Raw genomic sequence first — 61,582 nt, forward strand, 5'->3', positions numbered from 1 at the left:
AAGGTAAGGATGAAGTAAGTATCTCAGGCTTGTGATTTTTCCCTAGGTAAAAAAGAGACCCAAGAGGCCACAACAGAACTTTAGCTTGCTTCAGAATTTGAGTTATTTAAAAAAATATTTCTTTGTCCTCAATAGAGACTGAACATGTTCAAGCACATTTGCTCTCTTGCCTTTTTTTTTTTTTTTTAAACTTGTGTTTTTCTCTTCTTTGGATGCCTGATTAGCATTGAAAGATAGAAATATTCTATGAACTAATTAGGACAGATTGTGTTGTGTTTCTCTACCTCATCGTGTTGATCTCTAGAGCATTAAAATCTATTTAGTGTTGTCATCAGACTGGTACTTATGAAATGTAAGCTAACAGCAATCTCAGAAGGGAAGCTGTGAAGCATAGCAACTAGGCTCTTACTTCTTCAAGACAGCCCCTGTGGGGCAGAATGTAGATGGGGGAGTACAGAGAAGCTGTTGGCATTAAAATGATCTATATAATCTGCCCCTAATGAAGCACACTCCGTATTATATCTGCAGCTGGATATATAGACAAAATACTGGATATATAGACAAAATACTAGATATGTAAACAAAAAGGAAGCTTAATAGACTTGAAAAGACTTTCACGTTGAAGTGATTGTTAATTTGTTCTGTGTATATACTGACTTGTTCAGAATTTCTGTAACTCGCTGAGGACTGTATCTTGGCACCCAGCTATCACTCTGAAGGCATTTCAGTATAGTAAATCCTTTTAACAAAAGCTAATATCATTACTGAAATTCATACTATACACTCAAAACCTTTGTAACTGCTTTTTTCATGAATGACAAAAGTATAAGAAAAGGGAAAATTAAGATTAGAGAGAAAATGCAAGTTATTCAGTCATAAACCACATTAATGACATTTTGTTAATTGTGTTAGACTTATACTGGAAAAGGACCTTAAAGATTATTTACTCTAGATCCATAATTTTCCAGAAAGGAAGTGACTTCACTGAGGCTACATAATCTAGTGGGCAAAAAGCCACTAGTAGCATTTTGATAAAAATTAGTAGTAAAACTAGTTTAGATTTAGAATTTTGAGGCCAAAATTTGGCACTTGGAACTTCTGTGCTACTTTCAGTAATTAACTCATGATACCAACTTTGCTTAAGTATTTTTCAAAGTACTGAATATTGGCTTTCTTCAATAATAATACACTGAAATACTCCTTTTTTGATCTCCAGTTGCTACTGCAAAGCCTAAACTTTGGATGGGATCACAAGCATGAGAGGAAAAGGGAAGGGAATGTGCACTTGTTGACCACCTGATGTGCTTCAGATGCTTTGGAAATATAACTGTACTTAATCCTCATACCTTATCATTGAGTATCATTATCCCCTTTTACAGATGAGAAAAGTGAGGTCCAGATTAAATAACTTGATCAAGGTCCTTTAGCTAGTAATTGGAGGAGTCAAGATTCAAAGCCAGTTTTTTTCTGAATCCAGAGCCCCAAACCTTCACTGCTCATGCTCACTGCCTTCTTGGTGCAGTTAGGTGGACTGCACTGTATTGGATTCTGTTACTGTTCTTCCAGGTTACTGCTCAGCAAAAAATAATTATATAACACCCGACAGCTACCTAATGCCTAGGTGGAAAAAATTATACTGCATTTTCTTGATTTTTTTTATTTATACAAGCACTGGGTACAGTCAGAAGCGTGGGGAGGGGGGGGCGGGCGGTGAGAGAATTCACCAGCACCAGAGCAGGGAACAGAACCGGCAGAGTAACGAAACACTGCTAAGGGGAGCAGCGGGGGCAGCAGAGGGCAGCAGGAGAGGCCTGCACGCCATGTGGGACCCTCCCGGCTGCCGGGGATCGAACCGGCGCTGCCAGCAGCTGCTGGCAGCTTCGCAACCCAGCGCTCAACCGCTGCGCCACCGAGGAGGCCCCTGCGGGGAGGCCCCTGCATTTTCTTGATCTTAAGTCCTTCTTAACTTAAATTTTATTACATACACAGAATTTTTATTTATATTTTAACGATAGTTGTGGCAAGGGAGAAAGGGAGTGGGAAATACACAGGCAGTGGTTTTAAATGTAGATGATAGCTCTTTTCCCGGTGCCATTAGACAATTAAACATAAAATCTCCCCATATTAAGGCAAGGACAATTCTGTGCTTTGGACTCTTTCCAGTTCTTCCCTTAACTTTTGCTTTTTGTACTGAGGAATTAGGTGTGAGTTGAGATGAATTGATAATAAGGATCAGTTGCTTAGAAGTCTTTGGGTGGCTGGAGACAAAATAAGAAAATATGGGTAACGCTATAAAAGACTAACCCATGTGTATTTTCAAAATGCTTATGTCTTGTTTGCTTGTTTCTGCTTAATTGCATTCCTTACTAATTCCCTTTCTTTGCTTTCTGTCTGTTCTTTTCTAACAGCTGAAGACTGTTCTGCTGACTCTGACCTCAACTTTCTTATTCCTGTTGCAGTGGGTGTGGCCTTGGGCTTCCTTATAATTGTTGTCTTTATCTCTTATATGATTGGAAGAAGGAAAAGTCGTACTGGTTATCAGTCTGTGTAATCAGCCAAATCTCATGCTTTTTGTTTTTTGGCCATCAGAAATTATGTTTCCATTGGCTAAAAGCCAGGAAATGCTGTGCAATGATTGTATATGAGATGCAGACTAAGCCCAGTGAGTTGCTAGTTAACTTGGGCATGAGTAGTACTTACTTAACAACGTATTAGGATCAGTTTCTGTTTTTTTTCTCCCTTTGTTAAAGTGCAGTTGAAAGAAAAATTGTGGCTTAGAATTTTTTACGTAAATAATGATTTTAAACCAATCCAATTATGAAAGCATTTCTACTGAAGTATAATTTTATATGTCGCAGTTACTTGTATTTTGCTACTTTGAGTTTATTGGCAAAATCAAAGCTGTTAGAACATTTAACTTGCTTCAGGAAATAAACTCAAGAACATAATGAATTAATTTCCATTGGTGGCAAACATAAAATTTGGTTCATAATCAGACTTCCTTTCCCTGCCCCCTAATCAGGATTATTTAAATCTGTGTTTATCTGCTAGTTAAAAAGGAAAAAGACAGAAATGGCATCATATTATGTTTATTAGTAAAAGTCTGGCTGTTTTCTTCATTACTGTTAAAATGTTAAAAGTGACTATATTTTAACAGGATGTCATTATTATTATTATTGAGGTTACATTAGCTTACAATGTTGTTTATGTTTTAGAAATAAAGGATCTCCCCCCTCAGGTGTTTTCACACTGCACCCATAGTCCATCATATAGTCCCTTGTGCTCCCTCCCTACTTTGTCCTCAACCACACCTTCCCCTCTCCCACCTTTTATTTCCCTTCTTGAGTTTGGAAGATACTATCTCAGAGTTGCCATTTATACTGAAGGATAAAGTAAGATCTTCAGCTCTGTTTTAAGGTGTTGCTATTATGTTTTTCAGGGCTATGATGTAGAATTTTTTTCCCTTAGAGTCTTAATTTGTCCAGAAAGGTAACTCATCTTCCACTAAAAAAAAAAAAATTCTATACTTTGTATGCCTCTTATACTCTCCATTCATTAGATGAACACATTCAAATAGATATTTTTAATATATTGATTTCTTTTTTCTCACAGAAGCAGCAAGTGCTAACTCTAGAGGCTGGTGGGCCCTCAGTCATTAGTCAGATGGCTGCCTAGCCAGAGCTGACCTGGGAGATTCTATAAATTTGTTGATCTTGATAGAGACTTATATTCCTGTAGGGACCTCTAATGGCCATGGCTTCTGGAGTCAGGTCCTAGAGACCACTCATCTATTGTCTGCTTGATTGGTTAGGCTGTTGAACTGCCATTTATTTGTTGTATTTCTCTATGGCCCAAAGAGCTGCTTTGTGATGTTTATTTTATCAAGATATTTTATCTCTATATACCTTAAAGACAAAAGTTTCCAAAGATCTTTCACTTCAGAAATGTTCCTTGGATTAAAAGATTATGCCTAAACCTTAAATAAAGTTAGTTGTTGTTAAATCCAAGGATTAAGTTCCCATCTACCTCTCAGCACAGTGCAGATGCTTACCACTCTTGCTGCCATACACTGATGCCAGAACACTTTGCCAGTAATCGGAATTAGAACATTTTGTTAAATAAAAGAAAATTCATCATTATCTTTCCTTTATTATTTTATCTGTATGTGCATCTCAAAAGCTTATAGTCCCCATTGGAGCAGAGAGTCAGATTGCTCAATTACATCTCCCTTAGAATGCTAGCTCTGACTTGCAGATTCAAGCTTTCTTCTGTTTGCCAAGAATATAAAGAATGTTTTCTTTTAAAATGTTCTCCTTTGAAAACAATTGCTTCTTTGCTATTTGTTCAAAATGATGGCACATAAAGATCAGTGGCTTCATTTCAATAAATGTTTCGGAGATGATTGTCTAGAAGCCAGATGATTTAAATCATCTTGTGACCTTGCTAAGTATGTGAATTGAAAATTCAGATACATTCAAAATGAAGTTCATTTAAAAGTTTTATTCCTTTTGGGTAGGAGATTACTAACAGTTTCCTCATTAGTTATCATGACTTTAAGATAATTAGCAAATGTGTTTAATTCTTTAAGCATTAAGATTAAAATATAAAATATTGACCGAGGGTTAAAACAAAAGCTGCTTCACCGCCAATAAAATGTAGGAAGTCCCAAATCTATGAACTGAGTGTTCAGCTAGCTTTGTTCACTGAGTTCATTTTTATGTCAGTACAACAGTGCATCAGAGAGTAGGACTATGAACCCATGATAGAATTGTTTTTCACCTAAGCGTCTTTGGAAGAACTGAGGTTTGCTGCTACCTAAAGCTTTGAATACAATGACTAGTTAACGAATCAATACCTGCAAAATAAAGCATACTGTGGTACTCCTGTTTGATCTGATACGTTTGGTTTTTAGATCGATGGATTAAAAATAATAAAGATCATATAATCCCTATCAATATGGATAACTTCATTTTTGTTACATGTGCTTAGCCTCAAGAGATTGGATTGATTTGTATAATCTGAGTTCATCAAATTCTGGTCTCTTGAATTAATGGGAATCATATCCCAGAGGCCTGCAAATTAACCAAGTGCCATCATTAAGAAAAACATTAGAACCTTTAGTACAGACATTTCAAATATGGCAGCCTTGTGGTCATGAAAATTCCAAGAAAACACTGAAAATAAAATATGGACATCTAATGAATGTAAGAATGTCTTAATAAATAGTTTTTTAGCATATTGATGAACTGTACTCACTGATGAGTTCATTCCATTCTGGGTAAGATTTCAGATATTTTGGCAGGGGCAAAGGAGGAGCTACCCATTTTTGAAAATTCAAATTCCTTACAACCCAGCGCAATGCTTAAATGTGATATGATTGCATGAAATGGCAATACCCTCTTTTTTATATAAGGGGAAGGAAAATGTATTGAACATTGGATCTCTCTATAGTCCTGAGTAATAGGGTTTCGTTTTCTGATTGTTGGATGTTTGATGAGTTTTAATTTAAGGGAAAATATGACACTGCCTTGTGTTTGTGGGACTAGAGGGGATTCTCAATAGAACCTGTTTCTTCATTGAACACACCTCACAGCTATGCATCACAGGGCCTTTGCTGGGAGGGTTGCTGAATATCTAAAAAGCCAGTTTGGAGGTTTATCTTTTTTAAAAAAAGATTTATTTATTTTTGCATACAAGAACTGGGGTACAGGCCAGAGGTACAGGGGGTGAGAGGATTCACCAGAGACAGAGTGGGGAGCAGAACAGACAGATGGTCTGAAATACACTGCTGAGGGGAGCAGTGGGTGAGACAGGAGAGGTCTGCTGTGCCATGTGGGTCACCTCGCTGGCCAGAGATCGAACCCGTGTTGCAGTGGCTGTGGATAGCCTCATAGTGCTGCATCTTAATCCCTTGCCTCACCAGGGAGGCCCCTGGAGGTTTATCTTTTTAATTTCAGTGTGTATACTCAACTGCCTTCTGAACTTCAAGGAAACATTTTGTCTTTGCTTTCACTATCTATTTTGATGGCAATGTAAATATGAGTACCTTTGTTTAAAGAGGTATACATAATGAACTGGAGAAATCTTGGTATATAGTGCATTTTTAGTGGGAGAAAGCAGCTGTAGTTTTACTGAACAGTTACAATGTTGTGCACTTACACACTTTCATTTCATCCTCACAGCAACACTGAAGTTGGGTGTCATTCCCATTTTACAGATCAGGTAACTGAGGCTTGGAATAGTTACTTAACTAAAGCTGCACAAAGAGAGCGAGTAAGTGACAAAACTGACATTTGTGGCTAGCTCTGTCTGCCTCCAAAGCCCTTAATCTTAACCACTACACATCCTGGCTTCTAAGAAACAATCGATATTTAAACAACATACCCCTTCCATTAAATGGTTGCAGAGATCTGACACCTGTATTCCTATCCTGTGAGTAGTCAGTCTGTAAATATTCTTCAATATTCTTAAAATAGCTTGAGTTTTGTCCAGCCCACTTGAGGGGTAGACGGATGTTGTGGCAGCATGCTTTTTGAAAGATCACACCAAGGCCAGTTTGTGCTGTGCCTCATCAGTAATGTTAACCCTGCCTGTCATTTTTTTCCCGGGTGGCTTCATCTAGTTATTCTGATCACGTATCATTATCGTTCTGCCCTCAAATTCTTCTGCACCATGAATCATTTTGACTGTGCATTAGTGTGTTTAAGAGACTAAATGGAACTGTCTCCCTCCTCACTTGCTCTAAATTAATGCCATCTCTACCCCCCAGCCATCCCTCAGCTTTAAATGTGATGCAGCCAAGACACTCAGCAATCTTTGCTAGGTGCATCTGAGCCCCAACACGCAGTTCCTACTGCCAGATCTAGAGCCTTTTTGAAAGAATTTCAAGTACTCCTTACCCACATACTTAAAAGTTTCCAGCTATCATCTGCAGCAGCCCCCTCCCCCACCTCATGGTATTCACTCTAGCCACATTGGCCTTCTTGGTACTCTCAAAGACTAAGGGGTCTTCACTGCTCACCCTCTCATCTATTTGGGTGTCTTCAAATCAGGAAAGCATTTCCTGACCACCCTGTTTAAAATAATATCCTGTCCCTCCCCTTCCCCTTACTCTGACTTCTTATCACCTATCACCATCTGCCATACTATGTGTTTTACCTATTCATCTGTTGTCATGTGTGTCTTCCACTAGACGGTAAACTTCATGAGAACAGGCATTGGTATTGAGTTTACTATGCTACTCCAGTGCTCATAATTCAAATATTTGCTGAATGATGAGTGGTTGTCTTGTATAACAGGTAAACATAGTAGGCACTTAATACTTGTTTCATCAGAAGATGCCATCAATTTTAAGATAAATACTGCCAATTAAACTGTGGTTGTGAGAGGCTGGTATCAAAAACACTAAAATGTAAAAAAAAAAAAGTAGACTTGCTATGTGCCAGGCACCGTAGAGTCTGTACATGCATTATAGTATTTCTCATTAATCTGTGAATGCATCTGGGATTCAGACCCAAGCAGTTGGAGCCGATACCCTTAAGTACTCTGCCATTACAACTTCCTTTAAGTACTGGTTCTTATGTCATTTATAATTCAAAAAACAGGTTGTATGGTTGCTATAATTTTCAATTTTAAAGCAGAGAGGACACTTTTTCATTTTTCCTTATTTTACATGTTATAGTATGGCACGGCCGGTATTTCAGAACAGAATCTGAATCCTGATTCTTACTGCACAGTGGTATGACCTTGGACAAATTGTTTAACCTCTCTAAGCCTAGATTTCTCCATCTTAATGTTTAGAGGATATGTCTAACTTTATTGTAGGATTTTAAAGGGAATTAAATAAGATAATGCCACCAAATACACAGTAAGCAATAAACATGAATTAAAAAAAAAATGATATAGGTGGGCTCTCCTTCCCAAAGGTGATAGGTGTCAAATGATTAGATAGTGAAGTGAAGAGCAAGAATAGGGCTGAATTAAAACCTTAAGGAACAGAAATCTATTCAGAATAGATTTTTTTTTAAAAAAAGCAATGATTTATGAACTTATAGAGTAAATCTCATGAAATCCAACTGAAGAAAGTTCATCTGGGGCTCAAAGGAATAGAATTAAATCATAAAGTTTCAACAAAGAATGAATAGGTGATGACTACCAGGAAAGTTTAGAAAAATGTGAATAATGTAATCTTTCACTGCATTTATTACTATGTGTTATAAATCTAGAATCAAATGTTGGATGGATATAAGAATAGACCGACAGTTTAACAAAAAAGACAAACGTGTGTGGTGTTTGGTATTTGATCAAGATGTTCTTTTCAGATCAATGGGGGAAGAATGAAACATTGAAAAAATGACAGTGAAAAATATTTCAATATAGAAAAATGTAATACTTCTGGCAATCAAAAATTCCATGACATAAGTTTAAAGATAAACTACAAACAAGGGAAAATACTTGCAATCATAAGTATGACAAAGGGTTAGGTTAATATCCTTACTATCAAATAAATACTGGCAAAACAAGATGAATATTCCATGAGTAAACTTGAACAAGGATGTGAATCACTAAATCATGACACAATACAAATGGATAATTAATTTGAAATAAATGGTCTATTTTTTAAAAAATATATATTTACTTATACAAGCACTGGGGTATAGTCAGAAGCGCGGGGGGTGAGAGAATTCAACAGAGCCACAGCGGAGAGCAGAACAGGCAGACTGACGAAATACACTGCTGAGGGGAGCAGCGGGCGCAGCAGGAGAGGTCTGCGCGCCATGTGGGACCCTCGCCTGGTGGCCGGGGATTGAACCAGTGCTGCAGAGGCTGCAGGCAGCTTTGCAACCCAGCACTCAACTTCTGTGCCACCGGGAAGGCCCTATCTTGTTAGTAAGCAAAGAAATAGAAATTACAACAAGGTGTTTTTAAACAGGTTGAGATATTTTTAATGATCTTTCCTCTTCGCCATGGTACAGAAAACTGTTCATATGGTCACAATGCTGAGAGTAAAAAGGATTTGGAAGCAATCCTAATGCCCAGAAAGACAGAGCTACTTAAATAAACTGAAACCCTAACACAACAGAATGTTACATAGCTATTTAAAATACAGTTTCAGTATCAATATGAGACTATGCTTGTGTCTTACTGTTTAAGTGAAAAACACACATTGGGAAGAAATTATATACCATTATTCCATTTTGGTAAATAAATCTGTGTAACTGATCCTCTGCCAGCTGAGACGTGATTCTCTCTGTCCCGACACCTTCCTGCATGCTGGGTGCAGAGCCCACCACAGCAGCGGTCAGATTGGAGCCACTACTACAGCTGAAGAGGTTACAAAAACAAACGACATATCCTGTCTGGATATGGATGGATATTATGTGTGTATGTATATAAACAGCACCGCCTGCTGCTCTGTCTTCTGTATCCCTGCCTCCTAGGTTTCACCAGGCTGATGCCCCTAGGAGCTGTGTCCACAGGCCTCTTCTTCCAGCGCCTTCATTTCTAGCACCAACACTCCATAGCAGCCAAGCCTGACTCTTGTCATCTCCACCCACTTCCCTCTCCACCGGACTGCCTCTATGACTCAAAGCCCTTCCATAGTCAAATCTATCAGTCAAGGTATTGATCGGGCCTATTAATTGCTTTTCATTGGTAAGGGTAAAAGGTTGACACTGTGCTATAGTAAGAAAGATTATGGAGTTTGGCAACAGACAGATTGTGTTGAAACCCACACTTCACCAACTCCCAACTGGATGACTTTGGGTAAGTTATTGAGTTGCCACATCTGTAAAATACCCTCTTTGAAAAACTACTATTAATAGAGGAATCTATTATATCTATACAGAGCCATGATGGTCCCCAATGTGATAATGGCCACGAAGTGTCACATAAGAGGCACTCAGTGGTCTGGGTAGGCATTTCATGGGAATACTTTATACCCATCACCCCATCATGACAAAAACAGAACCCTGAGAACAGGAGAAAGGGGATTTGGGGAGATTCAAATGTTTTGGGGGTCCGGGGAGATTCAAATAGCTCATTCTAGGTCACACAGCTGGTGAATGGCAGAGCCAGTAAATGAATCCAGGCCATCTTACTTAAAAAAAACTCTACCTTTACCTGCAGGTACCGGGCCCAGAATGCAGGGATCATTGATAGGCAAACTCAGTGATTCTGGCCACTATTCATGCAGGTGGCAATGAAAAAAAATCAGCTCTGAAACATCGCGCTACAGAAGGGACAAATCTGCTTTCATACATATCTGAATTTAGTGGGCATCAAAGTGTTGTGAAGTTCCAAATGAACCAAGGGTATTGAAATCTAGGATGACCTGTTCCTCTTACACTATAGATTACAAAGTTTCTTAAACTTTAGCAGGCAGCAAAGCACAAGTTAGGTTGTAGCCCTAAGTCAAAGATGGAGCTCGAGAATTCGCATTTATTACAAGTTCCCGGGAGATCCTGATGCTGCTGGCCCCAAAACCACACATTGCAAACTACCAGATTAAAATATAACATTTCCAAGTCTCATCTTTCTCAGCCTCCCAGATTTCCAGGAAGCTATCGGCACACAGGAGTAGCAGAAAGTCATCCCCCAACCCAGAAAATCTAGCCCTGGGTTGATGTGCCTGAGGGTCTTCTTCCTCCCCAGGACCCTCCCAAGTGACCAAGACCTCCTGGTTAATCGGGAAATCTGAAGGAGAAAGCTGTTGGGGCAGGATCACGCCTTCTCTGTTCCATCCCCATCCCCGTACCAAGCCTGGAGCCAGACTCTAGTCCCCTTTGTCTCCAAGAACACACGCCTTGTTAGCAGACCTACACCTGCTGCTTTCTAGAATCGTGAGCACCTCGATGGGATCCTACATATGCAAGAGGACATTGCCTTGCGGGGCGGAAATGCAGGAGTGTCTACTCAGAGACAGGGCCTCAGGGAAATAAATGGCTTCTTGGTGCCCAGGGAGGCTGGACCCCAGCATTAGGGCCCCCAGCCTAGGGAGAAGCCCCCTTCCCACCTCACTCTCGTGCCCCGCGGGCCCAGGAGCAACACACAAATCCACAGGATTTGGACAGTGGGAGCAGCAGGGACATCCACAAGGACTGAAGGCCACACCCAGGCCCCTCCTCCCAACTTGGGTAACTCTCAGCAGAGGAGGGGCCCCCTACTAGTGAATGAGATTGAACTTTCTTTCACCTCAGTGGGATGCAAGGAATTAAAGCTGCCACCTCTGAGCAACCGGCCCCACTATACACGCCACGCAGAGGACACAGCAGACAAGTGCACACGCTCTTTATTACTACTTAGGATCAGAAACCCCCCGACAAAGGGTGAGCCTGGTGACCTGGGATCTCATGGGGGGAACTTGAGGACAGTTCAGACAGGAGGCAGGTCTAACTTCCCAGCCCCTCGGAAAGGTGAGTCTGCAGAGAACGCACCAAATGGATGAGAAGGCCGGAGCAGTCTCTAGAGCGCATGTCCCAGTCCAGTTCCATTTTTTTTTTAAAGATTTATTTATTTATGTATACAAGAAATGGGGCACAGGCCAGATGTGCGGGAGGGTGAGAGGATTCACCAGAGAGAGAGCGGGGAACAGAACAGGCAGACTGACGAAATACACTGCTGAGGGGAGCAGTGGGTGAGTTAGGAGAGGTCTGCTGCACCATGTGGTTTGCTCCTTGGCCAGCTGGGATGAAACCGGCACTGCAGAGGTTATGGACAGCTTCACAGTGCGGTGCTCAACCCGCTGCACCACCAGGGAGGCCCCAGTCCAGTTCTATTTTTAACCCATTAGTGCTCCCAAAAGGAGCCCCATCCACTGCACGATGGAGTCCATTTTGCTCTTTGTCCACTCTTGACTGGAAAGGGACTTGAGAAGGTGCTGGCTGGAAGCTGAGGCTTGAGTGGGTCACCTCCCTGGCTGGGGATCGAACTCAGGTGGCAGTGGCTGGTGATTGCTTGATAGCACTGAGACTTAACCCCTTGTGCCACCAGGGAGGCCCCAAGATCTTGACATTATTTCAAATGGGTTCACCCAAAGTCATTCTGCATGCTAGGCAAAGCAGACACCCCTGGTCTATACTGTATCTCAAATCAAGCTCTCTCTTGAAATGTAACCAAACTCCCCAGAGTGGGTTATATATAATGTGTTCACCAGATAACAACATAATTGTAGTTACTAACATATACAATGCAATCAATAGCTATTTGTTCACTGAATTAATGAATGAGGCAACAAACATGCTATAACTTCTAAAAATTAACAACACTCCCCCCAACCCCTTTTGAACTCTGATGTCAAACCCTCTTCCCCAACAGAAGGATGAAGTGCTAACAAAATCTGCTCTCCCTTCTTTCAGGATATGTGACAGAATATCTCCTTTTCCCTGATTCCTTCACATTCTTTTTTAGCTCTAGCCAGCTGAGGTCTCACTGAGGTGAAGGATGCTGAGAGCCAAAAGGGTATTTCGTGACGGTTCACACACTGTGGGCTGGAGCTTCTTCAGTTTCACACAATGTTCCTGGAGCCTAGAGACACAAAGAACAGGCCTATGAATGTTATAAAAACACACCAAGAAACAACTATGACCACTGCTGCAGTTTACAGCATAACAAAGGCATTCTCAAGGAAAAGCAGTTTGAGTTCCTAGCATATAATGTATTTTGTGTTCTAAAAGCAAGGCTATTGTCAAAGACCTGGTATTATGGGAAAAATTAGGTTAAGGAGAATACAGAAGGGAGAAAAAGAGAATGTCTCACCCTGTCGGGCTTTCCAGGATGTTAACCAATCAGTAGCAGTCAACCACAGTCTACCACGTGTGAACATAAATGCAGTTGAAGTTTTCCTTAAAGAAAAGATTTAAAGTGTACTCAACAGACTCATCTTTAAAACAATACACATTATAGACCCACACGTACATGTGTAATAAAAGTGGGGGAGAGAGATCATATGTGGAACTAGATATAATATGTTAAAAAGTTGTTTGATGGAGAGATTATGAACATTTTTGTTTGATGGGTTTCCAAGTTTTCTATGATGCAAGTATGAGTTTTTGATTAAAAAGAAGCCTCTAGAAATGGATTTCTTCTTGGAATCTGTTTCCATTCTTTTTCTACATCGCTGAATTCACTGAGGAGCTTGTTCTGGGTCAAAGCTGCCCACCTCACTTGGCATCTAGATTTTCTTGCATTCATAGTAAGTCGAGCATCAGGAAAAATTAACCTCTCTCTACACCATAAGCAATGCCAGGTCTGGGGCAGGTTTCTCCTCTTGCTGGGATTCAAAAAGGCTTCCTTACCTTTTGAGGTGGTTGCTCCCCTAGGTCTCCTTGGCTCAAGCTGGGGCCAGTGGGGGTTATGACATGCAACCTCACTGGGCCTTCCTTCTGGTCTTGGCTCCTCAGAGACGAGGGAAAGTCTTCATGCTGGTGCACCCAGAGATCTTTCTCCAAAGTCTGAGCCCCAAGCAATTAGGCAACAGAGTACTTATTTACTGAGCAGGGGTACATTTTGCACTTTAAAGCAAGCAGGGAGAACAGAAGCAGTTATCCTAAGCAGTTATCTGGGTGTAAGTCAGGTATGTGGCCTTAAGAACATTTATCAGTTACTTCTTGGAACTTTCAGTCTAGTTTGAGGCTTTATCTCAACATAACTTCAGACATCTTCCACTTCAGTACATAGAGCCACCCCCCAACCACCCCCCTTTTGGGTGGCTATGCTGTTCCTACCATTACTTCTGCCACTACTCCGAGTGGGGAGGTGGTGGGAATGGGAATGAAAATGCCATTGGGAATGGGATGGGGAACAGCACTGGCAAAGGGGACTGAACAATCTGGACCCTGGGACTAGGGGTGTGGGTCCCAGCACAGGAGGCACACGGGCGTGGAGGCCATCTTGGATTCCACATCCTGCCCACTCAGCGACTCTGTGGCCTGCGCCTCATTCCACTTTTCTGCACCCATGGGCAACCCATAAATCCTGAGCTGCTCCACTTGCACCTGGGGACCTCTTTGGGCAGCGGGATGGCCCGGGAGCGGCTGTGTGAATGGAGCAGCTGCCTGTACAGCACTTTGCGCTCGGCCAGCAGCTGCAAGGCCATCTCCGGGAGCTCCTCTAGCAGCCCCCGGAGCTCGGCGGCCGGTGCCCAAGAAGTGCCTCGCACTCCTCCAGCACCCAGAGCGCCCGCTGCTCGCGCCCCACACGCATGCTCAAGGCCAGCGCGCCGTCCTGACGCACCGCGGGGTGGCCAGGAGGAATCGCAACACTCGATCTCATTCCAGGACCGCGAGGGGACGGCCTCGTAGAAGTCCGGGCCGCCGCTATTACTAAGCACCTCTAAATAGATGAACCCCACGCCCTCGCTGTGGCCGAAGCCTATCCTGTGGCCTTCAAAGCCCAAGGCCATGGCCGCTGCGGCCTAGTCAGCCCGTCCTCTGCCCCGCCTGTACGTAAGCGGTGGCTGGCAACCATTGGCTTCTCACCTCCCTGCCCGGCCCTACTGCAGCGTTGCCCAGTCCCGGCTCCTTCCCGGCCTCCTTCCTCTCTCATCCGCGTGGCGTGCTCCTAACAGAGGACCAGGCGGCCGCGAACCCCGACTGCCGGCCGGCGGGAGGGCGTCAGAGATGCAGCCTGAGTCGCAAGGTGTGCTGGGACCAACCTCCCCCGCGGAGCGGCCCCTGCCCATGCGGGCAGGTTGGCAGGCTGCGCGGAACCTACTCTCCTGGGGCCGGCTTGCTCCCGGCAGGCCGCCCTGGCGACTGCGCTGGGAACTGCAGTTGGTCAGTCCAGAGACCACTCTTACCCCAAGGGGCTCAGCAGGACATCGCGAGGCGTGGGATGCATTTCTTGGAGGTGAGTGGGTGCTTGGGTTTTTTTTTGGGGGGGGGGGAGGGCTCAGTGCTCTCTCCCATAACTACCAGGTGCTCTTTCAAACTCATCCTAAGCTGAGGAGCTTGGAGTTCCTCTCACCGAGAGGATGGTAAGCGGTGGCTTCCGAGTGATTGGCTTCTCACCTCCTGCTCCGCCCTACTTTAGCCTGAACCCCTCTTGACGGAGGAGCCTGGAGTAGGTGGAGGAGCATGAAGCCGCTTCCTGGGCGCTGGGTCCTGGGCCCGTGCGGCGTGAGAGTGAGGTGGGAAGGGGGCTTTGCCGTAGGCTGGGTGCCCTAATGCCTGGGGTCCATCCTCAAGAAAATCAAGTGGTCGAGCCACGAAGTCCAGCATTTTTCCTTCCCACACCCCATTTTCCTGCTCCAGGTCCCAGTCCCTCCCATTCTGTTTCCTGAGGGACTTGAAGCATCTTATTTCCCCTTTATGTCCCGCGTCTCCCCGCTCTCCTGTTTGCTGGATACTTCTCTTCCATACAGTAAATCTGTTCCGGTTGCTTCTGTGCTTAGAGTAATTTCCTTCTCAACCTTAGGCCCTCGCCGTTCTTGTTAAGGAATAGTCCACATTTTGCTGCACTTTGGTTTTCACACTCCAAAGCTTGACTGACTTTTCTCTGATAAGGTCGCCAGCAGGCCTAACCTCATTGCAAAAGACAGTGGATACTTTGAAAGTCAGTTATACCTCAATTTTCCAGTAGGGTTTGTTGCTGTTTACCATTCTCTCCTCGACTCCATCCCGTCTTGCTTTCTGTGATGTCAAATTCTATTGATGTTCTGCCTATCCATCCGGCCTGCCTTTCTTGGTTTCACCGACCTGTTTGTTCTTCTGTCTAGGCATCAACATTACTGTTTCCCCAGTTTTGTCCTCAGACCCCTCCGCTTTTCATTCTATACGCTCTCCTTGGATGAGGTTATCCACTCTCATAATTGTAAACACTACCTCTCTCTCATCTCTATTTCCAATTTATACTTGTCTGCCCATCATCAGAGCCATACATTTTTGTTGCTTTAATAGATAGCTGTTGAACACACGATATGTTTACTTGACAAAAAATGATGGAAAAATGTTGAAAAGTTCCCAGCCCTCGTGTCATTGATATCTCATTGGTGGAATAATGAATGAAAAAAGTAAGGAAGGCAATTATAAGTAGTGATGTGTGTCATCGAGTTAATATGTAAACTGATGTGAGAAAAGGATTGCACAGGGGGTTGAGATTGTCCCCTATAAAGATGGAGCATGAGGAAGTTCTTTGTGAGGAAGCAGTGTTGGAGGTGAGACCCAGAACTCCAGTGACAAAAGTCTTGGTGTACAAAAGCTTAGAATCTTCAAAGAATAGAAAGATCCTGGTGTGGCAACAGCATGGTAAATTAGGCAGTGAGTGTTACAAGATGATGTTGGAAACACGGTCTCAAGTGCCATCATGCTTGCCTTCAGAAGTCGTATTAAGAAAATTGAGTTTTGGGGCCTCCCCGGTGGCGCAGCGGTTGAGCGCTGGGTTGCGAAGTTGCCTGCAGCCTCTGCAGCGCCGGTTCGATCCCCAGCTGCTCCCCGGCCACCGGAGGAGGGTCCCACATGGTGCGCAGACCTCTCCTGCCGCCCGCTGCTCCCCTCAGCAGTGTACTTCGATCCTTCTGCCTGCTCTGCTCCCCTCTCTGGCTCTGGTGAATTCTCTCACCCTCCCGCGCTTCTGACTGTACCCAGTGCTTGTATAATTAAATAAATGAATAAAAAAAATGAATGAATGAATGAATAAATAAATAAATCTTAAAAAAAAAGAAAGAAAATTGAGTTTTGGGCCTCCCTGGTGGCGCAGCGGTTGAGCGCCGGGTTGTGAAGCTGCCCACAGCCTCTGCAGCACCGGTTCGATCCCCGGCTGCTTCCCGGCCACCGAAGGAGGGTCCCACATGGCGCGCAGACCTCTTCTGCTGCCCGCTGCTCCCCTCAGCAGTGTACTTCGGTCCTTCTGCCCCGCTGTGGCTCTGGTGAATTCTCTCACCCTCCCGCTCTTCTGACTGTATCCAGTGCTTGTATAAATAAATAAATAAAAATAAAACTTTAAAAAAAAAGGAAAATTGAGTTTTATTCTGTGCATGAGGGGGCAACATTGAAGTGTTTTCAGTGGTGGTATCAGATCTGGAGTTTTACTCTGCATGTTGCATAGAATAGAGATTATATGGGATCAAGTGAATAAATAGGGATAACCATTTGGAAGCTGTTATACTGACCAAACAAGAAATGACTATAATTTGACTTTGTCTGAAATGGTGTTAATGGATGTAGACACAGATGAGAGACTTGAGGATGTATTTTGAAAGTGAAATTAATACATACTAAAGATTTTTGGGTGGAGGGTAATAGCTTATAGAAAGAAAGTAGACAAGGTGACCCCTTTCTTTTAGGCTTGAACAGGTGGGAAGCTGATGGTACCATTTTTGACATGGAGAAGACTGGAGGAAGTAAGGAAAAGGCAAGTGTACTGTTTTAGAAGTGTGCTTTGTTTGTTTTTAAAGATTTATTTATTTATGCATACAAGAACTGGGGGTACAGACCAGAGGTGCAGGAGGTAAGAGGATTCACTAGAGACAGAGTGGGGAACAAAACAGGCAGATTGACTGATATACACTGCTGAGGGGAGCAGCTGGCGAGTCAGGAGAGGTCTGCTGTGCCATGTGGGTTGCTCCCTGGCCAGGGATCGAACTCGTGCTGCAGTGGCTGAAAATTGCTTCACAGGTTGCATCTTAACCCCTTGTGCCACCAGGTAGGCCCAGAAGTGTGGTTTGTGATGATGCTTAGTGACCATGGTGGAGATATCTAGTAGGCCTTCTGGGATATACCAGTCTGGAGCCAAGGGAAAAATTGGGTTGGAAATGAGAAATTGGAAATCAATAGTGAATTGATGATATTTAACAACCAGGGACTCAAATGACATTCCCTGGGTAAAGAGATGAATAGAGAACAGTGGACTTGGGCACTTTAACTAATAGAAGAATAATTAGATTGTAGTTAGTTATTAAAAGCACAAAAATGATTTCATATCAATTCCTATTTAACCTTTAAAGCCAGATAATTATGATATGCATGCCATTTTCAACCTTAGAAAAATATGAAATCTCCCTAGAACATTTTGTATAGCTATTAGTACTATAATGTCTAGTGTGAAAAACATATCACCAAACAGAGTGCTATTGACCTGTCTCATTTATAAATACAACTGCAAAAAGATTGTGCTAAAATTTCTATGTTTCTTTTGGTTACCATCCAAAAACAATTCCTTATGAGAGTCTCGCATTATACAGAAAGGAGTATAGTCCTTAAAAGTATGTTATAAGTTAGTGATGCAGATTGTAAGTTAAAGATGTATAGTCACCCATAAGGAAAGATGGATTGCTCTCCAGTCCATTTTATAAAACCAATACAAATTTTTTTTTTAAGATTTATTTATTTATTTATTTATACAAGAACTGGGGCACAGGCCAGATCCACGGGAGGGTGAGAGCATTCACCAGAGACAGAGCGGGGAACAGAACAGGCAGACTGACGAAATACACTGCTGAGGGGAGCAGCGGGCGAGACAGGACAGGTCTGCCGCGCTATGTGGGACCCTCGCTGGCCGGCCAGGATTGAACCGGCGCTGCAGAGGCTGTGGACAGCTTCCCAGTGCGACGCTCAACCGCCTGCACCACCAGGGGAGGCCCAAAACCAATACAAATTTTAATAGCCAGTCGGAAAACAGTGTTCACAATGATATAGTATAAAATGTCCTGTTAGCCTCTCCAGGGTATTAACCAATCAGTAGCAGTCATCCAGAATCCACCACTGGTGAACTTAAATGCAGTTTAATTTTACATAAAATTTTATATAAAATATCTGAGAAGGGACCATATCAATAATGTCATGGCAGATATTATTGGTTAATAACCAACAGCAAATCCTGTTCTCTTCCTGGCTAATAGAACCTTTCCATTGCTTACCCGGTGGTGTGTCCAGCCCTAGGAGCATCTCATGATGGGTCTCAGCCACTCTTGTTACCCATTGTCAGTGATTGTTTTAGCGGTGGGTATGAAACCCTGTGCTGGTTAATGAGACCTATCAGGAAGTATGCTGGGGTGGGGATTCTCAGGGAAAGGTTTCTGGGTGATTAGGGAGAGGACCAATGAAGTCAAAACCTTTCACCATGAGCCCTCATGCTTGGGGTGCTGGAGTAAGGATGAATTGTTTGGAGCTGCAGAAGTTACCTTGAGACCATGAAGAGAGTCATGGCAAACAAGTTGTAATCATCTTGCAGATATAGGATGAATCCACATCCCAAATTTGGTTCAGATGTCAAGACGGCTGACACACATTAAGAGGTTATGGAAATGTTTATTATTGAATACTTACATAGTGGGACTTTTAGGGAGAGCAGCCAGGCCTTCCAAGTTGGTCCAAAAGTGGCTTGAGAGAGCAAGGAAAGGAGAGTGACTTGTGAATTTAATTGCAGTTAGGGTTAGGGCTGGGGTATTAGTTCCTGTGTGCAGGCAGGGGCTTGTGTGGTTTGAAACTCCTGCTGACAACAAAGGAGCAAGCACTCAGGCTTTCTTATTACCTTGCTCAGATGTGGGGTGTAGAGAGTGAGGGTTGAGGCTTTAAATCAGCCAAACATTAAAAAAATGGAATAAGCTCTTCATTATAATTCACCCCGATGTTCAAGTGATGATAAGAATGTAGTATGCTTCATTGAATTGAATTTGAACTTGTTTAAATAAGTCATTATGGCACTCTATGAGGCCTGAAATGTAGCCTATAAGGAAGGTCACTGCCAGTAATGTCTAGAATTCTGAAGAGGGTAAAGAGTGTCTTGGTATTTGTTTTGTGGTTGAAGTATACAAACAGGCATGTGTGATCTTGAGTTATAGTTGGGGTATCGGTGAGGCAAGAGTTCTTTCCCTTGAAGAGGAAACCATGGACAAGGAATTACTGTTGCTGCCATCAGCTGGAACAGAGCTCTAGACCCCTGGAAATAGTCTAAGAGTCTAAAATGGTATAGGTGGGGCTGATTTTTCTGGTCAAGGGGAACAGTGATAAGACGCATGTCTGAGATTTAGCCACTTGTGTTGATCACTGGGTCTCAGGGACGTCCTGGCTAGGGGAAGAACGCAGTAGCTCTCCTGTGAACTTTAGTCACGTAATAGTGACAACATCATCATTTGTGAAGTATACAAACTCCCACAGCTGTTCACTCAGTTGATCACAAGGGGGTTTCCAGGTAGCCAAGAAGTATGGTAGAGGGGGTGACCTCCAGCACCATGACATCTAAAACTGAGGGCAGGAGACACAACCCCTCCTGCAGTTGAGATATGCCAGAGGGCCTAGGTTTGGTCCTTTTCGGTTGCAGAGGAGGCCTTGGTGGCGATGGCAAGTTTGTGGGGTCCTGCTCTCCCCACCCAATGCAGAGTGAGCAGTCTGGGGATGGAGGGTCATGAGCCTGTGTTTCCAGGAAAGTGCAGTATGTGGTCAGCTATTGCTGCCCTAATGTCATATAGCACAGGGCTGAGGAGGGCAGTTTTGTTGCATCAGAAGCCCATAGTAACTGATGGCCATTGTGGGTGGCTCAAAGCATCCAGGAGGCATAAGAGAAGGTAGCTAAACTTTGACCATAAAAGAAGTCTGGGGACCTCCCTGGTGGCACAAGGGGTTAAGTCTCAGCACAATGAAGCTGTCGGCAGCCACTGCAACATGGGTTCAATTCCCGGCCAGGGAGCTGACCCACGTGGAGCAGCAGACCCCTCCTGTCTTGCCCGCTGCAGTGTATTTCAGTCAATCTGTCTGTTCTGTTCCCCACTCTGTCTCTGGTGAATCCTCTCAATCCCTCACCCCAACACTTCTGGCCTATACCCCAGTTCTCGGATGCATAAATAAAATCTTAAAAACAGTAAAGATAAAAGGAGTCTGGTGGAGGGACACTAATGAGAATTGTATTGCAATTTTAACAAAATCTAGAGCCTTTTGTTGGAGGGGTCCCATTCAAGTTGGGCTGATTAGCAAATAACTGCATAAATGGGCTTAATTAAAATATGTAAATGAGGAATATGTTGCCTCCATTAACTCCCAAACGACTTAAAAGATGTTGGATTTATTTTAACAAGGTGGGAGTTGTGAGTCAATAGCTGATTCTTGAGTGTGTTAGCTATGGAGGGGTTCTTGGTTTACCAGTAAGTTTCAGGAATTTACAGAGGTGGCAGGGCTTTGCCCTCTGTGACTCTATCCCCCTTTTTTTAGCTCCCCTGTAAGTCCTTGCGTGTCCTGCATAAGTGTGCCAAATGAATATCCCCAGAGGAGGATCTCATGACTACAATGTCATTCCTGGGCCCTGGAGAAAACTTGATGCGGTTAGGATTGTGTCTGCAGAGGTTGCAATGGCCAGGCTGTTGAGTTCCTGTATAGGTAGCCAAGAAAAGATTCATTTGTCCCTTAGGAGCTGAAAGCAAACTGTGGATGAGAAGCTGTTGGAATAGATACAGAATAGAACATATTAGCTACGTCTATCACAGAAAAATATTCACCAGTTATTGATTGGATGAAGTCATTTCAATAATTTTGAGTATGGGGGCCTTAATGAATGGGCCCACAGTATTGAGGCTGCAGTAATCTATTTTTTTAATATATATTTTTAAAGATTTATTTATTTATGCATACAAGAGCTGGGGTACAGGCCAGAGATGCCGGGGGTGGGGGGGTGAGAAGATCCACCAGAGACAGAGTGGGGAGCAGAACAGGCAGACTGACTGAAATACACTGCTGAGGGGAGCAGCGGGCAAGACAGGAGAGGTCTGCTGCGCCATGTGGGTTTCTCCCTGGCCGGCCGGGGATCGAACTAGTGCTGCAGAGGCTGTGGATTGCTTCATAATGCAGTGCTTAACCCCTTGCGCCACCAGGGAGGCCCTGCAGTAATCTGTTGTGAGGCACCTATGGCTTCATGAGTGCTACCTTTCAGCACCATTCATTTTTTCCAAGTTTAAAAATAGACCAAATTGGATTGTCAAATGGAAGAGCACTGGTAACAATCACTCTTTCTCTAAATAGGTTTTGTATAATGGGTTTCAATCCTTGAAGGCCCTATTTAAATTTACATTGGACATTATTAGCCATTTTAACAGGGATGGGAGGGAGAGAAGAAAGTCCGTTTTTTAAAGCCAATTTGTAAGTATGAGTGATTTAATTTTATTACCCTTTGGGATATAGCATCCACGCCTCCAATACAGGATATTTTAGGGCAATTTTCTACCATCAGGAGGAATTTAGGCAAAATTATTGTTCTGCTAGTTAAGGTGAGACATAACTATCCTCTATTTTATGTTACAGTAACTCACTTAATATTATTGGGGTTGTGTTGTTCAAATTTAGAAGTATTACCTGAGTATTACTGTAATTTGAATCCAATATTGATTAAGGCCATGAAGGTGTACTTTCAGCAGATATTAAAATTAATTCAGAAGCTGTACTATAAAGGTGCGAAAGTGAATCAGCACACTTTCATCTTTTTGTTTTACAAATTCTTTGAGTGAATTTTAGATTTTTAACAGGGTCAAATCATGGACCTTTGTTTTGTTATTTTATTTTGCCCCATATGCAGATTCCTCCATCCTTTCTTCCCTTCCTTTTTTTTATTTTTTGGTCATAAGTGGAGATACTTTGTGAGGTGGCGGGGGCAGTGGGGGGGGGAGTTCTTTCTACCCTACTCATATTTATGAATTTCTTTCTCCAGAGAGCCTAAGATAAGCTTTATCAGTGGTAGTGCCTCTGCTGTGGCAATGGTTATTTATGCAGCTTAAGAACCATGGGCCTCCCCGGTGGCGCAGCGGTTGAGCGCTGGGTTGCGAAGCTGCCTGCAGCCTCTGCAGCGCCGGTTCGATCCCCGGCTGCTCCCCGGCCACCAGAGGAGGGTCCCACATGGCGGCAGACCTCTCCTGCCGCCCGCTGTTCCCCTCAGCAGTGTACTTTGGACCTTCTGCCTGCTCTGCTCCCCGCTCTGGCTCTGGTGAATTCTCTCACCCTCCTGCGCTTCTGACTGTACCCAGTGCTTGTATAAATAAATAAATAAATCTTTTTTTTTTTTTTTTAAAAAGTAGTTTCTCCCTCTTAAAAAAAAAAAAAAAAAAGAAGAACCTCAAGGTTAAATTAAGTTCAGATTAACCCCTTCTCTGTGCCACAAGAGTGCTATTGGTGATTTTTTCCCCCCATAACTCTGAGGGTCAGGATCTTTGTTTTGCATAGGCAGTAGCAGCAATAGCCAAAACAAAGGCAGTAAAGGCATTTTATAAAAAAGTTTTATTGTACCCTCTGCCTTTTGGAATGTGGATTAGGTCATTAAAATGTTCAGATAGGGCCTCCTTGGTGGCCTAGGGGTTAAGTCTCAGCACTGTCACCTCTATGGCCTGAGTCTGATCCCCGGCCAGGGAGCTACCCACAGGGCGCAGCAGACCTCTCTCGTTTCTCCCGCTGCTCCCCTCAGCCATGTATTTCAGTTAATCCACCTGTTCTTCTCCCCACTCTATCTCTGGTGAGTCCTCTCATCCCCGCTGCACCTGTGGCCTAGATCCCATTTCTTCTATGCCAAAACAAGCAAATAAATACATACATAAATAAATTTTTTTAAAAAGTTTATATAGACTGCTTTTTCAAACAGGGACTGATCTTTGTCCACAGGAACAACCATCTAATAAGCCTGTATATTGCACAGGGTAAAGTCTTTCCTATGAGTATTCTGTAGAACAATAATCAATGCCTGACTAAGACATAGCCACAGAGTCTCAGGGTAAGACTCCTTCCTCTGCACCTAGCATTAGTCACACCTTGTGCTGGACTCAAGACAGATGATTAATTCTAAGATAATCAGATAGGTCTGCTCTGGCCCAAGACACACAACTCAAGTTTATTTAAGGAAGGCCCCGATCCCATATTCCTGTCCCTAAATACCAATTAATTATTGAAACTTCTGACTTAGGTAAGTAAAATCTCAGTAGAACTCAGCAAATGCATCACAGAGCAGCACAACTCAAAGGGCAAACTAGCCAGCAGGCAGCAGAGTCATTTAACAAATCAAAGCAAAAGAACATATATCCCTGATGGTGGTCTTTGTTTAAGTATCCTACTCACAATACCAGTTACATGCATCCTAGAGATACAGGAGGCACCCCCTCCCTGCCCCCCATTTTTTTTTTAAGATTTATTTATTTACATTTATTTATTTATTTACTTACTTACTTACTCCAGTTTACAAGAACTGGAGTACAGGCCAGAGGGGCGGATGGTGAGAGGATTCACTAGAGACAGAGTGGGGAACAGAACAGGCAGACTGACTGAAATACACTGCTGAGGGGGAGCAGTGTGCTAGACAGGAGAGGTCTGCTGTGCCATGTGGGTAGCTTCTGGGCTGGCAAGTGATTAAACTCATGCTGCAGAGGCTGCGGATAGCTTCACAGTGCTGTGCTTAATCCCTTGCACCACCAGGGAGGCCCCCAAATTTGGTTTTGATGTTAAGACTGACACATATCTTAGAGCATATGAGATGTTTATTACTTACATAATGAGGCTTTCTGGGCAACCAGAGAAGACAAAGAAACTGTTAAAATGGCCTTTGAGAGCAAGGAAAGGAGACTAGTTTAGGATTTTATGGTAGTTAGGGGGTGAACTCAGGTGAGGGCTCCTGTGCATAGAATGTATGGGGTCTACCTGTTTTAATCTATAATTAGTGCCAAAGGAAGGAGAACCCAGTCTTTCTTACCAGCTTGCCAAGGTGTGAGGCACAAAGGGGAAAAAAAGAGGAAGTTTAAAAGCTATCCACTGTCAAACATTGAGGAAGGAACTTTTATATAACATACTTCTTGATGGCACCTGCAAAAATGAGAGAGCCTGGGTCCTTGATGATGTTATTCAACTTCTAAAAAGACCTTGGAACCACCTGCTCCAGACTTCTAGTGTTGTTGAATAATTCAATGGCTCTTTGGTTGAGGATATTTTTAGCTAGGCTGTTACTTGTAGGCAAAATAATTCTGATCTGATACAATTTTGTAGATATAATCAATTATTATCATTTCAGATGTAATCAGGGAATACAATGGTGGTTCAATATAAATAAACCCATTGTTGCAACTCAAAAATAAAGAATATTGTGTGGATAGTATATTTTAAATGTTTTCATAAGATTCAGTAACAATCCCTACTAAAAACACAAGATAAAAAAGGAATAGAAAGCACTTACCTAAAGACTTTTTAGTTAAAACTAACAATAGATACTGTTCCAAAGAGTGAAATACCAAAATGTTTCCAAGATAATTAGGAGTTACACAGGAATGCTATTACTATTATTATTCCACCTATTAACTCTCCCAACAAATTTGAAGAAAATAATTAATATGATAAATATTGAAAAAAAATCATAGCTTTTTCTGATGTGAGTATATAAACCAAAAAGTCCAAAAAATACTAATAAATAGTAATACAATTAATATTGTCAAGGTTGCCGGATACAAGGTAAATATTTGATTTTCTTTATGGTAGGAATAAATGGGGATAAATAGAAATGTGGGGGAAATATTTCATGAACCAAAATGACTTAAATTTTAAGATACTTCATGTGGTAGGTTTGAAATTGGTAAATAGGTTCTGCTATTTCCCAGAGTTCCCTTCCATTTATATTTCCAGTTAGGGTGGGGGACAAAGAGTGATTGTGGCAGACTTGGAGGACAGAAGTGAAGTAAGACCCAACTATAAGTTGCCTATAAGAAACCTTTTTCTGGGGCCTTCATGATGGCTCAGCATATTGAGTGCTGCACTGTGAAGCTGTCCGCAGACTCTGCAGCGCGGGTTAGATTCCCGGCTGGCCAGGGAGATACCCACATGGCACAGAAGACCTCTCCTGCCTTACCCGCTGCTCCCCTCAGCAGTGTCTTTGGTCTATCTGCCTGTTCTGCTCCCCGCTCTGTCTCTGGTGAATTCTCTCACCCTCCCGTGCGTGCCTCTGGCCTGTACCCCAGCTCTTATATAAATAAATAAATCTTAAAGAAAAAACCTATTTCAAATATAAAAACAAACAGTTCAAAAGTAGAAGAATGGATTTGGCGATGATTTCTTAAATATGACTCCCAAAGTATAGGCCACAAAATAAAAAAACACATAAATTGAACTACTTCAAAATGAAAAAACTTCTGTTCATGAAGGGACACAACAGAGTGAAAAGGAACCCCATGGAAAGGGAGAAAATATTTACAAATCTTATATTTGATAAGGGGTTTTAATATTCACAGTATAAAATAAATACAACTCAGTGACAAAAAGCAAAACAACAATCTGATTAAAAAATCAGCTAAATGAATAAGATGGTGGACTAGGAAGCTCCACGCTCTCCTTTTCCCACAGAAGCGCTGAATAACAGCAATATACTGACCAGAATGCCTCTGTGAGAACTCTAGACCACTTCAGAAGCCACAGCACCTAGAGCTGTAGGGCTCTTTGTGGCATTTGCTACATTCATTCATGGCACTTCTCCTAAGCAGCATAGTGCAGAGCCGTCAGAAAGAAACTCTCCATACTGGAACTCAGCCCCCTAAAAGGAATTAAAAGAATGGACCATGTTTCCAACATTCTGGCTAGGCCTGCGGGAGAGACTAGTTTCTGTTTTGCCTACCTCAGAGCACAGATAATACCAGCACCAAGTTGGAAGCCACTGAAAAGAGAGAGCAAATTAGAGCTGTAGTTCTGCAGGCAGACACCAGGGGGAGCAAGAAATCGGAAAAGGGATGAGAGGTCTTAGACGTCCACCAGGGATGAAGGGTCAAGGTCTTACTCTGCAAGAAACCAGGAATCAAAGATTGGGAGATGTGGTTATTTTTCAAATGCCTAAATCCCAGTAAAATGTACAATTTATGCAAAGAAACAGGGAAACATGGCCCAATCAAAGGAACAAAATAAAACTCTAGATATCAAACCTAAAAAACAGATTTATTAACTGCCTGATGAAAAATTTTAAATAGTTGTCATAAAGATGCTCTCTTAAAACTGTAAGTATAGGGCCTCCCCGGTGGCGCAGCGGTTGAGCGCTGGGTTGCGAAGCTGCCCGCGGCCTCTACGGCGCCAGTTTGATCCCCAGCTGCTCCCCGGCCACCGGAGGAGGGTCCCACATGGCGCGCAGACCTCTCCTGCCGCCCGCTGCTCCCCTCAGCAGTGTACTTCGGTCCTTCTGCCTGCTCTGCTCCCCGCTCTGGCTCTGGTGAATTCTCTCACCCTCCCACGCTTCTGACTGTACCCAGTGCTTGAATAAACAAAACAAACAAACAAATAAATAAAACATGCCTCTATTTAAAAAATAAATAAATAAAATAAAATTGTAAGTATATACATTTAAAAAGAATATATCAAATCAGTAAACTGTATACCCCACAAACTAGAAAAAGAATAAACTAAATCAAAGGTAACAGAAATAGTGAAATAATAAAGATTATAGCAGAGATAAATGAAATAGAGGATACATTTAAAAGTATTGAAACTAAGAATTGGTTTAAAAAATCAATAAAATTGACAAATCCTTAGCTATACTAAGACAAAAAGAAAAGCTTCAAAAAACTAAAATCAGAAATATTACAGCCAATATCACATAAATAAAAGAGTTATAAGAGAGATTATGAACAACTGTATAACAAAAATATATATAACCTAGTAGAAATGGATAAATTCCTAGAAAAGCACAGCCTTTGATGACTGAATAATGAATAGAAAATCTGAAGAGAAGAATAACAAATAAGTATATTAAATCAGTAATAAAAAACCTTCAAACAATGAGAAATCCAGGACCTTGAGAATTCTACTAAATATTTAAAGAGGAATTAACACCAACATTCCTGAAACTTCCCTCCCCCAAATTAAAGAGGTGAAAACACTTCCAAGTTCATCCTATGAGACCAGTATTATCTTGATACCAAAAGAATAAGACAACGATGTCCACTCTCACCATTTGTATTGAACATAGTATTGGCAATGCTAGCCAGCATAATTATGCAAGAAAAAGAAATAAAAGGCATCCAAATTATAAAGGAAGAGGCAAAAGTATCTCTTTTTGCAGGTAACATGACCTTATATGTGGAAAATCAAGATGGGCTTGGCATTTGTCTAAGGCTTTGGCAGCTTTGTGAATTCCACAGATAGGCCATCATGAATGAGGGAGGTCTGCAGCACCTCTTGCAAAGAAATATTAATGTCCATTACACCTCCAGCAGCAATACTTTCTGGAGCCATGGTGGTGGGTTATAGGTGGAACGCAATCTTGAATGCACCTGAGCCTCTGCCTCTGCACAATTCAGTGGTGGCAGGGAAAGTGTTTCCACTTTTTATTATTATGAATAATGTTACTGTGAACACTTGTGTGCATGTTTTTGAGTGGACCTATATTTTCAATTATCTTTGGTGTATATTTAGGGGTGGGATTGCTGGGTCATATATAAACTCAGTGTTTAACCTTTTGAAGAATTGCCAAACTTTTCTCAAAGTGGCTTCACCATTTCACAGTCCTAATTTTTTTTTGTTTATGGTTCTTATTTTTCCACATCTTCAATAGCACTTGTTATTGTTCCTTTTAAATTATTGTAGCTTAGTGGGTGTGAAATGTTGTCTCATTGTGATTTTGATTTATATTTCTCTAATGATTAAAAATGTTTAACATCTTTTCAAATGCTTATTAATCATTTGGTTAAATATATTTAAATTCTTTGTACATTTTTGTTTGGACTCTTATCTTTTTATTATTGAATTGTGAGAGTTCTTTGTAGATTCTAGATAGTAGTACCTTATTAGATATACAACTTACAAATATTTTCTACTAGTCTCTGAATTATATTTTTACTTTCTTGATCATGTTCATTGAAGCATGAAAGTTTCAATTTTTTTAACTTATTTTTAGATTTTTATTTTATGTATTTATGCATACAAGAGCTGGGGTGTAGGCCACAGGTGTGGGGTGGGTGAGAGGATTCACCAGAGACAGAGTGGGGAGCAGAACAAGCGGATCTACTGAAACGCACTGCTGAGGGAGGCAGTGGGCCAGACAGGAGAGGGCTGCTGCGCCATATGGGTAGCTCCCTGGCCGGGGATCAAACTCTTGCTGAAGTGGCTGCATATAGCTTCATAGTGCTGAGACTTAACTCCTTGCGCCATCAGGAAGGCTCTCAAAAATATATTTCTGTAGATAGATGGGTTTATTTCTAGAGTCTCAATTTTATTCTATTGATCTATATGTTTATCCTTATGAGAAAACTATATATTATTAAATTATTCTAATCTTGTAGTAAGTTATGAAATTGGAATGTATGATGTTCTGCTTTTCGAGATTATTTTGGCTTTTCTGGATCCCTTAAATTTACATACAAACTTTAGGATCACCTTGTCAATTTACAGAAAAAATAGAAGTTGAATTTTGAAAGCACTGTACTGAATTTGAAGATCAATTTGGGCAATGTTGTCATTTTAGCAATATTAATCTGCTAGTTCATGAACAAAGATGTCTTTCCATTTATTTCATTCTTTAACTTATTTCAACAATACCATGTTAATTTTCAGTGTACAAATCTTGCATTTCTCTTGTTACTTTTTCCTAAGTATTTTATTCTTTTTTAAAGCTACTGTAAGTAGAATTGTTTTGTTAATTTCATTTTTAAATTGTTCACTGCTAGTGTATTTAGAGACTACTGATTTTTGTACATTGATCTTTACTCTTACAACCTGGGTAAACTTGTTTATTATCTCTAATAGTCCTTCAGTAGATTTCTTGGGATTTTCTATATACAATATGATACCTAGCAGATTAGGAGGGGAAGGATATCATCTTCATCCTATTTGTTAATGAACGTTCTGGTTCAGGTTAGCTGTATTTTGAAAGTTGTATCATTTTGTTCTGAAACAGACAGGTTTTATGCAAATCAAACTTCTAATGCAGAGTTGAATTGTAGGATTTTCTTTGGTAAAGACAAAGCACAATAAATTAAAGTGAGTTCTTTCTCTCTCTACTGTTCCTTTCTTCTGAGCAAAAAGTATCTAAAAAATGCTAGGGTAGGGGTGAAAGGATTGTTATTTGGAGATCTTAATGTTAAATTTTCAAAAAGATTTTAATATAAAAGTTCACATGCAAACATAAATAGGTACAAGATTTGATAGACACTGACAAAATGTAGTGGACATTTATCTTTCATTTCACATTCATTCACCTTGCCTTGGTAACATTGAATTTCCTTAAGGGGATCACTTCTCAAAGAATCTCAATCCAGGCAAGTTGAAGGATAATGTTATCACCCCAAGTTACAGGAATGGGCATGTGACTCAAACTTGGCTAATCAGAGAAATTTCTCCCCATGGCCACAAAGATTGGTTCAGCGATGGGCACAGAATCCAATTCAAGTCACTGAGAGATTCAAATTTTTTTTTAAAGATTTTATTTTATTTGTTTATACAAGCCCTGGGTACAGTCAGAAGTGCGGGAGGGTGAGAGAATTCACCAGAGCCAGAGCGGGGAACAGAACAGGCGGAAGGACCGAAGTACACTGCTGAGGGGAGCAGCGGGTGGCAGGAGAGGTCTGTCGCGCCATGTGGGACCCTTGCCTGCTGGCCTGGGATCGAACCGGCGCTGCAGAGGCTGCGGGCAGCTTCGCAGCCCAGCGCTCAACCACTGGGCCACCAGGGGAGGCCCAAGATTCAAAAATTTTATTCGAACTATCATTCAAGAGAAGTTATCTTTTCAAGTGGCCATTAACCTTTAAAGGTGTAGGCCTGGCAATGCTGGCAGCCATCTTGTCTATCTCGATTTGTGGAGCCTGAGAATGAAGCCAAAATGATGGAGAACAAAATAGAGAGATGGGGAAAGACTGGTTCCTAATGACATCTTTAAGTTCCTGGACTTTGCTATGCTGAAGTGAAACTACATGTGGACTTTTCAGTTATGTGATTCAGTAAATTTACTTTTATCCTTAATTTGAGGTTGTCTATTCCTTTTTTTCATTTGTCACTTGCAAGCAAAAGAGTTCTAACTCATGTGCAAAGGATATCGGGTTAGGAAATTATGAGGGAAGAAATTTGAAAAGGGAATGAATATTAAAGAATAGAGAAAAGGGTTTCTATATTGGGAAAACCTAAGAAAACACATGATGATAAAATTGCCCCAATCACTGGAGTTAGTTCTAGAGGTAGTTCTAGCACTGTATCAGGCTCCAAGGAGTCTGCCCACAGAGCCTCCACTTGGTTGTTATGCTAGATATCCCGTGTTTGTCCCTCCAGGTGCGCTCTCCACCATCCTCCTTCATTCTGCTTGTTTTCTTGAGGTGACCTGTATGGATCACATTGTCTGGCTTTTGATTGGGCTTGATCAATGAGAATTACCAACAGGCAATCAGAGGGAGGGAGGAAAATTATGTTGAGGTATTTTTCTCCTGTTTCCCTCCCTATAATACCACCCTGGGCTAGTTTCAGCCCAGGACCTTCAGCAAGGTCCTCATTCCTTTCAAGGCAGACAACTGTCTAGGATTCTCAGTCCTTCTAAATACTTCTTACTGCTGTCCCTTAGGGTCTAGGGATGGTTAAGAGTTCAGTTTCACTAACTGGTTATTATGCTGTACTTTGTGGCTTTCTATATCTGCACCTTTGTAAGTATTCTCTTTGTAAATATAGCCACTTTTAATTATCTTGTCAAGTGTGCTATCTATTTCTTGTTGGAAACCTGACTGATGCTATTATGGTCATGTAGGAACCTGCAAGGAATTACATCCTAGAGAGTAAGTTGCTGGATTGAGAGCCTATCACATCCTTCTTAAACCTTTTGGATCTTCCATCAGCTTTTCTTCCCTAATGATCTTTGGGATGTAGGCGGTGATCGAGCTTTTCAATTCCTTTTTTCCTTGCCTTTTACCTCCATTGATTCTATACCCATTCTCTACCCCAAAACAACCCCCTCCCACACCCAACACACAAACACCCAAATCTGTTTCCTGCCTGGATAAAATCACAGTGTAAATAGCATGCCTGTATGATTTGGTTAAACTACTTTATCATCTTTGAATATTTTAAGAGGAAGTCAGTAAGGAAAATGACTAACAAAGATCCCTGAGAGGGGGAAATATATTCGGATCATGGAACTCCCCTAATCAAACCATGTCAGCCTAGTAGACCTTAGGCCAGGGAAGCTCCCACAGAAATAAGGGATTCCTGCTACAGCCCTGGTCTCCGAGTCAAACAAGAGAGTGGAAATATTTCTGTCTTTAATTGCAGTTACCACTAAAGATTTGCTGTGGGAGACAGTTTGTGGCCAGCCATGCCCTGAAGTCATTGAGCTAGGCTTTCATCAAGCAATTGCAGAATTTCTCTTTGGATTTGGGTTCCTTCTCCTCACCTCAAAGTTTCTCTTAGTGTTCCTGTTTTACACAAACAAATGGAAAAATTTATATTGAGACTCAGCCCTGGTGAAAAAAGGAAAATTGCTCTGAGAAAATGGTCTTCTGAGAAACCAATGTAATGAGACTGCAGAAAGAAAACGTGTTGAGAAATGAAACAACTTTTAGTTTCATCCTCCTGTAGCTAAGCCCCAAGAGTTGAAATAAAGGTGGTGGGAGAAGAAAAAGGTCCAAAACGAATAGGCTGTCAATTGCCAAGTTTTCCACCTACATGGCTGCCCCATATTCCTGTGGGAAAATCAGAGGTATGGTCTAGAAAGAAGAGATCATACGTTTCTTTTTTATTTCAATTTATTTTTGTTAACAACTCCCCAAGATAATTAGTGTTTTCTACATGAAGATTTCCAGAAAATAGATGCCTAGGAAAAATTACTTTAAGATAGTGATTTCAGGGGGGTAGGGGTTAAAAAATTGTAAGTCTACCGTGGACAAAACCATGAAGACTTTTGGAAGTATCTCCCATTGACAATCAAGTAAAATCAAGCACATTGCAACAGATGATATACAAATCAAATCCTGGTACAGCACAGTATGGGGGACTATTTAGATTAATCCACTAGAAGTGTATTGTGTAGTTAGAATCCAAATTTAGTGAATACATTATAATATCCAGTTCTGTATAATAAAGGTATTTTTTCATGTCCCAGCTGACAACCCAAATTATCTTAGCATTATTCAATACTGCTTTGAAACTGTGGACACGATGGTTTCCACTGAGTAAGAAATATTGTGTGACAAAAGATTCATAATTCCTTGTCTGTTTAATAGTCAACGTATTTAACAGGATAATGAATTATTTATAAACTATAGCACCAGTAGTTGAAGTCCTGTGAAATGTTAACTATTCTAACTCAAGTTTGACATATGTTTCAAAATGTTTGGGATATCATTCATTGATTTTTTAAAAAGATGGTACTTCCTGGTAAGCAGCAGCTCAGAGTAGAAAGAGCACTGGACCTGGAGTCAGATGCAATGCAGGTTGTTTTCACTAAGTGCTCTCTAAAATTTTTTTTCCAGATATAATGTTCTATTATCTTCTACTACTGAATCTTGAGACTTTGATTATTTGAGGTAATTTTTAAGTGGTCTTAAAATTGTTGTTTTCAGGTGTTTTGTTCATTTTCTTTTTAAAGGCTAGTTTTGAAGATTGAATTTGGTGAGGAAAGGTGTTGGGAGGGGGCTGTTTTGTTGTTGTTTGTATTTTACATGGATCTGTTGTTATCTTCTACCATTTGTTGATAGTGGTCAGTGCCCCTCTATGCTCTTAATAAGCGTTGGAAGGTGTCTGGGAGGGAGAATTCCAAAGAGCATTAGCAGTCCTTTCTACCACAAAGCCAATAGAAAAACACTGTCTGAGGCTACATTGGTGTGGTGTGTTTCAAACTCCCGAGATTAAATAGCTTAGAATTTAAGAGTACAGTTAAGCAAATGTTGCTTTTATTCTCAAATTTCTGTCTCCTTAGTTCCACTTGTTTTCCACCTCCACATCAGTATCTGACCAGTAGAAATCACAAGCCTAAAATGTCCAAAATTGACCTTAACTTCTTCCTCTCCAAATCTACTCGTCTCTTGTATTCCCAATCGTGATCAACAGTATCACCATCCCACTGGTACCAGTGAAGTTGAAAACCTTGGAGTCATCCTTAGCTCCTTCTCCCTCATTGCCCATTCCCCAGTGTTGCCCCTCTGCAGTCCACCATTCTCCCTGTGGCTGCCAAAGTGCTCTTGGTAAACGCAATTATGATCACAGAGCTCTCCTACTTAAAATGCTTTAATGACTCTTTTTCACCTACTGGATGAAACGCCCAGTCCTCTTTTGGTTCCTGAATGCCTCTCTGACCCAGTCCCCGGCCACTCCCTGCCATTCCTCCGAGCCCTTCACATTCCAGTTACATGAACTGCTCACAGTCACACAAACACACCAGGGTCTTTCATGATTGTGACTTTGCACGTGAAATTTCCTCTTTTCCTCATGTTTCCACAGCATTTCCATATACTAGTTTCATAACTCATGTCACACTGTATCGTTGTTACTCCTCGTTTATCTCCACGACTAGTCTGCTGCTTCCCTATTTGGGGAGCACGTAAACATTGTAGAGGAGGTTCAGACTAGATGCTTCTAGGTGGCATTTCAGTTTGCTTTGGGCCCTGAGACACTGCTATTTTCTGATGCTCACTTTTTCTGCTTGCCCCGGCCTCCCTCTGGTGGAGGTGCTTAGAATCAGCGGATTGGTCATGTGGCCAAAGATAAGCCAAAGCAGCCTGGCTGATGGACAACCTGAATAAACATCTGCCTCATATAATTTTTTAAGCAAATATAAAGCTAGCTAATGGGCCTTGGGTTTTGAATGTCTTGGTAGAGCTTTTTGTCTTGCCACATATTAGTTGGCAGACCCTAATTTCAATCCCCAGAGCTCTCACTGGGTGTCAACACACCCATCCCTGATGGTCTCAAAGAACATCACACTACAGTCAAACAAATAGCCCAAGAAGAATTAGCTGGTAGAGACCTTCCTTGTTTTTCCTCTGCCCAAGCTGAGACAAACCTGTTTGCAGGAATGTTTGCCTCTGGAGGATTACATCATACAGCAAGGGATCAAACACCAATTAATCACACCCACATGGTAGGTATTGCCCCCAATTGTAGTGGGCCTCACCTCCCCTGAAAAAGTCATAAGGTAGGTCTTTATCTCTATCCTGGAACAATATCCAGTTAATACTCATTTCTGTCCAGTTGAAGATAACCTAGGCGTTGAATCAGTATGTGTTCTCAAGCGCCCTTGAATATCGAGTTCCCTAAGTATGGTGGTGGCCTTAGGTGTATTCTGAGTTGATCTGATTGTTGATTCCAGGGAAAAACCTTGCCAGGCAGGGTTTTTTTTTTTTTTTAAGGTTATTTATCAGCCTGGTTGTGAGGACTCTCACCTCTGAAAAACAACAAACCTTTAGAAAACATGACAAATTTATCATCTTCATGGCTATTGTGAATTTGATCAGATACTATGTTTATACTACAGTGAGACTTCTAGCAGCAAGAATGGGTTTTAGTCTTAAGGGGGGTGGGGGGAATGAAAATTAATATAATCTATTTGTCATCAGGAGAGTCTACCTTTAAAAAATCACTATCTCCCACGTGTCATTTGATACATATGTCAAAGGCCAGGAATGATGATCTGTTGTCCTAGTGTCCATCTGACTATGTTCTGGTTGAAGAAAAATGATCGAGGTGCTACCAGGGGTAACATGCAATAAAATAGAAACAGAACTGGTGGGAGGGCCCCCTGAAGTTCTTAGGTTTCTATGTTCAGAGTAAAGATGACCCTACCCACGAAACGATCATTGATAACATCATTTATGATGCCTTTGCCCTTCAGTTGGCACTGCACAGGCACCGCTTGGTTCTTCACCACATCTGTAAAGTGCATCGCCACTAGTGGGGAGGTGTAGTTCACCTGTAGGTGGAAGAACAATGATTCTAAGTGTGAGGAGTAGAGGGTGTGCTGGCGGGGTGGGCGGGGGTAGGGGTAAGTAGAATGGGAAATATTTAGTGCAGGGTGGAATAACCTCCAGAAAGGGAACTGAGTAAATCCCATGATGTCAGGTCACAAATGGCTAAGGCAACTGACAAGTTCTCTCTGCCCTGGGAAAGTGGGAAAGTTACACATTCTTCTCATAAGTCACTTCAGATGTCTGAATATCCTGTGGGAAAACCAATTCTAACTCAGCATGACAGGATTTTCTGGATATCAGACCATGAACCAAACCAGAGCTAGTATTTATCAAGTCTCTGTTGTGGAAATAAAGCCTTCAATGCCTAAGGCTTCACATTGGAAAAACATGGAAGTATGATTATTTGGACATAATTGAATGCAATAGTGGTGATTTCTCTTCTCCCGGTGCTGCTGCTAAATAGCTATGTGACTTTGGGCAAGTCACTTCCTCTCTCTGAACCCTAATTTCTCCATCTGTAAAGTGAAGAAGTTTCACCATATCTGAGACTCATTCAGATATGAAAATGATAGGAATTGGTCGAGCGCTCCTGGTCTTGGCCAGCAGCTATTTCCCCAGTCCTCTCTTCCTACCAGCTGCTCCCCAATTCTCATAGATCCCAGCCAGCCTTTAATTTCTTTCTCAGTCCTCTCTGACAGCAAAGACAAAGGGGGTACAGGCTTACGTGAGTCAGTTTGCCGTAGTAAGGGTAGTAGCGGAGGTCAAAAGAGGCCGACTCTGGGTAGTATTTGATGGAGCGGATGTCGTTTTCATCACCTCTCTGTAAGTAAAAGCAGGTATAAATGGTGTGGCTGGGTCACTGAGTGGTTGGGCCTGAGCTAAAGAGACCTGTGTCCCAGGTGAAATCCTTGCATGACCCACAACTAGCTGCCCCAGGAAGACCATGAAAGCTCAGCCCAGCTCTATCCCGAGGAGTGCTTCCAGGGAGGGACTGCTGGCTTTTTGGTTCAGAGGACACTGGACAGAAGGCCTGGACTGAGGAGGCCAGCAGTACTCAGTTCTGCGCTGGCTCCTAGGGAACCCAGAAAGGACTCGAAAGGGCATGCAATATCTGGTGCCGCTCTGGCCAGAGGGTCTACTATGCTAGCTTTTCTCCAAAGAATCATCCTGGCACCACCTTGGACTTTGGAACTGAAGCAGGTATAAATTGGAACGCCTTGAGGAAATCCCACTCTACAGCAACGTGTACACTTTGGGCTCAGTTCTATTGGAAGTCAGACTAGGTGTGCAGGGATGTGTAGGACTCAGCCTATACTTGGCACACTTAAACTCTCATCTCCAACCACATTCTCTGTAGTGCTTAGTTACAGTAGGTGGAGTCAGGAGGATAAGCAAGAAGGATCCAGCACTGGAAATGATTAAACAAACAGTTCCACCCTCATCAACCCTCACTGAATAAGAGACTCCACATGCTGACTGCTCATTAGCTTGTCCTAAATAGCAGAGGTCTGGGAGCTAATAAGGGACTAATAGTGCATCACTGCTAGCAAATCACTTGCTAGGGTCATGTGATGACTCTTGTCACTACAGTATAATCCTTCTTAGTATGAACTGAGCTCTCCTTAATTTAGTCTAGTAATTATCTCATCCTGTGTGATTTCCACGTGTGGGTGTGGATTTGACCAGTATTGATTATTACAGAGTGTAAAAGCACTTTTAATATTTCTTTTTCTTTTTAAAGGATAGTTCTCAGCAAATTTTGATGCAAGCTGAAAAATGAATAGCTTCCACTAGGGAACCATAAATGGGCTCAGTCCAATTAATATGCTAGTTTAAGAGTTGGTGTTTATGACTTATTTATATAGTTTTCTAAAAAGCAATGAAATTCATTTTTGTGAATGGTCTGTGGAAGTTAGTAGTCATGTCCCACATGTATGTATACTTCCACATATTCACATACATGTGAATAAAATGAATGTCCTTCCTACCTCATTCATCTGGCAAGCACTACCTGATCCTGCATTACTGCCACTCACATGGAACCTCTCCCTCTTCATGTCCCTACAGCACCAGTAATAATCGATTGCCCTAATTTCAGAGACAGTCATATTTATGTTGGCACCCCAACACCTCCCAAAGCACCTGGTACTTAATAAGTGGTCATTGAATGCTTGCTGATTGTGGACTTTTGGCTGAATAAATACTGCTTTCTGATCTGCCACCATCAAATTTTGAGCAGCATTCCTAGAGCTCAGGATGGGATGCCTGGCTTCACACACTTACAAGACAATCGTCCAGGCTAGGGGCGGGAGTGGGGGGGGCTCAGTTGATGCGGAACAGGAGGGACCTGTTTGTAGTAGGTTTAAGAAGCAAACCCAAGATCTAGGACTTTTTCCTACAAAGGAGCTAATTGGTGCAGATGAGGTAGGAGTTAATGGTCCCTGGAAGGACAGTTAATTAGCATATTAATGGAGTTCTGTTTATACTTCCCTTGTAGTCGTTTGTTATTGCAACACCCAGAGCCACTGGTCATTGCTGCAAAAAGTGAAATTCAGTTTTAAAAGCAGGGACTAATGACTCTAATGAAGGCCATTTGTTTAGTTCAAAGAAACAAGTAATTAGAGCTAAAAGCAAAAGTGTAAACAGAATCCCAATTAATGACTTGGCACATTGTTGTTCCCTGCTGTGGCCCTTATCTAAGGTTGTGTTTGACTTTCACAGGTATAAATCAACACACACACACACACACACACACACACACACACGAATTGAATGCTGTCTGAAAGTGAGGAGGCCTGAAGGTACTAAAAGAAGGTATAGTTATAAAAAGATGAACCTTTCCCTAACGCATAGCCAGGATGAAGCATCTTTTTTGCAGGGAACAGATGTGCTGGCAGTACTTACTCAAAAATGCACTTTACCTGAACTTTGCAGGAAACCGTCACGGGATCTCCAAGCTCAGGGCGAAAGCCTACAATCTAGCAAAAGAAAACCAGTATTTTAAAACACAACAAGACAGATTTGACAGTCACAATGGGGTTTTTCCTAAATCCCCCTTGAGTCATCCCTTCCTTAAATATAAGCATAATCTATTTTCCTCTCTCAGAAATGTTGGGAAAAGCACAAAATGCAAACTCTCTTCAGAGCTGTGCAGCCCACCGACCGCACTTTAGATTGCTCCTTGTATTTGTGCACGGTACAATGGCAACTGCAGCAAGGTAACCCTCAACATGTAAGAGACTTTATGGTTTCAAGAGTTGCAAGGCTGATAAGTCTCTGACACACCTCAGACATGGAGGAGAGCAAGAAACTGCATTTCTTCCCGCTATAAGAACCCTCCCCCAAACCACCCTCATGTCAATTCCCTGTTCCAAACAGCTCTGGACCTCTGTTCTGACAGAAGACATCAAAGGGCAGGGCTAGGGGTGGGGAAGAAGTTTTAGGGAGAAAAAGGAATTATTGTTCAATAGGTTTGTTTGGTAGTCAGTAAAAATGGCCAAATGTGCAGTGTGTGAAGACAGCCCAAGAGAAATAGAGTAGCCAGAACCTTCCTATGCAGCTCATCCACTTATTATCACTAGAGTATCAAGGATCAGTATACCCGGTTCATCTTTAAAAGGATGCAGGGCTGCCCAGTAGAGTAGCCAAAAGTAGGATCCTCCAGGCCAGAGCAGTTCTTTAGGAAGGAGCGCTTAAATTGGCAAGCTTTCTTATCCTCATCCTCATCGCCATCTTGGATGAAGTACTGCCCCGGGGGACAATCCACATTCATTTCCTCTTGAAGACTGTCATTATAACCTAAAGAGGGTGGGTGGCAAAGGGTGAAGTTAAACAGGTGCTACAGGAGAAGGCTGTGTTTTCAGTAGCCCCCCTCCCTAGCTTTCTTTCTTCAGCTTTCTATGCTCCTTGAAAAGTCCTCTCAATCTGTCCTAGACTCTATGACCTGGCATCAGGGGCTCAAGACCCTCCATCAGCAATATCTCTTCCAGGAAGCCTGCTGGACTAGTCCCTCAGCCTTTTTTGGTGGTCTGTCCCCTCGCTTCTCTTTCCCTCAGAACTTGCAGATTTCTATCTCTCGGTCATATATTGGTCCCTTTACAATTTCTCTCCATATCCCAGTATTTTTTTCAGATATGGTGTATTGTAAACTTGGATGGCTGCCTCTTCTTCTGGGAGAGGAATAGGCACACAGACAGATTTGGAAAGAGGGACTGAGTCATGTTGAGGCATGGTGTATATCAAGAGGCAAAGAACGTGCCTGAGTTTAGTCTTTTTAAGTTCAACTTAGGAAACATCTCCCTTTGAGGAGGCACCTGGTGCAAGAGAGTGAGACCTGTGCATTGTAGGACAGGAGAGGAAGAGGAGGAGGAGATAAACCAGCTTCTCATTCTTTACAGAAAGACAGAAACCAATGACAACCATCAGGGCATCATCGAGAGTGGGAGGAGGGAGAGGTCTTGTCTGTCGAGACCTCAGGTACTCAGTTAGTGTCCTTTTACATTGGATGGAACATCGTGTGTGTCCAAGGCACACACATCAGGAAGAGAGTTGAAAGGAGTTATCTGGTGAGCTGACTCTGAGCTACAAGATGTCATGGAACTGGCCTTTGGAAATGACCACGTTATTTACAGTTTTGTTCTAAACGATGGAATCCAGTTAGTCCAGTTAGATCCAGCCCCCTGTGTGTTCATGTTCCAAGTAGTTGGATTTTTTAGAAGCGATTGTCACCTACGAACGACCAGAGATCAAACTCCAGCTATACTGCTGGATCCTCTTCTAGACAGGTTGTGACTTGGGTTTGATATTATTAAGAAGCAATTGGGAATTTTAAATCCATTCCAATTATGGTTATTCATTTATTTTTCCTTCGACAATGTTATATTCAAGATTTTGTTTTAATATATATATTTTTAGAATGAGAACTATGTTCAAATAATAACTTTTCTAAATAGAAGCTGTAATCACATGCTGATTGTTTCTGTTGAGGTAGTTTCATCAAAAATAATGTAACATGGACATGACCCTTATTGCAAAATTCCAGTTCTCATGGGAATGAAACTGATTCTCTAGGATGTCTATTTCGAAATGGGTTCCTTTTAAATAGGGCATATTGTCTACACTTAGGAACTAAAAACCCAGTGTTTTTCCTGCTGTTCCCCACCTCTAACATCGGGTCAGAATTGGTATTTCCCTATCTTCTCAGAGGGATTTCCTTAGTAGAGATTCTGGCAACATCTTTGCAATAGCTCTCATGCATTTTGGTGGGGGAAAGATATTGTGCTGGCTGTGATGCCCAAAATGTGTGTGTATGTGTGTGTGTGTGTGGGGGGGCTTGGCCAAAAATGAAACTATATGAACTCACAAAAAACTCTGCTTCCCACATCTTGTAGGTGAGAAGTCTGAAACTCAGGCTTACCCCAAATAAAACTGAGCTTTACTGATACAAAGCTGAGCTTCTAACTCCTTGTTGTATGTCAGCAGCAATGAATTATGAAAAACAGCAACTTCTGAAGCTTAAAGGTCACACACATCACCTGCAGATGCTGTTCAAAGGCAGATCCTGATTCAGGAGATCTGGGGTGGAGCCTGAGATTCTGACTTCTAACAGACTCCCAGGTTTTGCTGATGTGCTGGTCCCTGGGTGTCAAGTGAATGGATGTGGGTTTTAATACTGGTTTTGCTGCTGGGAGTGTTTGGTCATGTTACTTCCCCTTTCTGAATCTCAGTTCCCTCATTTTGTAAAATGGGGATGATACGCAGGATTAAAGTTAAATTACAAAATTTATGCATTTAAATAACACTGCCCATCACGTAATTCCTCTTAATCCAGTGCATGTACTACTACTGTCCCCATCTTGTTCCTAGACCAGGACAACCAAACCAATCTAACTGGCTTCACCTGTCCCCCTTCACAAATAACAGATGGGCAAGCTGAATAATACAGAGTCTGTGTCCTCTATGTTCAATCTTAACCAAGCTACTACTTCAGTTTCAACCTTTAGAAGGGCCTCTTAAAAAGCCATTCCTTTGTCCCTGAAGATGTGTCTGATGCTGCTGTAGAGATAGCATCTTAAAACTCTTGTGATCAAAAATGTAGAAGTGGCTGCTGCCCAGATACTCTTCCTCTGACTCCCTTCTGGAATGCTGTTAAATAAAGACACTTAAGCTCTTCAAGATAGCCCACCTCCAAGAAATGAATTCTCTTACCTTGAGAGAGTATAGGAGACAGGAATCTTCTAGTATGGGAGAACATGCTTCTTTTCTCACCATTACCCCCCAGAATGGTCCTTTTATAATTGGATCCTTATTGAGCCATCTGGATGTGGCCAGGACACAACTAGGTGCTGTAAAGTGCTCACAAAAATAAAACACGTTCTCTGCCCACAGTGAACTTACCCTGCTGGGGAGTCAGCTTGTGTGCTTTTAAGGCAACATACAGTCAGAAAGTAGAGCAGTTTGGATTGTATCTAGAGGTGCTGTGAGGGAAGGCAAGATGCACGCATGATGGGCTGGGGCTTGTGGGAGTAGGATTACTGGGCCAGGTGAGTTTTGAGTTTTGAATTCCCAGCATCGTCTCCCAAAGAGGCTTCCAACATTCAGAAGAACTTACCCTGGAGAAAGCCATTTAGGCTAATCACGTAGTGCTGCCAAGTGTCAGGTTCAGAAACGTTGAAGTTGAAGTTAAGGCTATGGGCGAAGGGTCTGATCATAACTCCTGGCAATGAAAACAGGGCTTGGATATATTAACCCATTCTTGGGATCGGTTTTTTGTATCAATTCCCAGGAAACCATTTCCCACCAGGCAATCAAAATGAAAAGGACTATAATTTGCCAAGTACCATTTTACTTTTACTCTGAATAATTGAATCCCTAAGTCATTACCGGGAAGAGCCAAAGTTAATTGAGACTGAACATGCTGTGCAAGCAGATTTCTGTCCAGCCAATTCTGACAATACAGGGCACTTGGGCACTCACCAGGAGGCTTCACCCTTTCAGTGAAGGATGGCAGGTAAGGACTGATGGTCAGAAATAGAGTGTACATGCAGAGGGTGATCACGGCAGCCAGGGAGGCATAGAAGAAGAAGTATATGACTAAGATCAGGCCTGCAGGACAATCAGAGAGGAGAGTGGTCAGTGCTAGCCAACAAACCCTGCCTCCTCACCTGGGCTCTGGAACCGAAACCAACCCAAATGGACTAGATGGCTTTTATTTTATTCTCCCAATTCATTGTGTCCTTGCTCATTTAGATGCCACCAGTTTGGAATTGGTGAGAATTGTGTTGGAGGTTTCATTGCAGTTTACCTTTACAGCATCTCTGATGGAAGGGCTTGCTGAGCACATGATGACCGTGAACAAGATTATAGGGAAGTGGACTACAGTAGTATAAAGTACTACAGTGGACAAATGACTCGGGAGTCTTTTGGGTACAGGTTGATGTCCTAAGTGCAAATCATTTTTCACTATTCATTAAAGCAGGCGTCCTGAAGAGCCCTCGCACTGGTTCCAGTGATTATATGTATTTGCAAGGAATGAAAACAGCATTTCTTTTCATGTAGTCTATAATTCACATTTTTGATTAATTTCCACTGGTCTTCCCTCTAATCAAGGCAAAATGAGGTCTCACCCTACTTATTTCAAATCTTATTCATCTTTACGGAAGTTTAAGTGGCTCTGCCTTTCAAAAAGAATTCTAACACAGGATATGTCAGGGACGAAGAGGAATTCCAGGGCACTGCTACCTGTGGCCCCTACCTGTGAGCTTGCGAAGCTATAGAAGCTCTCCGCACCCCCAATTTCTCACAGGTAAAATGGGCGTGGATTTACCACTTAACTCATGTCCTGCTCTATCCCTGGCAGCATCTGAAACTCAGCCTTTCTTTACATCCTGTCCTGACTTTATCACTTCCAAGCTGTTTAATCTTGGACACGCTGCTCATCTCTCTGGATCTCAATTTCCTCATCTGTAAAATGAAGATAATAATGTTACTTACATCTTAGCATTGAATAATGCATATAAATGGATAGCACAGAGCCTGGAAGATGCTAAGTGCTCTATAAACGGCAGTCTTCATCGCTGTTATTGTTGATACTGTTACTGCCGCAGGACTGGCAGCGCGGTGGTATGGATTCCCCTGTGTGAGCTGTGTTAGAACTCGGTTTGCCCCAGGATTAGGCGACGCAGAGTGAGATGGATGAGCCCGAGACTGCCGCTGGGAAGCGCTGTTTAAAGACCTCCTTGGGGCTCTGTTGGGCAACAATATCTGGCTCCAGTCACAGCAGTGACATGATGTGGAAACTAGAGATTTGAGCTGAATCATGAACCAGAAACTGGAACAAACCTTGTAACTTTGCTGTGTCCAAGCTGAATCCAAATAGTAATTTTTAAATTGAACCGTGAACCAAACAAAATTTACCAAAGGGGAACAAAATGGAGTGGGGAAAGAGAGGGGGAAAGCTCCCTGGCATTCCAACTGGAAATGAACCTTTGTGTTTTAGAAGATGAGCTAAAGCGGAACTGGAACATGAGCACATGGATTCAGCTGGAGGCCCTGGAGAAGCTGCAGTGGCACCTGTGTGCTTGTGATACTTGGCGGCTGCCCACAGCTGTGCTAATTAGGTGTGCCCTAGTCCGCCTCCTCCATCCCACGCTTCCCATCCCCATCCTGGGAATGGATCAACAGTTGGAGCCATCTTGGGAGGACCGGAAGACTCTGTTTCATGGGTGGAAGGAAAGTGATGGACTGCAGGTGCACGCCCTTGGAGACACCTTCCTTCTTGCCCAGGATGTGTGGCCAGGAAGCTGTAATAGGAGAATGGCTCTAGCAGTGAATTTCCTCAGCCTGCCCAGGAGTCTCTGCCCTGGACGCTATAATGAATTCTGTTAGCCAACTCCCCACACCTCAGGCAAAACCATCAGAACCCACTGATCTCTCCAACCCTTTCCGTTCTGGATGTCCAAGTTTTACTTGGGTCACTCCTTTAGGTAATTTGGGGTTCTCTCCTAGATGTCCCACCCAAGCCAGGATAAACCTGGATATCTTGAATAGACTAGGTATCCCTAATCCTGATTCTTCACTCCTCTTACCAAAATGGCTCATCAGGACCTGAGGCCCTACCCATCCTCAGGTCCCGGCCTCAGGTCCTGATGGCTTGCTCATTGCTCATTGCTGTAGTTCATGAAGACGGTGTGGTGTTCTGGCAAGAGACTGTGCTCCAGTGTTCATCTAAACTGAGTTTGAATACCAATGCTGCTGCTGAACTGTGTGACTTTACACAGGTTACTCTCTAAGCCTCAGCTTTTGCATCCGTCAATGATGATCACAATATTGCTGCCTCATATGGTTCTTGTCAGTTTGTCAGTATCCAGTAAAGTAGCATATAGTTCCTAAGAATAGAGGTTGCCCAGTCACCAAAGAAAAAAAGCCCAGAATAAATAATAGGCTGGGAGAATATGTTGGTTATGTTGATGTCCAGGCATATGTTTGGTGACCTTGGCATTAATGTCATGATGTACCCTTTGCCCGGAGTAGCCAGGCAGAAGGAGCTTGGCTTCCTGAGCTTTCATTAGCCCAGCTACTCAGAGGTCAGGAAATGTTCTACCATGTAGTGTCTCCACTTCCCCATATTCCCTGAGAATTTGAACCTGCCTTCTTCATACGCAATTAGTGGCCTATAGATTGTTCTCTAAAGAAGCAGTTTGCATTAGCTCATCTGGTGAAGTCCCAATGGCCGGCTGTGTGGGAGTTAATGTTTGGCTCCCTCTCCCAGAATCACACTTGTGTTTCACAAGGCCTGTTTTTCCCAGTACTCTTTAGGCAAGGGAGAAACAGCTGTGCCCTTATGGAGCCCCGGTGAGTGTCCTGCATTTGTCTGTAGCTTTCAGAATGTCGGAATGTTCCTTGAATGGTACATTTGTTCCAGTTCGAGTTCGAGGGATGGGCAGGGGTGGGGCAGGGACTGACGGGGGTGAAGGGAGGTGGGTGTTGCTCAGAGCCCCACACCTGCTGTTCCTAATTCCAGGAAACAAGGCTAGCTAGCTGTTTCACCCTGACTGAATTGAATTAGAAACAAACTCCAGTGGAGAGAATTATCAGCCAAAGGGGCCTTTAGAAGGCATGACCATCAACTTTAGCAACTTGGCCTCTTGACACTGGGGGGCTCTCATTTTATCCATGGCATCCTATATTGTTTTCTTCTACTGTGGGTTAACTGAGTTCCAAACCAGCAGCTGCTCTTTTTCTGGGCCATGCAGAAGAGTGTGGCAAGTTTGAATTTTACCACAGGCTAAATCTCCTGAGACGAAGGCTCAGCTTGAATAGTTTAGGAGGTGAGTAGGACTCTGGCAGAGGAGTGCTGGGAAAATTATGAAGTAAAAGTGGTGGCTGCATGTGGTACAAAGAGGAAATGCTAAGGAATGTGATCCTGTCACTGATCCAGCAACATGGATGCTCAGCATTAGTCTCCCGCCACGATCCTTTAAAGACAATTTCTCTGTGTACACTGTGGGAGCATAAACACCCACCAGCTGCAGCCAGGGGCAAGGCCTCCTGGCTTTCCTCAGACCTTACTAGGTGAAACAGTGAGGCATGGGTAGGTAACCAGGGACTTGGTCCTCATATCTTAGAATGTCTTCTAAATAATACTTTGTACAATTTAAACATCTTATTGGAGCCTCCAGCTGATCTGTGAGAGAGGTGAGGCAGTTTTGGCCTCATCTGACAGGTGAAGAAGCTATCAAGAGGGCAAATAAAGAGCCCAAGATCACACTGGCAGAAAGTGACAAGGTTAAGACTTTTTTTTAAAAAAAGTCTCTGCTCGCCCAACTCATTCTTAAGGTCTTTCTCTATTGCAAGTGATATTGAGTCCAGCGAATTTTAGCTATACAGTCAAGTTTGTTCACCCTCTGGAAGTTTGTTCTCATGGGGTCTGCCCATAGTCCAGGCACTTTCCTAGGCACTCATCCCTTTACATGAAATGTTAAGAGAAGTTTGCAGACAAGCCCATCCAACGTATGGTAAAGGAGTCTTGGACACCAATCCCAAAGCAAAGGACACCCGACTGGGACATTGGGACAGCTGGGACTTACTCCAACTCTGACCTGTTCGGGCCAGAGACATCCTTTTCTCCGGATCCCACAGGTATTCGCTCATGATCTGCAATTTCTGCCACCAGGTATTGCCTGCTGGCTGACCCTGCACCTCTTCCTCCTCTTTTTCGTCCTTTTCTTTCTCCTCTTCTTCCTCTTCCTCGTCCTCTCCTATTTCTTCTTCTTCTTCCTCCTCCTCCTCCTCCACCTCCAATTCAGGCACCACCATCACCTGAGCCTCTTCCTCTGCTTCTTCTTCTTCATCTGCTAAGTAGTTCTGGTTCACTTCATCCTGATCATCCTGGAGCAGTGACAAAGCACAATCCCCGTTTTGAAAAAAAAAATTCCAATGGTGCACCCCACCAGCCAAACATAAATGGAAAACGACTCAATATTTGGAGATGCTTCAAATTTCCACTTCCCCATCAACACAGCCATGGTACAGGAGGCTGATTTTCTTTCTCTGTCCTGATAGAGGAAATGCCCTTTCAGTGACCCGTTTTGAGCCAATAGTCTTTCCATAGAGGTGTAAATTTTATTCTCAGCTTCAGGCTTTTCCCCTAGGACTGTGCTTATGGCTGCCCTGTCCTGGGATCTCCCATTTAACTTTGTGTGACTTGTCGAGGCAGAACTGAGCTCCACACTAGAGGATGGAGTCATTTTTGACACCTGTGTCTGTGATCGCAAATTGTCAGTCACAGCCAGTATGGTTCTAACACCCTATATACTTTCAGCTGCTCAATTCTCTGTCCCAAGTTGTGGCTAAAAATAGCCTGGGACAGACATCAGGAGGACAGGCCAGCTGCTGTACCCCTCCTCAAAACTTAGCCTGCCCACCCAACAGAAGCAAGAGTTAGGAAACTATTTGCAGCTTCTTTGACCATTGTCTGAGCTGGGACTTTTTCCTGCCTTAGGTTGGACAGAACACCTGAGTTCTGGGACCCAACAGATACTTCTTTAGTTCCTGCCCTCCCTGCCCCCGACCCCATGCCCTAGGCAAAAATTCTGGGCACTTAGCAGACACTCAGCACAGATTTGTTGATTGACTGATTGTAGTCATTACTGGAGATCTGAAACTGTAATCTTCTCTTAGTGGTTCTAAGAAAATTAAACCAAAAGAGAGAAAATCCCAGACTTCATTCAGTGGTATTTCAAATGCCTCCCAGCCCCAGGCTGGAGAGTTGGATCCTTGCTCTTTGTGGGTCTGCCAAGGCTCACTGCAGCAGCAAAAAATGAGGCCACCCCCCCTTCTCTCTGCTATCTAAATCCTAAGAGTGGCAGGGCCTGTGCACCTGTTGAGGTTGGATGTGTCAAATCAGAGAGGCCAGGGGCTGCCCTCCCTGACTAATTTCTTCAAAGGCCATTTAGAGGACACTCAGCTAAAAAGGCTGCCACTGGTGGGGTAGGGGTCAGGGGGAGGGGGGGTCAGCAAATCGGATTGTTCAGAACCAGTAAAAGTGATATAAAATAACAAGGCTCTACTCTGAGTATTCTGTCTGCTCAGCACTATCTGGCTCTTGACTATAAGCACTCTTGAGTTGTTCTCCGATGTGTTTAGATGTACAGCTTTATATCACACACCATCCTTGGAAGGTTGGGGACCTTGGGGATTCACTCATTCATCTGAGATCCAGAGAGGGGACAGGATCTTCCCAGAGCCACACAGCAAGCTCATGATAGAGTCGACAGTCTTCAAACCTATGTCTCTTGATATCCTGCATGGCGACATTCCCCCCATCACATTGAGCACAGGGTCTACAGGTGTCTTAGCAGATTTATGGAGCACAGCAATGTGTTCGATTTTGTGTGCCCAAGAGATTATAGGTGCTTAGACTCAATGATTTCTGACTCTGACATGGACTCACAGTGTAAGGCTTGGGAGAATAAACCCCATAACTCAATGTTGAATGGATTAGTAAATGTTCTCAACTTGTTGTTGCTTGCGTGTGAACATGGGTACACACCTGTCCTCCCTAACTACATTCTGAGCACCCAGGGGGCAGAGTCCATATTTTCTAAGTCCTTGATGGCCCTCCACAGTGTGAAGCCATAGCTAGGTACCCAGTGGATGCTGAACAAATGTCAGTGATAACTGCCTGACTTAAACTCCTGAACCAGGACTCCAGGGGAATGTTCTCCCAGAGCTTGTCACACTAAGCTCAGCAGTCATGATGGGGGTAGTCATCACCATGTCTCCCAGAGAATGCTGCAACTGAGAATATCAGAAAATTTGAAGTGCAACGTTTCATCACAGAGGAATTTCTATTCCCTTCATATTTTCTGAATAATTTCCATTTTCTTTCCATGTTGCCGATGCCTGTCCTCCACCTCTGCACCACAGAGGGGGCAGCTGGCCTTAGCCTCAGCCTGATCTTATTTGTAGATGTGAGCTCTCACAATAATCCCATTAAAGATGACTTGTCATTAAAGATTTACCCTCCCGGGAAGAATTAACCTTCTCAGAGCTCATTTCCCCACAGCTCTCACACTGCCTGAGCTTCGGAAACTGAGCATAGGAGAAACCTCACATTGTGTAACTATTTCTGAAATCCAGTAGGGAATCTGTTGGTAATGACAGGTTCTGTTTTTGACAGTTTCCTAAAGTGACTCTGCCCTTGTGTGAGTTCGCTGGGATATGTAGTGGGTGTGTGCTACGGCCTTCGTGTTGCCCTAAAAGGGAAGAGTCTGAAGGGCAGGAGGTGGCTCCATTTTGAGCACTCTAAATATATAAACATATAAACAGACAGCTAAACAAATAGTAGGACCCAAAGGATAGATTTGTGCCCTGTACTGAGTAACAAACTGTAGATATCCAAATGGTTGGTTAATTTTAAAAGAGAAACTAGCACATTCATAGAATCAAATGATTTCTTTATAAATGTGACCAAGTATTCCCAATAAAGAGCAAGATTCACCGAGACATTTAAAACTCCAAGCCAGTTGATCAATAATTGACATTAGACCCAACACTTGAGCAGCATTACATAGAAAAGAGACCAAATGAGGAATTGTTATATGTGCCCTACAGATTGTGACTGCTCTGTGAGCTGTCAAAAGGAAGATTCTATAAATTGGGCTGGAACATAAAGGGAAGCCCTCTGTGGCTGACAGGACGCTAGGAGAATTTGTGTTGCCCTCTGCTGACTGTTGACAGTCTTCACTTAACCCTTGGATGGCGATGCATGTGGCCATTCCCAGAGAAAAATGGATTTGACTTTGTTTCCTCCTGAGGCTTAGATCATAGGCCTCTCTGGGGGAGATTTCAGGATATACCTCTCCTCCCCAAGTACTCTGTGTGGTTTATATTAATGATTTATAGCAAAGTAGATGCAAAGAAACGTTGGGTTCAAAGAAATTTCTAATGCATCCTGGAGATAAATAGATAAATGATGACACCAAAAGGGGGATGGCAAGGGAGGGAGGGAGGGAGGGGTGGCAGGCTGGATAGCAATGGCCAGTGGAGGATCTGAGGCTTATGAAGTTGCATACCACAAATGTAATGGAAAGAGCACAAGATTAGACGTGGGGAAACTTACATTCTCACTTTGGCTTTTCCACTAACTTACAAGTCACTCCTGTGCTCAGAGCCCCAGCAGCTACCTTTACGTAATGAGAAATTCTGGAGCGATGATGTCTAGGATTACTTCCAGCTTCTATCTAGGATTTTGTGATTTTAGCTATCGTTTGGAATTTCAGCTTTAGAAAAAGAGCAGCTGGGTTCCTAAGAAGCTCACTCCCAAAGGGACCGAGACAGCTGGGTAGGCAATGCCTTTCATTTCCTCTTCCCCTTCCATTCTCCCTGGGTGAAATTTCCTACTCTGGGAATGAAACCTATGTGCTCACACTCCAAAAGGTCTGTTCCAATTCTAGACTCCCAAGAAAAAATTTTAGAAAGTGCCTTATTCTCGGTCTCTTCCCCTTCCCTTGTCTTTCTTCTACAGGAAGAGGGGCTTCCTCATTCGATCCAGACATTTAGGGTATAATGGGGTGCTGGGGGCCCCTGCTCACTCTTGAAACTCATGGTCTTTGTAAAACTTCACTGTTCCCGCCCATCCCAAGGAGAGGCATTCATAAACCAAGACCCATACGACCCCTAACCCGCCCCTCTCCAAAGGTACAGCAAAATTTTCTGCTCCTCGGGACTCACAAGTCTGAAGCGATAACCGTAAGGGAAGGCCGGAGCCCTTCTGGACCGCAGCTGCCTTCGCATGGCTGTTCAGTGGGCAGAGATGCGGCAGATGCAGGCAAGTGGGTGAGAGTTCTGGAGCTTCTGCTGGTACAGGAGACACTGGTTGCTGGGGACACTTGGCGCTTAGTAAAAGTGAACCCTCCTGGCACAAGCACTTCCCCAAAATAATCTAACATGCCCCTCTCTCATTGGCTGGCCCCTTCCCTGAATCGAAGGAAAGCCCTTCTGGAAAAGCAAGCTCATCATTACAGGGAGGGGGAGATATTCTGGGTCATGAGGATGAGCAAATCACCCCCTCCAACTTCAAGTCTCTTCCCGCCCCCCCGGCCTACCCCAGCGCCTGAGATACTATGGGCCCAATGGAAATCTTGAGTCGTGTTCGCAATTGAGAGTTGGATATCAGTGTGTGCAGAGGGTAGGGCGGGGGTGGGAGTTGGGGGTGAGGGGAGATGGCCAAGAATAACTTTCTTTTTTCATAAGGCTGACCTCATGCAAAAGGATCTAGGGTGTCAGGAAAGATTCCCTTTGCTCTTCCCACCCCACACACACACCAAGCCACCTACAATATCCCTTACTTGTGTCAATGTATGAGCTCCTTAAAATGTGGACTATGCATTCTGATTTTAGAGGCCAGACTTTTGCTTTACCCCTCCCCACCCCAAAGAGGGTCTTGGACATAAAGAAGGCTCTTCTAGCCCACATGCCAGAATGGCCCCATCGGTCACTGCCCCTCACACACACCCTTTGGAATCCTGGCCAAATTTCTGTAGTGGTTGAGATCTATATTTATCCCTTAGCATCAGGGCAGGGAACAAGCCAGAACTTTGCAGTGTCAGTTTCCCAGACATATATAACTCCTGAAGCTGATGCGGGATCCAGCAAGAGAAAAATTAGTAGAAATAGCCAAGGATATTGGATAGTGTTTTTGGTCTGTTTGGGCCGCCCCAGTGGAGCTTGAGTGGAGTTTGTGATACCTCCTTCACAAATCACCCCCCCTTACACCCAGGTGGCTGAGAATGTTGCAGATACTGACATTCTGAGCTTATTCATAACCAAGAAAAACAGCACAATAAGCTTAGATTGATTATTTCTAATTCCAAGTCTAGGCTCTTCTAATAAAGACAATTTCAATAGTAGCTAATTTCAAATAAGAACTCCATTTACTAGAACATTACTAATTGAGACTCTTTCTTAACAGAGTCCTCTCCCCCCGCCCCCCATACCCTTGTTTGAAGAGAAAAAGGCCACTGACAACAAACAAGCAAACAAAAACACCTAATTTCTCTCTTTGGATTTTAATAGAAGCAAAATATATTCCAGAGGACAACCTGGTCTCAGTAGATATTAAAGTCTGTTTCTTACACTTTCTCCACTTGAGTCTTCTGTTTGATTCCTGATGTTAAGTATGTGAGCCCTGGAGCCCTTGGAAACTTTAAAAAACCAAACAAATGCTAGACTAATTGGCCTTGTCTTACTTGGAAACAAAAGAGCATACAGTTTTACTATCAAGCTTTCAAAAACTTGGAGTAGAGGACAGCATTATTCATAATAATCAGGATATAGAAACACACACACAAGTGCATGCATGCACATGCACACACACACACAGACACATGAATATAATTCAGTCACAAGAAGGAAACCCTACCATTTGCAACAACATGGATAGCGTTTGAGGGCAATGAATGCTAAGTGAAATAAATCAGATAAAGACAAATACTGTGTTGTATCATTTACATGTGGAATCTAAAAAAGCTGAACCATGGAAACAGAATAGAATGGTAGTTGCCAAGAGTTTGGAGGTGAAGGAAATGGGGGGGGGTGTTGGTTAAAGAGCTCAAGCTTCCAGTGAGAAGAGGAGTAACGTCTGAGGATCTAATCCCCAGAGCCTGGTGACTATACAGTGTTGCATACTGAAAGTTGCTAAGACAGTTCATGTTTTCACCATAAAAAGAAATTATAATGATGTGACATCACTGGGGTATTATCTAACTCTATGGTGGTAATCATTTTGTAATATGTAAATATATCAAATTATCACATTTACACCATAAACTTACACATTATATGTCAATTATTTATCAGTAAAGCTAGAAAAAAGAAATCAGAAGTGGGAGGTCAAAAAGGGATGTGGAGAACTTTGACCGCAGGTAACAAAATATTCTGTTTCTAGAACCTCTCATTCCCTAGCATTCTGGGTCAATTTAAGTTTGTTATATACTTACATATTCGCAAATGCATTTTGTCTATAACCCAGGCTGCCTTCAGCTGTTGGGTGGAGTAAAATAACAAAATCTCATAGGGTCTCAAAAGCAGAATCTATATGAGTTCATACTCAAAAGACTCTAGCTAGGAGGAGCCCTTTCTGCCAATTTTGGGGAAAAAAGCAGTCTGCTTAAGAGTACAGCACGCTGGAGCCAGAAATGACCAGTGGGGTGCTTGTAAAGCAATGGCTACAGAAGCAAGAGAGGGGGAGAAAGGAAAAGCTTTGAATTTTACAGCAAATTCAAAGGCAAGTGATCCAAGTCTGCAAAACTTGTCCCATCTTTGGGCACAGGTGTCAGCAACTGCTTTTCTTAGCTCCCTTTCTGGATTGCTGCTTGGGTAAAACCACATAGTTGCTGATGGGGAATAGAAACAATCTTAAGGATTGGGTCCCTTTGTTCCCAAAGGGAAGAAGATATGACCACACTTTTCAGAGAATCTATGTCTCTACCATGAGATGAGCTGCTTTCTGGCATCTGTTCTTGTGGGCTGTTTCCACAACTGTTGGTCTGTGTGTGGGAGGGGGGAGTGTGTCCCAGAGCCATCAAAGAGCAGTTGTGCACTTCCCCTCCCAGTGACTGGCTGAGTCTTCAGGGAATCTCTGGGAGGTGGTGTGTAGTAGAGCTGAAGAGTTGTTTGCCATTGGGGTCCCCAGGCACCACCGAGTGCTCTCTAGAACCCTAGTCCCTTCCAGCATCAGTGACCTTGTATACTCTGAAGCCATAGCTATTGAATATCCAGGGCAATGTAGGCTGCCTGTGAATGCTGCCCAGCTCTGTCACCTTTGAAGTGAATGGAGGAGGGGAATCTCATCTGGGACTGCAAAGATCAGGGAAGGCTTCCCGGAATAGGCAGGATTTGGGCTGGACCTTGAAGGGCAGTCCTTCAAGCTGTAATAGCTACTACCCAGCTTGGATGATGCCAGTATGGTCCCCAGTGCCCAAAGTTCCCCCTCCCGAATAACTAGTCTCTGAGGCCAGCAGGCGTGGCCAGCACTGGCTAAGGACAGAGGGTTTGTTTCCTTGATCTGAATGGTCCAGATAACAACCCTAGATCTCTACTTCGCTGGGTTCCAGGAAGAACCCTTAGCGCATCACATTCCGAAGCAGACTTTCCATCTGTCGAGTACAGTTGTACAGTGAGAGATGCTTTCATTTCGAGGGACTGAGGGCCATGGGTTTGTGACCGTATAAGCCTAGACCCCTAGGGGAAAAACTGGAGGCTTGGGAAATTGTGAGGTCCTTATGGAGATTCAAGCCTATTTCCAGTGGCTAAAAGGCACTAATGAGTATAATGCAGGCAAGAGGCGTTGGTTCAAACAAACAACTAATTGGAATTAAGAGAAGAAGTGTGCAGAAGCCCTTAATGAATGGATATGCTAATTGGTCTTCTTTGCTAGCCCCTTGGGCTTTGGCTGTGACATAGGCTAGCTTATTAGATGTCTGCTCTATAATAGCTGCTGAACGCTGGGGCCCTTTATTGCCATGGTAACATTGATGTCTAGAGTCTAGCTGAGCCCCAGATCTCTTAATTTACTACTCAGGCGGCTACAATTCTTTGGGTTTTATTATTCTTCGTGCCCCGGGTGCCAGAGTGGCAGTGAATCATGCTTATTCATCCTCCGCACCGCCCACGGTGTCTTTGAATAAGTCAGGGTGTCTCTTACTGTGTGTGATGAGCAGATTATTAAGTTAGAGCCTATTTCTTCCTCAGCTAGATTGGTACCTCTCAGAAACCCAGTGCACCTCTCTAACCACTTGCTAACCTGCTACATCAAATGGCTTCTGGCCAGCAGAGCGATGGCCTTGTACTGGGGCCCTCAGATGCCCAGCCTGCAAGTAGCCACATGCTTGCTTGGTGGGTGGGGAGGAGCAGAGCAGTAAAGGTTGGTCAGAACCAGCTGGGAGGATGAACCGTGGAGACACAGGCAATGGGAAGGGAGCAGTCAGAGGGGGAGCTGAGTTATTGTATGGAGGTCCTCGCCGGGAAGTGTGGTGTTGGAAGTTTCACTCCCTCTGGGGCAGAGGTCTGGTCTAGGTGGAAAAGGAAATCCCCTGTTTTGAGTGTTTTGAGTGTTTTGAGTGACTCTGGAGGGAGGAAGCAGCCCCCAAAGGCTAGAAAGTACCAGGAGGATGGATTTCACCTTTTTTGGAAAAGACCTTTGTTTTTAAAAAACTGGGCACAGAGACCAGCTGCTTCTGAGAGCAGATGAGCAACTTGTCATTGGAGCTGCCCATACTTCGGTAGCTCAGTCCAGAGATGTTCTGAGCATGCCAGGGGCTGGAGCAGCTAGAAGGCTTTGCTACATGACCTCTAAGGACTCTTCCAACTTTGAAATTTTCCATGTCTATGTAGGATGCTGTTTAATTTTTATCAGCACATATGCTAAACTTGGATGATACTTTATATGTACATGTGCTTGCTTCAACAGCACATATGCTAAAATTGGGATGATACTCTATATGTGTTTGTCTGTGTCTATGCCAGCCATAGTTAACATTTTGCAACAGGTGCAGAGATATTTTCCTGACACCTCTGTCGCTAAGAAATGACCAACCTGAAACTAAAGATAAATTGTGCAATAAACCCCCAAATTACACATGACTCGCTAGCAGCAGAGTCTTGGCTTTTAGGCTTTTTTTTCTTTTTTTTTTTTTTTTCATTTCACTGCAACGTTTGAGAATTCTCATGAGAGAAGTGGAAGACTACAGAGAAACTGGGCTACCCAAGTATGGAGCCCCTTTTGCAAAGGCTTTTTCCCCGTTTATTGGGAATGGAGGGTGTAGGATGGGGGTGGGATGTATTCTTGTGCTGACTGGAATCTAAGAGGTAGCATTTCTTGCAACAGACTGGACAGAGAGCTGTAAACCTAAACACAGTTAATCAAATGTGCCAAGCACAGAAGCAGCTGTTAGGCAACATTGGTCTTTCCAGCAAACCCAGCAAACCTGTTTATTATCAAGCCAGCAGCATTTCCCCACACAAAGGACAGTGATATTAATCCAACCTGAACCCATTCTGGATTCAGCGAGCACCAGTCAGAAATCACAGTGGCTCTCAGCTGCCTCTTAAATCAAAATCAAATTCATAAGCAAGAGCTTAAGGTCTCTCCATCAACAGCCCTGCTCAGTTACTCACTTGCTGTAAGACCACAGGAATGCCAATTGATTTCTCTGTTGCACCATCTCTCCACCTTGAAAGAGAATAAGTTCAGTGTCCCTGCTTTCTCACTCTCAGGAATGCTGTGGGCCTGGAACTTTCCAGAAGAAAATTCTGAAGTTGGGTGGAATGATTGCTCATTTGGAATACAGCATATTGTTTAAAGGCATTGGGCTCTATACTTGAACGGAATCTAAGTCCAGTTCCCACTCTTAATAGCTGTGTAATCTTGGGGAAGTTGCTGTACCTCTCTGAGCCTCAATTTTCCCATCTGTAAAATCACTGGATTCATGTAAGGATCAGATGTGTAATTTATAGAAACTCCTTGACTTAGTTCACTCAGTAAAGGTGATTATTACTATTACTAGTGTTATTATGCACCTTAATGGATATTGTTAGTAAAGTAACTCCCAGAACACATGATTTCTCTGGACTCTTCTTTGTCAAGACAGCAATAGAATTTTAATCCAGGGCCTCCCTGATGGCGCAAGTGGTTAAGTATCGCACTATGAAGCAATCTGCAGCCTCGGCAGCACGAGTTCGATCCCCAGCTGGCCAGGGACCTGGCGCAGCAGACCTCTCCTAACTTGCCCACTGCTCACCTCAGCAGTGTATTTCAGTCTGTCTGCCTGTTCTGTTCCCCACTCAGTCTCTGGTGAGTCCTCTCACCCCCCATACCTCTGGCCTGTACCCCAGCTCTTGTATGCAAAAAATAAAGCTCTTGTATGCATTTAATAAAAAAAAAAAGAATTTTAATCTAGCAGTATGGGCAGGGGAAAACAGAACAGGGAGGGAAACTGCTTTTGCATGTCTGTCAGTTATTCAATGTGGAAATGGGAGCAGTGATCCTTAGATCCACCCTCCATTAGAAATTCTGTCCAAAATATAATCAGGTGGAGGTTTTCCCACTCTCAAACAAACAAAGCAAGCAAAACAAAAATACCTATCTTTTCTCAAGATTTCTTCTTCCCAAGACCAATAACCTGGTTGGTACAAGGAGCAAGTCCCATCAGGTTGGAGGCAGTGCCCCCGTCTGACCTGCTAATGTCTTTCTTGCTAAGGGTTTTGACCTAGGCAAGAGGGAGAGGGTATTTGGAAGTGGAGTTGCTGGAGAATGATAAAGGTAGGCAAACTAAGTCTGGGCTAAGACAGTATTTAAAGATTAGATAAGGTTGTTGATGACCTTCACTCATATCACACCATGAAGAACAGTGATTCAGATTTCATTGCACTCAAAAATCACCATAAGAGGGGCCTCCCTGGTGGCGCAAGGGTTAAGATGCAACCAATGAAGCAGTCCGCAGCCTCTGCAGCACGAGTTTGATTACCGGCCAGCCAGGGAGCAACCCACATGGCGCAGCAGACCTCTCCTGACTTGCCCGCTGCTCCCCTCAGCAGTGTACTTCGGTCAATCTGCCTGTTCTTTTCCCCACTCTGTCTCTGGTGAATCCTCTCACCCCCCACAGCTCTGGCCTGTACCCCAGCTCTAGTATGCATAAATAAATAAATCTTTTAAAAAAAAGAATTACCATAAAAGACTGTTCAGTATGCATGTTCTGATTACTCCACAGATTACGCATTAATTTCAAAGAAATAAATGCACCTTTCCACTGAAAGGTTCTGGAAGACACCACCTTAAATAAATGATCAAATTTCGCATTACCAGTAGCAAACCAATGGCATGTGACTCTCCTGAGGTGACACGAGAAACATTATTTCTGTAGCATTCTTGCCCCAAATTTTTACTGTGAATCTATCATGAGGGGGAAGAAATCAGACAAGTCCAGACTGTATATAAGACAACTGACCTGGACTCTTCAAAACTATCAATATCACTGAAGGGGGCGGGGTGCCGGATTGGGGGGGGGGAGGATGGACAGAAGCTAAAGGTTACTGTTCTAGGATCCAGATGAAAGTCATGATCCTTGATTGAATTGTATATCAGTATAAACAGCTTGTTTTGGAGATTATTTGAGAAATTTTAATATGGGTTTGAAATTGGGTAATCTCTCATTTTCTTGGATGTGAGGATTATGAGTATGCAAGAAAATGAGAGAATGCTTTTTCTTAGGAGATACATGCTGGAGTGTTTCATTGCCAAGTGATGTGATATCTGTGATTTAATTTCAAATGGTGTAGTCAAATACATACATGTTTGTAGTACATATATGTGCATGTGTGCATAGAGAAGGAGCACGTGTACAAATCTAAGATGTTAACAATTGCTAGGGATGCTGGTATTCATTCTAGTTTACTTTCAAATTTTACCCCAAAAGTCGAGGGGTCAAACGTAAATCCTTTCATCTCCATCCCAGATGTGCCTTCTCATATCCCCAATACTCCCTGGCACCCAAGTTCTTATTTTAAAATTTTCAGTTATGTTTACTGAGGGAACATTGGTTTATAACACTGTATATGATTTAGGGGTGTGATTTTGCACCTCCTCAAATGTATGTAATCACACCACACCCACCACAAAATCACCCATAATCTTCCATCATAGTCCGTTGGGCCCCTTCCTCACTTTACTACCAATCCTCACTCTCCTCCTCTGGTGGAGTCAATTTTGCAGTCAGAGATTCTAGGTTTGTTTTGGTTTAGTTTGTTCCTTTTGTTTCTTTATAGTCCACATGAGTGAAACTATCCAGTATTTGTCTTTCTCCTTCTGACTTATTTTACATAGCATAATCCCCTCCAGTTGCATCCATCTCACAAATGTCAAAGGTTCATCCTTTTTTATAGCTGAATAGCATTGTATTGTATGTATGTGTCAGTCAGTCTCTGTTTATCTATCTATCTATCTATCTATCTATCTATCTATCTATCTATCTATCTATCTATCATCTATCTATCTCACATCTTCTTTATCCTCATTGGACACTTGGATTGTTTCCATACCTAGGCTATTATAAATAGTGCTGCAGTGAACAAAGGAGTGCATGTATCCCTTTGGATGAATATGTTTGCATTCTTTGGGTAGATACCTAGGAATGAAATTGCTGGATCATATGGTATATCTATTTTTAATATTTTTAGAGATTTATTTTACTTATGCATTCAAGAGCTGGGGTGTAGACCAGTGGTACAGGGAGGTGAGAGGATTCACCAGAGACAGAGTGGGGAGCAGAGCAGGTGGAATGACCAAAATATACTGCTGAGAGGAGTGGGTGAGACAGGAGAGGTCTGCTGCGCCATGTGGTTATCTGCTTGGCTGCTGGGGATCGAACTCGTGCTGCAGTGGCTGCAGATAGCTTGATAGTACTGAGACTTAATCCCTTGTGCCATCAGGGAGGCCCTATTTTTAATATTTTGAGAAACTTCCATACTGTTTTACATATAGACTGGACCAGTCTACGTTCCTATCGACTGGATAAAAGGATTCCTTTATTTCTACACTCTCACCAACACATGTTGTTTCTAGTCATTTTGGTATGGACCTTTCTCATGGGTGGGAGGTTTTGATTTGCATTTCCCTGATAAGTTATGGGCATTTTTCATGTGCCTGTTGGCCATGTGTATGTCTTCTTTGGAGAAGTGTCTATTTATATAACTATTTTCCCTAATTTTTGATTGCATTATTTGTTTTCTTGTTGTTGAGTTGTATGTGTGCACTCAGGTTCTTATATCCCCTACAATAGGAGATAGTTGGCATTAAGGAGCCATGAAATCATAGGAAACTTTATGAAAGTAGCTATAGCTGAGCTTGGGAGGAAACAGGATTTTGTCAAGGAGAAATAACAGGGAAAGAACTTTGCAGAAAGAGGCCACGACTTAAGTGGAGATGCAGAAATATAGAGCTGAAGTTCTTAACTTTAGTGTTCAAAGATATGTGAAGAGCTTGCTAACTATACAGATTATTTAATCCCCACTCCAAAATGTTGATTATATAGGTCTAAACTCGAACCCAGAAGCTCGAAGATTTAAAAAACACTAAGAAGAACTAATGCAGAGATTCAAGGACCATGAATCTGGAAACGCAGATGTGATAGTCACCTATTCTCTGTATACAAAGAACTGCCCTCTCTCAGGTGTAGCTGAATTTCTCATAGGCGAATCATCACCAAGAGGGAAGTCCTCTGTACCAGGCTTGTTAGCATTGGCTTTGCCAGGTCCAATACTCTGTTCACTGCCTCCTGTTTGGGAGAGCAAATACGGCTAGTTGAAACATAAGGGGCCCCACAATTTGGTGAATAGATAAGGTAACCAGGCACAAAGAGCTCTGCCTGATAGAATTGATAGTAACAAGCGATAGTAATTAGACCAGCTTTCTGCAGAACTGTGCCTATAGACTATGAAGAGAATTTTCCAGTCAGTGGCAACAGGAGGCTAGAGCAGACTTACAGAGGGAAGCAGGGACACTATGCAAGAGGAGGAGAACAAGATACCGATGTCCCTGGCTGCTTTGGAATCTTGTTTGCTTTCTAGGCCGTGTGTAGCCTCATCATAATTTTTCTTTTCTTGAGGTATCCTACTTGAACCTCTGTTATCTATGACAAAAGGATTAAATTAATGCACCTTCCATGAGTTTCCCAGTTCTTAAACTTCTTGGAGGACTCCTAATGCCCAAACTAACAAAGAAATTGCCTCTAGGGCATTTTGCTGCTGCCAGAGGAGCTGGCAGGAAGGAAATAAGTTAATTGTTTCCCTGACTCTTACCTCTTCAAGCAGATACAAGTCAAGAAAAGAACCCTTGAACCCACTTTCTCAAGATCCTCCCTATCTTATAGATGCCATTGTCCCATATGCCTCTTTCCTATCTTAAGTCCTTTTTGCTTGGTTCAGGATGTTGGAAATCCCAACTTGGATTATCCTTTTCTAAACTGCTTTTCCCACCATCTTTGGCTTCAACCCAAGCAGAGTCCAGCATGGTAAATCTGTGCCCAGGAGACCAGAAGTTAAACAATCATCCCTTGTTCAGAAGAGAGCAACAGCTGCTGGAAAGGGCCAGGGAGGGGAAAAGCTGTGGGGAGATTTTGTCCACTGCTCAAAACTCTGCCAGTGGGCCATTTAGTCATGGGGATCAACCAATTGGTTGAACTCCAGTGAGGAAAGGCTACCATCTCAGCCAAAAGACACCTCCATACTGCA

At 42.9% G+C, this 61,582-nt stretch overlaps 1 protein-coding gene and 1 long non-coding RNA gene across 3 annotated transcripts; both read right to left on the minus strand.

The window, feature by feature from the left end:
- Positions 1–11,527: 11,527 nt before the first annotated feature.
- On the minus strand, positions 11,528–14,581 carry LOC119246543 (uncharacterized). The gene is made up of 4 exons (XR_005125522.2): positions 14,478–14,581; positions 13,296–13,511; positions 12,757–12,842; positions 11,528–12,525 (listed from the first exon to the last, which is right to left on the minus strand). It is a non-coding gene; the product is annotated as an uncharacterized LOC119246543 (long non-coding RNA).
- Positions 14,582–35,634: 21,053 nt separating this feature from the next.
- ATP1B4 (ATPase Na+/K+ transporting family member beta 4) lies at positions 35,635–51,091 on the minus strand. Of its 2 annotated transcripts, none has more exons than XM_037512904.1 (8): positions 51,029–51,091; positions 46,894–47,182; positions 42,770–42,898; positions 42,405–42,509; positions 39,396–39,592; positions 38,716–38,772; positions 36,519–36,614; positions 35,635–35,796 (listed from the first exon to the last, which is right to left on the minus strand). In XM_037512904.1, the coding sequence occupies exons 1-8, from the start codon at positions 51,089–51,091 to the stop codon at positions 35,635–35,637; spliced, it is 1,098 nt and encodes a 365-aa protein (XP_037368801.1). The 2 variants fall into 2 exon arrangements, with proteins under 2 accessions (XP_037368801.1, XP_037368800.1); XM_037512903.1 differs by having other exon boundaries at positions 46,882–47,182.
- Between the last annotated feature and the right edge of the window lie 10,491 nt (positions 51,092–61,582).

Source organism: Talpa occidentalis, unplaced genomic scaffold, assembly GCF_014898055.3.
Source record: "Talpa occidentalis isolate TD23 unplaced genomic scaffold, MPIMG_talOcc4v2.1 talOcc4.15, whole genome shotgun sequence".
Lineage (NCBI taxonomy): Eukaryota > Metazoa > Chordata > Mammalia > Eulipotyphla > Talpidae > Talpa > Talpa occidentalis.

Coding starts and splice junctions, on each gene's coding strand:
- ATP1B4 (XM_037512903.1), bottom strand. CDS start 51,091: ATGCGAAGGCAGCTGCGGTCCAGAAGGGCTCCGGCCTTCCCTTACGGT. Junction 47,183..51,028: donor ACGGTTATCGCTTCAGACTT/GTGAGTCCCGAG, acceptor TCACTGCTCCAG/GATGATCAGGATGAAGTGAA. Junction 42,899..46,881: donor CCGAACAGGTCAGAGTTGGA/GTAAGTCCCAGC, acceptor ATTGTCCTGCAG/GCCTGATCTTAGTCATATAC.